This window comes from Diplotaxodon limnothrissa, linkage group LG3 (assembly GCF_057381915.1).
Source record: "Diplotaxodon limnothrissa isolate DT_005_m linkage group LG3, D_limnothrissa_male_GT1.1, whole genome shotgun sequence".
NCBI classification, from domain to species: Eukaryota; Metazoa; Chordata; class Actinopteri; order Cichliformes; family Cichlidae; genus Diplotaxodon; species Diplotaxodon limnothrissa.
Genome location: NC_140598.1, coordinates 46,658,963 through 46,731,051, shown reverse-complemented (window position 1 = coordinate 46,731,051; position 72,089 = coordinate 46,658,963). Strand labels below are relative to the sequence as shown.

General features: G+C 39.6%; 4 protein-coding genes and 1 pseudogene across 4 annotated transcripts in view; 4 read left to right on the top strand and 1 right to left on the bottom strand.

The window, feature by feature from the left end:
• LOC146636167 (uncharacterized) overlaps positions 1-1,582 on the top strand; it is a 4,817-nt gene extending 3,235 nt beyond the window's left edge. Inside the window, exons 7-13 of the mRNA XM_085350288.1 lie at positions 64-174; positions 321-336; positions 435-493; positions 653-703; positions 784-840; positions 1,306-1,386; positions 1,500-1,582. Of these exons, the coding sequence (XP_085206414.1) occupies positions 64-174; positions 321-336; positions 435-493; positions 653-703; positions 784-840; positions 1,306-1,386; positions 1,500-1,582 (458 nt within the window). The remainder of the gene's footprint in view (positions 1-63; positions 175-320; positions 337-434; positions 494-652; positions 704-783; positions 841-1,305; positions 1,387-1,499) is intronic.
• Positions 1,583-14,232: 12,650 nt separating this feature from the next.
• LOC146636166 (uncharacterized) lies at positions 14,233-15,006 on the bottom strand (annotated as a pseudogene).
• Positions 15,007-25,331: 10,325 nt separating this feature from the next.
• LOC146636165 (uncharacterized) lies at positions 25,332-30,268 on the top strand. Its single transcript, XM_085350287.1, has 7 exons — positions 25,332-25,401; positions 25,986-26,291; positions 29,210-29,476; positions 29,663-29,767; positions 29,909-29,924; positions 30,029-30,096; positions 30,207-30,268. Exons 1-7 carry the CDS (start codon positions 25,332-25,334, stop codon positions 30,266-30,268), a joined length of 894 nt encoding a protein of 297 aa, XP_085206413.1.
• Positions 30,269-37,336: 7,068 nt separating this feature from the next.
• Positions 37,337-46,603, top strand: LOC146636164 (uncharacterized). Its single transcript, XM_085350285.1, has 9 exons — positions 37,337-37,341; positions 37,581-37,627; positions 39,016-39,321; positions 44,950-45,225; positions 45,309-45,407; positions 45,484-45,499; positions 46,227-46,294; positions 46,416-46,466; positions 46,569-46,603. Exons 1-9 carry the CDS (start codon positions 37,337-37,339, stop codon positions 46,601-46,603), a joined length of 903 nt encoding a protein of 300 aa, XP_085206411.1.
• Positions 46,604-54,537: 7,934 nt separating this feature from the next.
• LOC146636163 (uncharacterized) lies at positions 54,538-58,222 on the top strand. Its single transcript, XM_085350739.1, has 8 exons — positions 54,538-54,640; positions 55,481-55,786; positions 56,699-56,974; positions 57,055-57,159; positions 57,245-57,260; positions 57,818-57,885; positions 58,010-58,060; positions 58,163-58,222. Exons 1-8 carry the CDS (start codon positions 54,565-54,567, stop codon positions 58,195-58,197), a joined length of 933 nt encoding a protein of 310 aa, XP_085206865.1. The 5' UTR covers positions 54,538-54,564; the 3' UTR covers positions 58,198-58,222.
• The last annotated feature ends 13,867 nt before the right edge of the window (positions 58,223-72,089 follow it).

Below are 72,089 nucleotides of genomic sequence, written 5' to 3'. Positions count from 1 at the left end.
TTAGTCCATCTGACGCTACCTGGTTGCACCTCACCTCATAATTAATGTTATTCTTTCTTACAGCACAGTCCAGGACTGAAACGTTTCCTACTCTGTTGATCACTGGACTTCTTTGTGGAATTTTACTGATTCTTCTTCTTCTTCTGCTGCTGTGTCACATCAAACTGTTAAAAGGTGAGACTTTTTCCTTCTGATACGAGATTTATTATGATCCCATTATTATGTAATTATTCAGAATCACAGATGTATCCTGAACACTTCATGTAATGTCACAGCACCAGAACAATTAAAAGAAAAACATGTACTTGTCTTTTTTACAGATAAATCTTTTATCAGGTTGGTTCAAATCTCCTACTTCACATTTTTACATAGTAGAATTACAACCTGTGTTTCTTATCAAATCAAATGTTTTACTACATTTTATGCTTCACCAGGACTCAACACATGATCAACCAGGAAGAAGCTCAACACAGCCAAAATAAATCTCTCCAAGGTCAGCCTTAACTATGACAAGTTTTGCTATTGTTGCTTTATTTATTAATTTATTTATTTTATACTTTGACTCTGACATTTGCAGTTTTTTTATTTAAAAGATAATCAAATTCATATATAGAAATTTCATTATTAATATATCACTGACTTGTTTTTGCAGGTGATGCTTGTATATATGAATCAATCAGAGACTACGATGACAGAGAAAAGGGTAATGCATTTATAGTTTCATATAAGTATGCAGACTCATTGTGATTATGTTCCATTTTATATATTAATTCTCCATTTTAGCAGAATGCAGGGATTTCACATATTCTTTGATTGAGCTTAAAAACTTCACTAAGAAAGGTAAGAATTCAAGTTAATTCAGTTCAATCCAATTTTATTTATATAGGGCTAAATTACAATTGACTCATATACTTTTTATTGTGAGATAAAGGCCCTACAGTAATACAGAGAAAACCACAACAATCAGATGATCTGAAAGCTGAAGGCTCTGCTTTCCATTCGACTTTTAAATATCTGATGAATCACCAGTAAGCCTGCAGTATGACAGAGAATAAAATAAAAATTTCTATACAATTTATTTGCAGAATGGTGAACTTTTGCAAATCGTACCTGTCTAAGATTAGCTTTTTTTTGCAACTCTTCCTTTTCCAGCTTTATGTTGCCCCTATACCAACTTTTTTGAGTGATGGTGCTATTATCATTAAGCTTTGTACAGAGCCCCAGATCTGTTGGAAGTGGATTTGTAACTGTAAAGGTAAGAATGTCATCCTATTTTACCCTGATGATCTGTCCATCCTCTCATAGATGACAGCCTGTTGTACGCAGATGCCACCTACAGTAAGGCTGAATGCAACAGTAACAAAAGTAAGCAAAGCAATAAAATTGGTACCATATTTTCTTCTCTTTTACATTTCATTTATCCATCAGGGAAAACTATATAAATGGGTAAAGTTGTCAGTTTGAAGTAAGATGTTACTAAAAATGTTTTTTATTTGCAGGAAAATCAGCCACTGAAGCAGCTGACAAAGCGGTCTATTCTGAAATCAAACCACAAGAAACACAAGGAATTTTCATGTTGTGACCTGTGACTGTAATGATTATCAAATAGGTTTTAAATTGAGTAAATTCATTACCAAATCACCTTTAACCATTAAATAATCATGATTATGTTCTTCCAGATTAATAACAAACAAAAGCAGTTGAATGCAGGACAGAATTTACTTTATGCATCCATCCATTCGCTTCTGCTTATCCTTGTTCAGAATAAATTCATATGAATTTTACAAAGCATTGAAAGAAGAAATGAGAAGAAAACATGCCTGTTTTTTTAAAAAGCTGCCATTTCATTATGAATGAGCTTTATCTGATGATGTGGCTTTGAGTTCAGTTCAGTATCTGTACTGATGTTTTATATATCCTGAATGGATTAAGTATCATTTGAAAAATTTTATTTTTTTAATTTTATAAAACTTTATAAAACTGCAGGCAGATTTTTCATTGTGTTATCTGATTCTGTGTGCCATATAAATGCACTTTATATACCGTGACATGTTGGGAGTGGCTGGAGTGTAGTTCCCTGCTCTGCCTGTGGAACAGTGTATTTAACGTTGAGTTTTAAGCTGTGATTACTGTATTTTTTATGTTTATGTAACTGTTATTGCTGTCCCTGCCAATGCTGCAATGTTGTTTTCACTTACAGTTGTTTTGTGGTGGTAGTTACAGCATGAGTGAAGTTATGTGCAGACTTACTGAGCCCTTTAGAAGCGTTAAGTGTTAGTGTGTCTTTAAATGCTTAGTAAACAGCGTCCCCCTGTGTCTTTATATATAGTGCAGCTTTCCTTGGGACTAAAGTTTCACCAGATTCAAAGTGAAATAAGATCAAATTTGGAGCCTTCATTCTAGTTTTGACTTCTACTCATTTGTGTTTGAAGTTTCTGTGCTTTTACAAATGAAGGAGGACAAATAAAGAAACTAAAATGCCTTTTTTATTGTCCAAGCTTCACATCTTCATTACTTATTTTGGAAACAGTGTAGAAGCAGGGCTACAACTGAAAAAAAAATCTTTACTTTTCTTATTTATAAGGCCTGATTACACTAAATTGTAAATAGAAAGCTGGAGTAATCATTCCTGTGATACTTCTTTGAAGTCCCCTTCTCGGGGTGCATTCATAGTTGTTGTACTGCAATGTGAATTCTCCACAGACTTATCTATGCAGGCAGGACATTTGCATGGATTCACCATCTGATGATGAAGTTTACTTCACACATACCTCAGCAGACCTTAGCGGGCTCATGGACACGCCTTCAATTCTTGCTCCTTTTGTTTGGGATTCATAGTTCAGCGAGCTGTACTTTGTTTTTACCACAAATGAAAGTGTCACCTTTTGTGGTTTTAGCCTGCATCATGAATTTTGATCCTATGTAATCCTCTCCTCCACTCAGTGCTGTCAGAGTGTCCTGCATGGGGTGGGAGATGTTGTCCAACAGGGATGACAGCTTAGCCACCATTCTCCTGTCACTCACCACCTGCACTGGGTCCAGAGAGCATCCTAGAACAGAGCTGGCCCTCGGATCAACCTGTTCAGTCTCTTCCTGCCCTCAGCACAAATCCTGCTATTCCAGCAAGGCACACCGTAAAAGATGGCTGAGGCTGCCACAGAGTCGTTGAAGGTCTTCAGGAGTGGGCCCTTCACTCCAAAAGATCTAAGCTTCCTCATCAGGTACAGCCTGCTCTGCCCTTTTGTGTAGAGAGGATCTGAATTGTGAGTCCAGTACAGCTTATTGTTCAGATAAACACCAAGGTACCTGTAATTATCCACACCCTCAATGTCCATACCTTGGATGTTAAGTGGTTGCTGCGGAAGTCTACCACCAGCTCCTTGATTTTACTAGCGTTGATCTGGAGGTAGTTCTGCTGGCACCAGTCCACAAAGTCTTGGGTCAGTTCTCTGTATTCCCTGTTGCCCCCATCAATGATGAGGTCGACTATTGTAGAGTCATCAGGAAGTCATCAGAGAACCTCTGCAGGAAGCACTGGGCACAGTTGAGGCAGAAGTCCGTGGTGTAAATGTTGAAGAGGAACAGTTCTGAATTATCCAGGTTGTCCTTCAGAACTGTGGGAAGAATGGTGTTAAAGGCACAGGAGAGCTCAAAGAACATGATTCTCACAGTGCCCCCAGCGGTCTCCAGGTGAGAGAGGTGAATGACGGCATCATCCACTCCAATGCCAGGCTGGTAGGCAAACTGAAGTGGGTCCAGTGAAGAGCTCATCAGGGGCCGAAGCTGAGTCAGGACCAACCGCTCCAGGATCTTCATCAGGTGGGATGTCAGAGCCACCGACCTGTAGCAGTTGAGGTCCTTGGGACGTGGAGTCTTTGGCACTGGTATAACAAAGGAGGTTTTCCCGAGCTGTGGAACTCTCCCCAGCCTCCGTTTTGGCCTCCCGTCCTCAAGGAAAAACGCTGTGTTTTGAAAACGCTCTCGAAAATGCATACATTTCAAAATGGAGCTGTCCCGTCACAGTGTGGACGTTCGAAAACGCAAACTTTCTAAAACAATGATGAATTTTAGTCATGTGATGCAGTCATGTGACCAATTAAATAAAGATAGCGGAGTGCATTATACAGCAGTTGTTTTGATTGCTCTCAATTTTGACAGCCCTAAAAAAGATTAATAGCAGTTTGTACACACTCCAGATAGCTTTTCTTCAAATTCATTAATTCTCACTCGCTTTTGCACATGCGCAGGACTGGAACGTAAGTGTTTTCGACCGTTTCAATGTTTCGCAGTGACATAGAGAGAGCAAAAGAGAGACAGATTGAGAGTTTTGAGATGTCAGAGATTTGTGACTTATAGCTTATTTGGAGTCTTAAGTAAATGTGTTGTGTAGTTAGTTTGTAGCCTAGTCGATACCTTTGTTTTGTGTGTCAGAACAATGATGCGACTAGTAAATGTCACAGTTGCAACTCAAAAAGCCACCAAATGTGCTTTATAAATAAATAAATGAAATGAAAATGAATGAACTTGACATTAGCAAGGAGTGAAAAATCTGACAAACGTACAAGAAAAGCACAAACAACTTGAGGCAGAACACAACAAAGGGCAAGGAAAATCTGAATATATACACACAGTATAACACATGGAAAGGAAATAGGTAGGAGCACATCAAAACAAAGGAAGTAGAACTAGACACAAGACACTAAAATACAACAGGTAGAAACAGAACACAGGAACAGAAATACCAACTGGACACAAGAAGAGAAAAGCAAGTTGGAATAAGGGCACAGAAACATCAGACAGGCATGATAAATATAACAAAACCAAGATACCTGGAGTCAAATACTTGTCTTTGTTATTGTTAATTGGCCTAATTTTATATAATAAATTTGCTGAATTCTGCACAAACATCTACTGTGATGCAACACCTGACCTGACACAGACTCTCTCTCTCCTTCTGTTTTCTCATTAGAGCCCATAACTAAACAGCCTGTCATAAAAATCAGTTCTACCTGGATTCCCTCAAATGAATCATGTAAAGTTCTGCTGGAGACTGGTGATGTCAGCTACAAGTGGACTGTAGGAAAACAAACACTAACTGGTCCCAGGCAACAATACATCATCAGGGAGCAGGATGGAGAGACCAGTGTCACCTGTACAGTTTCCAATCATGTCAGTGAGAAGTCTGCATTTCAAACAGTGAAGTGCAGCAAAGACACAGACACAAATAAAACAGGTATGTGGAGAGTGACTGAGGTTGTGAATACAATGTAACTGCTCTGTTTATATAAGTAATTATTACTGTTTGTGATTTCAGAGGACAGCTGTTCTTCTTCTCTTCTCATGTTCATTGCTGGGCTGTTTACTGGAGTATTGATCACTGTTCTGTTGCTCTTTCTGCTTTACTGCATAAAGTCAAAGGGTAAGATTTCTTGTTAATGCTACTAAATGTTCTCCTAATCTCTGAATTTCATAATATTTTCTGTTTTGTTTTGTTTTTTACAGGTCTGTGTCACAAAAAGTCAGTGTCATGGTCCTGGGTCTGGGGACTCAGTGGTTTTCATATTCCTTGATTTTGTGTTTTTCATGGTTTAGTATTTCTAATTCTAGCTTTGTAATCCTAAGTTATCTTTAGGATTTTGTGATTTCTAGTCTTTAGGTTTTATTGTGGTGCCTCTCCTGTGTACCATGTGTCACATCGAGTCAGTTATAGTCTCATGTCCATGTTCCCTACTTTTCCCCATCCCCTCCTTATCCATGTTACCTCCCTCATGTTTCCCAAGTCCCAGGTTTTTACAGTTTTTATCTATGACTCCTGCTGCACCTCATGTCTTTATGTTTAACTTTCCCCAGTTTAGGTTTTTGTTAGTTTATCACATTCTCCCATCAGCTTTTCTTTGCTTTCTCTTAACATTCCTCTCCGTCTACATTTTTTGCATTTGGGTCCACACTCTCTCCACTCCACACCATCTGCCACAGCAGACATGACAGTTAGTGAAATGAGACAGTTAGAGGATCTGAAGATGCTGGACCAGGTACAGTATGACAATGATGAGCCATGAAAGTTACAAATGGGAACTCTTCGATTTCAAGAATTTCATTTGTGACATTCTCAAACTGTTCTTATTGTATTTCAGCTGGATCACAAATACAGTTCATCAAATCAGACTAGACGAGCTGCAGTTCTGCATATCTGTGGTATTTTTTTGATGTCTTAAATTAAATGTGATTTTTATGTCAAATCCTATTTTTTTTTAAAACAGGATGATTTAAGTGTATAATTACAAACAGCTCATTGCTGCTTTAAAGATTAACACCATTTTCAATGTATGAAATGGTATGAAAGCCTGTGTCTGTTTCATGTTGGTTGACCTGGTTGGATTTTCTTTTGAATCTTCGAGGGAAACACTTCTCTCACATCTGCTTATTTAGTTCAAATCCACTGTCAACATGACTAGTGAAAACTATAGTAAATGTTTTAAAGGTTCATTATTTAATTGAAGAGCCTAAAAGTACTTTTCTTCACATTATACCTATTCAAATTTTTTATTATGCTATGGTAGGCTCAATTTTTTGATTGGTGAGCTTGTTGCAAACTATAGAGATCATGTGTTTTGATTAAAGAGAATCTGTGAATATTTTTTATGCTCTTCTAAAGTAGGTTTCCATAGTTCAAACAAATTAGACTTTTATTAACCCATAAAAACTTTTTTTTAGCTCCCCAGTATGATATAAACAGAAGGCTCCTTCTGGTGGTGTCAAGTCTTTATATTTTCAACTTTTCACACATATCCTCATAAGTCCCAGTAATTAATTTTTGTCCCCTATTGGGGATAGCAGTCTGCAAGCACTACATCAAGCACCAGGCATGCTATCTATGACTCCTGCTGTGCTGTCATGGGGACATCCTGGGCTCTCTATTGATGCCAAATTTGGCTAACAGAGATAAGATAAGATGACCTTTATTAGTCCCACAGGTGGGAAATTTGTTTCATTACAGCAAAAGTGCAAAGTTATGTAGCAGAAATTATAAAACACTGGAATGCAATAGAATAAAATAGAATACTATATACAATAGAATAAAATAGAATACAAATGCTATATACAACTGAGTAAGAAAATACAAAAGTACAACTTTGTCAGAAAAAGAATTGCACATATAGCAGCCTTATTGCACATTTGTGTGTTTGATCAGCTGCAAAAGTCTTTGTTGTGGAGTCTGACAGCAGTAGGAAGGAAAGACCTGCGAAATCTCTCCGTCCCACACCGTGGGTGCCGCAGCCTGCCACTGAAGGAGCTGCTCAGTGCTGTCAGAGTCTCCTGCATGGGGTGGGAGATATTGTCCAACAGGGATGACAGCTTAGCCGCCATTCTCCTGTCACTCACCACCTCCACTGGGTCCAGAGGGCATACTAGAACAGAGCTGGCCCTTCTGATCAACCTGTTCAGTCTCTTCCTGTCGGCAGAGATGCTGCCACCCCAGCAGACCACACCATAAAACATGGCTGAGGCCACCACAGAGTCATAGAAGGTCTTCAGCAGTGAGCCCTTCACTCCAAAACCTGAGTCTCCGCAGCAGGTACCTGCTCTGCCCTTTCCTGTAGAGAGCACAAGTCTATTGAAATTGCAGACATTTTTCCTCTTCAAAAACAAAACTTGATGACACCAACTGTCCATAATAAGGATTGATTAATGTAGGGCTCTGATGTTTTTAGTCATTATGATATCTAGAAGTGGAAATAAGAACATTTTCACTTGACTAAACACACACACACACACACACACACACACACACACACACACACACACACACACACACACACACACACACACATACACACACAGCAGCTACAAGTTTAAAGGTTCTCCTTTTATCTTTTTAATTGTATTTAATACTGCTAAAAGTGCATTAAACTGTACATTTCCCATCCTTATCACTTCAGTTTTAACTTTAAAAATAAATTGAAATTGTTTTTTAGCATAAAACATGAAAGCAGGATACTGCTGTTCAAAACCATCAAACAGAAAATAGGCAACCATGTTTTAGAAATAAATAAATCAGTTAACTAAAAAGAATGAACCGGACATCTGAAGCTGGCAGTAAAACTAAAAATAATCTGGAAGTGAAACATTGTTCAGCAGATATTTGGCCACCACATGATTCAGAAACTCAAGATCTGAATCCACTGGTTTCTGGTTTTAGCTGATTCAACAAGATAAGACTGATTATTTGAGATCAGGCTGTCCATTAAAGTAAGAAACTATTGTGATGTCTCTGATAAGAAGGGAAAGAATAAAGCCCTCTGGAAAGTGAGAATGCTCCCAACATGTAACAAGGCTGCCACAGAAAGATTCCCTTCACAGGTCAGTGTCCTGTAGAATAAACCAAATCCCACAGCTTCAGAGCCCTATGTCAGTGTCCTCACAACCTGGTATGTCCTCCATCTGAATTTTTACCTTCCTGTTCTAATATCTGAGCCTCCTCCACCTCATCTCCAGACAGCTCCAAGTACGACTCCACTTCCACATTTACTCTGAGTAAAACCCTTTCTCCCTCACCCAGATGGCCGCCCCTCCCTGAGCCTGGTTCTACCGGAGGTTTCTTCCTGTTAAAAGGGAGTTTTTCCTTCCCACTGTCGCCAAAGTGGGGGTCATATGATTATTGGGTTTTTCTCTGTATCTATTATTGTAGGATCTATTGTACAATATAAAGTGCCTTGAGGCGACTGTTGTTGTATAAATCAAATTTAATTGAAAAACCCCATCCTCATTACGGGCCAAAGTACATCAAATGTACAAAATTATCACACCACTCACAGAGGTATGCCCCCTGTGTGGTTGAATCCCACCATTTTTAATGGGAAAACACCATTATATTGAAAGCAGTGGCAGTCTAGTGGTATATCTACCATTAGAGAGTTATACAAAAATTGACAATTTTAATCTTATGAAGAATTAATGAGTAAATATTAATTAGAGGGTAAACAACACTGAAATATTTACAAATCAGAAACAGTGCCCAGATTTGCCTTGAAAATCCCATTTTAGACTACTGGAAATTACCACAATAACATTTTTATAAATTAACAAAACTTTTAGCTGGTGACGAATCCACTAGTATTAAACTGTGGCAAAAAGACCTCGGAATAAACATGGGATAAGAAAATTGGCTGGCAGTGTAGAAATTGACCCAACACACTGTGATAGTTTATGCTGGGAAACTTCTATTGAAAGGACACACATGTATGTTTCGGCACCGAAGACCTGGCTCCCAGCTCCTGTTATAGAGGCAAGAGGGAAGTTTACACAACACAAAATCATACACAGATACTGTGTGATTACATAGAACATAACTGATGAAGGACAACATGTGGTGGAAATGTAAATTAGAATTAGGAACATTTCTGCACTATATGAGACTGCGAATGTGTTCATCTGTTATGGGCTAAAATAGTATTGCTTGAGTAATTGCTTAGGCAAAACAATCCCCCTGACTCCTGATGTATGTTTTCAGGAAAGAGAGAGACCCCAATACTGAATGTATCTTAAAGAACACTTTGTGTTATTATGGTTGGTCTAGTTACAGCTTACAGGATTATTTTAAAGCAATCACCCTGAACCCTGTGCCAACAGATCACGTTTAATTTATATTTATTCATTTTTTCTATCAATTCTTCAAGTTGAAAATCCAATAAAAATTTAAATGGTAAAAAAAATGCTAATGCTTTGTTTTTGTCTCATATACACTATTTCTTTGTATGTTTGAACATGTTTAAATAAATCGCTTCACCTATTTCTACTTTTCTTATGATACACAAATGAGAGGTGGCTCAAGACTTTTGCACAGTACAGCAAATAACTTACTTTGCTGTCAGTCTTAATATAATTAATGTTGCCATTCAGGCATAACAAAAGTGTGTGGTGACATTTGTTGCTTTCAAACGGATTGGGTTTCTTTTTATCCATGTTTATATGATAATTGCTGATCCAGCAGAGGGCACTGAAGACAAGAACTACTGCATTAACAGTTCTTCTTCTTTTTCTTCTTCTGCAGTTAAATCCAAGAAGTTGGTTTGTCGCTAGCTGTATCCGAATTCAGGGTCTGCAGCCTTAAAGTACACAGCCTCAACGGTCCTCAAGGGCCGCGTACTCAAAGACCGCTAAGGCCGGAAGTGCGAGGCTTGTGAAATGGGACGGTGGTTGACAGAAATGAAGGAGAACATATTTTGTTTGTTTGTTTGTTTCTACATGAGCTTTGTGTGATTTAATAAGTATCTGAGGCTGAGACCACAGGAATGTAAAACATGATTGTTGGGCTTCATATCTGTACTGAACAGTCATATAAGATTAGCTAGTAAATAACAATTAGTTAATGTTGTTCATGAGACTAAAGTCAGTGAAAATATGATATGGCCAATATTATAGTTATTATATTAATCATTATTAGTTATTACAGCAGTGAGTTTGAACTCTCAAATCAAATCACTTCTATTGTCACATCACATGTGCAGGTACACTGGTACAGCACATGTGATTGAACTCTGTGTCTAATACCGAGCTTCAGTAAAGATTGTCAAAGGAGCTTGCAAAGAAAAGTGTCTGAACTTCTTTAAGTTGCTTGAAGACGTTTCACCTCTCATCCGAGAAGCTTCTTCAGTTCTAAGGTCAAATGGTGGGGAGCACCGTATGTGTGGGCTTCCGGTAAACTTCGATGTTGAGGTTGCCATTCTCTTCAATGTGTACAGCGCAGTCCAGGAAAGGCAAACAGTTGTCCTTTGTGTCTTCCCTGGTGAACTTGATGTTTTTATCCACAGCGTTAATGTGCGCAGTGAAGGATTCCACTTCTTGTGTCTTGATTTTGACCCAGGTGTCGTCTACATATCTGTACCAGTGGCTGGGTACTCTTCCTTTGAAAGAGCCAAGAGCCTTCCTTTCTACTTCCTCCATGTAAAGGTTGGCTACAATAGGTGACACGGGGGAGCCCATGGCACAGCCATGTTTTTGTCTGTAAAAGCCTTCGTTGTATTTGAAATATGTAGTGGTGAGGCAGAGGTCTAACAGGGTGCAAATCTGATCGGATGTGAAGTTGGTCCTGTCCTCCAAGGTAGTCGTTTTCTGACAGTCTCCACGGCCTCCGTGGTGGGTATGCAAGTGAAGAGAGAGACTAGATCAAAGGACACCATGGTTTCATCTGGATCCAGGGTAAGTTTCTGGACCTTGACAGTGAAGTCGGTGGAGTTCTTGATGTGGTGTGGGGTGCTCCCCACGAGAGGAGCAAGGATGGTAGCAAGGTGTTTAGCAATGTTATAAGTGGCTGAGTTTATGCTACTGACTATGGGTCTGAATGGGACAGCTTCCTTGTGGATTTTAGGAAGTCTGTAAATGCAGGGTATGGCATCCCCTGGGTAAAGGCGGTGATATGTAAGGCGGTCAATGATTTTGTCCTTGGCAAAATGGCAAAATTGAGTTCTTTGGCTAATACTCTCTTTTCAGGTTCAGTGAGATTCCGGTCTGAAAAGTTCTTCACCCATTTCTCCTGATGGTCTTCAGGTGTGTTTTCTTCTCTGGGTTGTGTAGGTTCAGAATGAGGAGTGTGTGTTTTTGAAAGCAAAGTGTGAAATTTCCTGCGTTGTCTTTCTTTTCCTTTAGAGTGTTGGGCCCGCTGAGCCTTGTCCACAAACTTGTAAACCTCTTCTAAGATTGGAGAGGCTAGAAGGATTTCCAGTTCCTGCAGAGTCTGGCTGATCTTGATCTGGAGGGCATCTGTAGTGAAATGGACCTGTCTTATCCTTTCACTTAAAAGGTGATTTTGTGCTCTCTGTAGAATCAAGTCTGCTCTGTATCCCTTGACAGTGGATCCAAGGCGCAGGCTCTTAGGAACAACTCTGCTTTGTCTGCATCTTAGGTTGAAACAGAGATGGTTCCTATAATCTGCTAGATTCCTTGATTCGCTTTCATACTCCTGCACCAGTTGAAGGGTGTTCCTCCCAAAATGTATGGCAATATGTCTGTGAAGGTTCTCAGTCGTCCAGGTCATCGTAGTCAAAGGAGCTTGCAAAGAAAAGCGTCTGGACTTCTTTAAGTTGTTTGAAGACGTTTCACCTCTCATCCGAGAAGCTTCTTCAGTTCTAAGGTCAAATGGTGGAGAGTCCCAGATTTAAACCTAGTGGGAGTAACCCCCCACTAGGTTTAAATATGGGAGGATGCAAAGGAGGATTTAGTGTTTGTGTTATTGTGGGGTGGCTGTAGCTCAGGTGGCAGAGCAGGTCAGCCACTAATCAGAAGGTCGGTGGTTCGATCCCAGGCTGCCTCCTGGCTGCATGCCAAATATCCTTGGGCAAGATACTAACCCCATGTTTGCCTACTGGTGGTGGTCAGAGGCGCCAGTGTCCGGCAGCCTCGCCTCTGTCAGTGCGCCCCAGGGCAGCTGTGGCTACAATGTAGCTTGCCATCGCCAGTGTGTGAATGGTTGAATGACTGAATGTAGTGTGAAGCGCTTTGGGGTCCTTAGGGACTAGACTAGAAAAGACTGGCCATTTACCATGTTAAACCTCTCTCTTCATTTGCATATTTCACTGTACCCAGATGGTACAGTGGACACATGTGTGACTCCTGTGATTAAAGCATCTGTCTTTCAGCTTAACGAGTGAACCGTCAGCTCGTTCAAACACACATTAAAGCCCATTTGCCTCGACACCACCGAACAGAGGCAGCAATATAACAGAGTCACATTAACAGTGCAGTGAATCCTGCTTGTGCCATGATATTCAGGACTGCAAACCGCGCAGCATCACTGACTTTCAGCTTGTTGTGTTTGTGGATATATGACTGACTTTAATTATCCATAAATCATCACATTCCCTGTGAGATTAAGGTCAGCTATTGTATTATTCTATTTTAAAGGCTTTAAAACCAAGTAAACGCTGAAAGTACAAACATCGCTAATGGCAAATAACTTTGCCGACATGTGGCCAACAGTAATGTTTTAATGTTCCCCATTATTAAACATTTGCACATAAATAAGTGGCATAATATTCAGTACTTACTTTACTCTTCGGCCGCTACACTTCTGTTGTCTGTGGCAAAATTATCCACACCGACTGCCGCGCTGGGATATGTTGGGGCCACGAAGTCTACACCGCCACAGCCTTAAAATTCAGGGAAATGAAGGACGCATTTGAGGGCTGCATTTCAAGCAGCCTTTAAATTGGGACAGCCTTCGGCGCGCCACTGTGACGTAATTGGCCTTAAAATGCAGCCTTTAAGGCTGCAGACCCTGAATTGGGATACAGCTACTGTCACTTATTGGGCTGAGTTGATCGTACAAGACTCCAGAATGCAGTCTGCACGGTGAAAAAAATGGGATCATGATTGATTCCTATTGTTGCTTCCAGTGTTGGGAAGTAACACAATACATGTCCCGGCGTTACGTATTTAAAATACAAAATATGAGTATCTCTATTCTGTTACAGTTACTGTTTAAAAAGGTGGTATTCATAATAGAGATCGACAGACCACGTGACTTGCGCGCGCTGCATTGTAGGTACGAGTGGCAGCAAAATCAAAACACTGCATCAAGCGCTAGCATTTCCAGCACCGGTAATCATTAATTCTACGGTTTTAATCCCTACTTATTTTCCCCCAAAACAGTTATGTACAAAACAACGGAGAACACGGCAGGTCCGTACAAAGACAGACTTGACGAAAAGGCAAAAAAAAGATACGAGGAAAAAAAAATCAAAGGAGTGAAAGGGTCAGACGCATACGAGCATACAGAGTGGGTTAAAGACGTTAGCGTGCTGCCCGACTTTCATCACGCTCGTATTTATAATTATATGGTCCTAAGTGTGAGTGTTTAGTAACTTCAGATCCCTGCAACAAGCCCAGGACCAGTTTACTTTGCTGTATCTATTTTCTGATTTGGACTATTTCATTTTACAGCTGTCGTTAAAATGTTTTCTCCTGTACAGGCCAACGCAATCTATTCGTCTTTTCAGGTTGTAGTGTTACACAACATTTTCAGATTCAATAGAAATGAAATAAGTGTTTCATAATTCATTCCATTTATTGTCTTTATTTATAACTGGCATTATTGTTTCATTTTATTATAGAATCTTACAACAAAGAGGCTAAATTGTATTCCATCATGCTTTATTAGCTGCTTCGGTGAAAAACAAATCAACAATGCAAAAAAATAAAAAAAAAACATTTTCAAAACAACATATTGGAAAACAGTTATTCATCACTTGATTTCTTCAATACAACCCTTGGGCACATATTTGTGAGCGCACATGAAACAGCGACTATCTTATCCAGCAAAGTCATTTTTTCACCTTCACACGGCACCACTAAACCTAGACTTATGGTGTCATTCAGTATGGAGTACTTTGAGCGTAGACAACCTATAACTCGTTCAACATGGATCCTGACATGTGCAAGTTTTCGTGTCTCTTCCACATCTTTTGCTTGTAGCTGACTACGACCCCGGGTAAACGCTGGGATTTTTAAAATGGAACCCATTAAGGCAACACTTTCCTTAATATCAAAACCCCGGTCTGCAAGCAATATGTCCCCAGGTGAAAGCTTCTGTAGAAAGCCAGATGTTTCAGCTATACATTTATTACTGGTACACCCTCCCTATCCTTTAGAAATGAAATAGATGGTCCCTTGTGGTGTGATGCCTGTGAGATATGTCATTGTGTGCCTACTTTTGTATGTGGAGTATGTCTCTGTCTTAGCGCGTACATTTTGTGCTCTCTCTATGAAAAGTTCAAAACAGTCAATAATAACTGTCACATGGTCACCAAACATCTCAACAAACTGGTGTGGCGTACTGGCCTGTATGCAATGTCTTCCAGGCCAGTGCACCAATGGGCTGAGGTGGGCATACAGTACATTCACAGTAATGTTAAACACAGTGGATGTGGTTGTCCAGCTAATATCAAAGAGGTTTGCAACATGTTCAAGTGGTAGGTTTAGTCTTAAACGTATGAGAGTCAACAAGAGCATCTTGTTACGAACTTGTATGTCCGTGTGTTTGTTTGTGCAGGTGCTGTGTTTTTGTCTATGTTAATTTAGCTGTGCCAGGTCCCTGTTCCGATTGGTGCGTGGACTTACTGCCCCGGCGTGATTGGATCCAGCTGGAGGACCCGCCTAATAAAAGGAGGCTGGAGCGCTACAGTGGGAGAGGTCCTCGCATTTCTCCTCATCACCCAGCAGTAGTCCTGTGGTAGCCGCTGGCTGCAGTATACGTGCGAAAATTGTGGAAGTGGAGTGGGTAGGGGTGAGCTGCCGTTTATTTTGATCACCCGTTTTCCCCTGTTTTTAAGTTGGTTAAGGAGGTCAGACTCTGTCTTTATTTTGACTTTATTTTGGTGAGGTCAGGGGTGCGGGATTTGTGTAGGTTTGTTTTGTTTATTGTTTTGGCCTTGGCTCACCCTGAAGTGTTGACACTCCCGTTTTGGTTCTCTTTATTCACCTTGTAAATAAATCACTTCACATCTAACGGATTTGTTGCGTGTGACTGCTTGGGTCTTGGGGAGGGAAGCGAGTGCCTCGCTCATGTTATGGCCTGGCCCTAGACGGGTCGTAACATGAATTGGGGGCTCGTCCTCTGCCTTTTTCTGTGGGTTTTTGCGTGTGTTTGGTCTGTTGGCGGTTTTCTTGGGTGTGGGGGTGGTAGGTGTGTGGAATTATGGAGTTTTCTTTGGATGATTTTGTTACTTCGCCTTCGTGGGATAGAATTGTGAAGTGCAGGAAAGCGGATTTGCTTATCATTGCTAGTTGTTATGATGTTCAAGTGTCCTATGGTGCCCGCAAAGCGGTGGTTAGGGACGCTTTGTGTGCAGAGTTGGTGGAGCGAGGCGTTCTTCCTGCCCCGCAGGCAGCTGTAGAGCAGCCTGATGGCGGGGGTGTGAAGGTGGCTCCGGAGGCTGAGCCGGGGTCGGATGTCAAAGGGCCTGTTAACGTGCTACCAGCCGAGGCGGACTCTGATGCGGCTGAGGCGGGCTCTGACACAGCCGAGGCGGACCCTGATGCTGCTGGGGCGAAGCCTGAAGCAGCTGAGTCTGGTACGGCCGGGGAACCCCTGGCGGGGCGGTCTACGGAAGATCTCCGTTTGACCCTCCGTATTAGGGAGGTGGAAGCCCGTGCTAAAGAGCTTGAGGTACAAGCAATGCACCTCCGTGTCAGAGCTTTGGAGCTGGAGCGAAAGCCCTCCACATCTGCCTCTAGTCATCCTAGTACGTCCACCGCGGTCCCGACAGGTTTTGACATCACCAAACACGTTAAACTGGTTCCCCCGTTTCGTGAGGCCGAAGTGGATTCCTATTTTAACGCTTTTGAGCGTATAGCGGCCGCGTTAAGTTGGCCGAAGGAATTTTGGCCGCTGCTGTTACAATGCAAATTGGTTGGCAAAGCCCAGGAGGTGTGTACCAGTTTATCAATTGAAGATAGCCTGGATTATGACGTCATGAAGAAGACTGTGTTGCAGGCATATGAGCTCGTCCCAGAAGCCTACCGTCAAAAATTTAGGAAGTGTGAAAAAACCGCCAATCAGACATTTGTGGAGTTTGCCCGTGAGAAAAGTCGCCTGTTTGAACGATGGTTGCAGGCCAGTAAAGCACAGGATTTTGAGGGGCTGAAAGAGCTTCTTTTGTTAGAGGAATTCAAAAAATGTTTGCCGGACCAAGTAGTTATTTATCTGAATGAGCAAAAGGTGCCCTCACTTGCTAAAGCGGCAGTGATGGCTGATGAGTTTACTCTCACCCACAAAACTATATTTTCAGCCGCTGTCTCACAGAATATTAGGGTGGGACAGGAAAGGAAGATAAAGTCACCAAAGATAGGACTGAAAGATAGACAGGAGGATGGTGTTAATCGCGACTGTTTTTATTGTCGCGGACCCGGACATCTAATCGCTGTCTGTCCTGCGCTCCGGAGGAAAGAGCAGCGCAAAGGCTCTAGAAATCCAGCGGGCGTAGGTCTCATCAAAGTTGTCCCTTTGCCTAAATCGCATTCCACTCTCACCCGTGATTTGCACCATGTGGATGCAGAAATAGAGCCACGTTTTAAACCGTTCATCACGAAAGGCTTTGTTTCTGTGACGGGAGAAGAGGGGGACAAAGTGCCTGTTACTATTCTTCGGGACACAGGTGCGCATCAGTCGTTTATGTTGGATAGTGTACTACCATTGTCAGGTAAAACTGCTTGTGATTCGGATGTGTTGGTTTGGGGAATTAAGATGAGCGTTCTTCGGGCGCCGTTACACAAAGTCCATTTACATTTGCCCGTGAAAACGGGGCATGTCAAAGTTGCGGTGAGTTCCCAGTTGCCGATTAAAGGGGTTTTGTTTATTTTAGGAAATGACTTGGCTGGTGGGACAGTTTTCCCACCGCCTGAAGTGGTGGAAACGCCTATTTCTTCTGTCACCGAGGTTGCCGCCCCTTTGTTAAATGTGTTTCCTGTTTGTGCAATCACTCGTGCGCAGTCACGCAAATTTGATGACGTTATGGATGTTGCTGACACGTTTATGGCGACGCCAGACGAGAGAATATCTCCCAGCCGTGAGAGTGACAGAACAAAAAGCGATGTGATGAAACTGATGCCAGAGCTGGATGAGAAATTGAATAGGGATGCATTGATAACCGCTCAGCAGAATGACTCATCACTGGCTCCCTGTTTTCTATCTGCAGCTAAGAGTGCAGGAAGTGAATCACCCACTTCTTATTTTTTGCAAGATGGAGTTCTTATGAGGAGGTGGTCCTCTGACCGGTGTGGTTTGCCTGGTGCTACGCAGGTGGTGGTGCCGAAGCCACATCGAGGGCAGGTGCTTGGCCTAGCGCATGATGCCAGCATGGCTGGACATCTTGGGGTGAACAAAACATATCATCGGGTGTTGCGCAACTTCTTTTGGCCAGGGTTGAAAGCTGATGTGGTGGCATATTGCCGTACCTGTACCACATGTCAGATGGCGGGGAAACCTAACAGACCCATTCCACCTGCTCCGTTACATCCTATTCCAGTAATAGGTGAGCCGTTTGAAAAAGTAATATTGGATTGTGTGGGTCCCCTGCCAAAAACCAAATCCGGACACCAATACATACTTACAATAATGTGTTCAGCAACAAGGTACCCAGAGGCAATTCCACTACGCACGCTGAAAGCAAAACCGGTGCTAAAAGCACTACTTAAATTTTTCTCTACTTTCGGGCTTCCAAAGGTTGTTCAAACAGACCAAGGAACGAATTTCACCTCAAAAATGTTTGCACAGGTTGTGGAGGAGTTGCACATAAAACATGTAAAATCCAGTCCATACCACCCGGAAAGTCAAGGTGCTCTGGAAAGATTCCATCAAACCCTCAAAGCTATGCTGCGCAAGTTCTGCGCGGGGTCGGATAGAGAATGGGATGAGGGTCTGCCGTTATTGTTGTTTGCAGTCAGAGAAGTCACTCAGGAATCCTTGGGATTCAGTCCGATGGATCTGGTGTTTGGACACGTGGTCCGCGGTCCCCTCCGCCTTCTGAAGGAGAGGTGGTTGTCAGAAACTTCTGAAACTCAGCATAATGTTCTGGATTATGTTAGCGGACTTCGGGAAAAGCTTCACCTTGCATGTCAGTTAGCTCGAGAGAATCTGTCACATACGCAAGCTAAAATGAAAACTCGCTATGATAAAAAAGCTGTTTGCAGAAGTTTTCAGCCGGGAGAGAAAGTGTTGGTGTTGTTGCCTGTGGTAGGGTCCAGCTTATCAGCTCAGTTCGCTGGCCCATATGTGGTGGAACAAAAACTCAGTGACAACAATTATGTGATCCAGACCCCAGACCGCCGGAGAAAGTCTAGGGTTTGTCATATTAATCTGTTAAAATCGTTTCACTCGAGGAGTCCTTCGGGTGCGCCGTCTCCAGTGTGCGCCGCTAGTACTGTTTCTCCCTATGAACCCTCTGATGACGGGCTACTCCAGAAAAGTGAAGCGCTGGGTAGCGGCCGGTTGAAAAATTCGGAGATCTTAAATGATTTAGACACATATTTAGTCCACCTGTCTGAACCCGCTCGAGCTGACATCACTGAGCTGATAGAAAACAACTTATCACTTTTTTCTGATCACCCTCGTCAAACTGCGGTCCTGTGCCACGATATTGATGTGGAAGGACATAAACCGATTAAGCAACATGCTTACCGAGTGAACCCAGTGAAAAGGGCGATAATGCAGAAGGAAGTTGACTATCTCTTAGAACACGGTTTAGCCTTTCCGAGCGCCAGCGCATGGAGTTCGCCGTGTGTGCTAGTACCAAAATCCGACAACACTCCTCGGTTTTGTAATGATTACAGGAAGGTTAACGCTGTTACCAAACCTGATTCATTTCCTCTTCCTAGAATGGAGGATTGTATTGATAGAGTGGGATCGGCATCGTTTGTAACCAAACTTGATTTGTTAAAAGGTTACTGGCAAGTACCTTTAACTCCCCGAGCCTCTGAAATATCTGCTTTTGTTACACCGGACCATTTTCTCCAGTATACGGTTATGCCGTTTGGGTTGCGTAATGCACCCGCTACTTTCCAGCGCCTTATGGCCAAAGTACTGGCGGGCGTGAATAACTGCGATGCCTACCTGGACGATGTTGTCATTTACTCATCCACCTGGTCTGACCACTTACAAACACTCTCTCTTGTTTTCAGCCGTTTTCAGGAGGCCTCGCTTACGTTGAACCTAGCCAAATGTGAATTTGGCAGAGCCACCATCACATATCTGGGAAAACAGGTGGGTCAGGGGCAGATACTGCCGGTGACCGCGAAAATACAGGCGATCGTTGAGTTTCCAGTCCCACAAACGAGAAGGGCGCTGCGCCGATTTCTAGGAATGTGTGGTTATTATAGAGGGTTTTGTAAGAACTTTGCCACTGTCGTCGTTCCTCTCACCGATTTGATCAGTCCGAAGAAGCCTTTTGTGTGGACGCCTGTTTGTCAGACTGCTTTCGAGTCTGCGAAAGCATTACTGTGCAGTTCCCCTGTTCTTACGGCCCCGAATTTCATGTCCCCTTTCAAGCTCGAGGTTGACGCTAGTGCGGTTGGTGCAGGAGCTGTCCTTATGCAGGAAGACCATTGCGGCGTGGATCGCCCAATTTGTTACTTTTCAAAAAAATTCAACAAACATCAGATGAACTACAGTACCATTGAAAAGGAAGCCCTTGCCTTGTTGTTAGCCCTACAGCATTTCGAGGTGTATATCGGATCCAGCTCTATCCCTGTTCAAGTGTTCACTGACCATAACCCATTGGTTTTTCTCTCCCAGATGCAGAACTCAAATCAGAGACTTATGCGTTGGTCCCTTCTCTTGCAAGACTTCAACCTGCAGATTAGGCATAAGAAAGGGATGGAAAATGTCATCGCGGACGCCCTGTCGAGAGCAATTTTGTAGTCTAGGATTAAACACTAGAAGGATTGTTTAATTCTTATGGAAGGGGGTGTTACGAACTTGTATGTCCGTGTGTTTGTTTGTGCAGGTGCTGTGTTTTTGTCTATGTTAATTTAGCTGTGCCAGGTCCCTGTTCCGATTGGTGCGTGGACTTACTGCCCCGGCGTGATTGGATCCAGCTGGAGGACCCGCCCAATAAAAGGAGGCTGGAGCGCTACAGTGGGAGAGGTCCTCGCATTTCTCCTCATCACCCAGCAGTAGTCCTGTGGTAGCCGCTGGCTGCAGTATACGTGCGAAAATTGTGGAAGTGGAGTGGGTAGGGGTGAGCTGCCGTTTATTTTGATCACCCGTTTTCCCCTGTTTTTAAGTTGGTTAAGGAGGTCAGACTCTGTCTTTATTTTGACTTTATTTTGGTGAGGTCAGGGGTGCGGGATTTGTGTAGGTTTGTTTTGTTTATTGTTTTGGCCTTGGCTCACCCTGAAGTGTTGACACTCCCGTTTTGGTTCTCTTTATTCACCTTGTAAATAAATCACTTCACATCTAACGGATTTGTTGCGTGTGACTGCTTGGGTCTTGGGGAGGGAAGCGAGTGCCTCGCTCATGTTATGGCCTGGCCCTAGACGGGTCGTAACAATCTAAACATGAGAAATTCTTCTGTCAGTATCTGGTAAACTGGGGCTAATTTGTTGTAGCACCCCCATTAGTTAAGCAAAATATGGCAGCCCTGTGTAGAACTTCACTTTAGAGTTGTTGTCTTTCAGGAAGTCCTTGTCTAATTTCTTTTTGGGCAGTTCTTGTTTCAGTTTTTGGTTTTCTTCCAGCAGGTGCGCTGTTTCTTTTACCCTTGGAGAACACATTTTACACTACAGCCGATCTTCATCCTCGTGCTGTAGACTTATCTGCTGTGGTTGGATCTCTGCTGCTGTTTCAGTAGTGACTGATGCTGAAAAACACACATACACACACAAAAAGACAAGTTCATTTTATGTGCAGAAACAAGACAAAGTACTAAAACACCACCAACTTGGCACAATACACTAGTTAAATAACATTTAATTTACATAATTTGACTTTTAAACAAAGTCATCAAACAGGCACATTTATATTTTCGCTTTGTTACTTAGCTGAAATAAATAGATTACACGGTGGTTTTTTCCTGTTTCATATGTTAGGCTATGCCCTCTTTATTTTTGGTAATTCGCATTAAGAGGCTCTAGTGCCTGTGTCTCAATCTCGCGGACCAGATCACCTCTACTGTGCAGAAATATTTTTAAAAAATATTATTCAAAATATGATTTAATATGAAGGCAATAGGCAGAGTGTTACAGGCACAGCCCTAAAGAATGTAGCCTCATGGGCAGTGTAGTCCGTGCTGCAGGGAGCATAAACTGCCACACCCGTTATGTGTCTGCGTGCGAGGTAGGGAGAAAAAGGTCGGAACATTTCGGAAAGTACAAGTTGTCACTCACAAGAAACAGATGGGACCATGTAAATATAATAATAACCACTGCAGCCAAAAAGAGCGCCTGACGAGTGTAAGTAAGCTGTTAAGACTCGACTGTACACTGTGTTTGTGTTTTCCTCCGAAACAATAAGTCCCGTTGGAGCAGCCTTTCAACGCCTCTCTCTGTCTCTCGCTAGCAAAGTTGGCACAGACAACAAAGTACAGCTAGTTTTCGGTGACGAGTCCAACACAGAACCCGACGTATTAGCCAGAGGTCCCTTAGGAGCCGCTGACCTGTTTTATATAAGCACGGAATAGTTTTCTATACGAGATCGTGCAGCCTTACCTAATGTCCACCCTTATGTCACTCATTTTATTTAAAATCTAGTTGGTATTAGTATGGGGAGTAACCTTCATGAATAGTAATAAATCACACAGCAATAGCACATTCATGTAGTTGTAAAAAGCATGATAATATATTAAGTAAGCAGAATCAGAATACGTTACTGTCATTGAGTAACGTAACAAAATACATTACAAAATACATTTTGGGGCATGTATTGTGTAATCTGTAGTGGAATACATTTTAAAGTAACCTTTCCAACACTGGTTGCTTCCTGGTAAACCTTTAAGCTGCTAATTCCTGATATTCCTCTTAATAGGCCTACTAATGTTAAAATGTTAAACCAGAGTCTTTTCCTGAGTTAATAATGACCTGGGTCATCTATTCGTCATGTAGACTAACTGTTTTGGAGGGGTTTTGTTCTTCTTTTTTATGAGAAGGAAAAGTTTCGGATTTTCCAACATGTGATGAGTAACCATTTTTCAGATCAGTATTTGAAACCGCAAAGTGTGCAAACATAACAGTGTTATGTTATTAGCCCAGTAACACTGTCTTTAATAAATGCATTAATTAATTGGTTAATCTGTTTAATTGACATATGAGCACAATGAATTTTAATAATGCTGTTTTATTGAGTTTTATTTGGAAATATGTGTTGTTCACAGCTGTGTAGTATTACTGTGCCTTTCCTTAACACTTGGTACTTCCTCAACATTGAGTACTAATTGATCGTATGTAATCTGGAAATCTAAGGTGAACCAAGACACGCCCACAGAGATGATACACAGCCTAAATTCATCCTTAACTCATCTGCCAATATCTACTAGAAATGCTGTCAAAACTAAAATGAGTACTTTCAGAAGTACTGTAATCCCATCATGCATACCCTCAACAATAAAATACCTAAACTTAGCTCCTGTTGACCCTTGTTTCTGTATTTTATCTTGGAAATCTCTCTGGTTCTTCTATGTTCATTATATTCAGACATAACATGCTGCACAGTTTCATTTTCTTGTCATTTCTCTTTTAAGTTTCTCAATAGTTTAATTTAATGGTTAATGGTTGAATTTAAATCATGAGCTATTCTTAGTCTAGAGAGTATGACTACTTTTCTGTTTTCACCAGCTGCTCCAAAACTCAAATTTTACTAAGTGCCACCCTCACTTCCATCTTGTCCCATTTAACTTTCTCAGCCTCACCATCTTCTATTTCATTTTCTTTAATGCCAACATGTGCATGTACCCAAATAAACTTTTTTTTATGATGATAGACTCCAAAAGCTTTTATTGTATTTTCTTATTTTGCATCATATCAGCACAACCATACCAGCAGGGGGCAGTGTGACACTGAACTGTGATCTGAAGGGTGTTACTAACTTTAAAAGTAACCTCAACTAAGAAGAAATCCATAATTAATGGTGAATAAGAGGGATGTGCATCTCTAAGCAATGCACCTAGAGCAGCAGAGGATCACTTCCTGTCCTCTGGAGTGGATTGGATTGCATGACTTCTTTTGAAATGTTAGCAAAGATGGTGCTGTGACATCTCAGGGTTTCAACAAGTGTTTTCCTGAAAGGCCTGAAATAAGCCTCCGAGCAGCTCAGATGATTCTGCTGAATGATCAAGGACTATTTTTAAATTACTGTAGAGCAGTTTGAAATTGATGTCGGAAATTGTGTGAAGAAAGAAGAGAAAGGGAGTGTTTGTGGTACGAGCAGAAAGAAACAGTGTCATTCTCTCCACTTCTTCATATTTCAAAATAATTAGTTTGTCCTGTGAGACAAATAGATTTGTGTACAATGTTTCAGAGCAATATAACCAGCTTTTTTTTTTGGCATAGAAATAAAAAGCCAATATCTTAAACCTAAGGGTCATGTGGATGAACATTGTTATGCAGTCAGTACAAATTTGTCATGGCACAAAGTTAGAATTGGTGAGATATGTGTGCGTTGATCTGTTAACCAAACATTTCCAACCATAAAACCACTGCTAGCGTCACTAACACAAAATACTGTCACATTTTTCACATTGATCACTAGTCACAATGATGTTAATCTGCTGTGTGAGCATCACACAGCGATCTGATTGATACATTATGACTTATGTTTAATGCTTGTGTTTTTACAGATAAGCACTTTGTTCTGACTTTCATGAGAAATAAAGGTGTAGATGACTTTGACAGAAGCACCACACTAAGAGCTATTTTTATAATATGCAGAGCTATGAAGGAGCACTTAAAAACTGTTAACACATTTGCCAATGCACTGGACAAAGTTTCACCAGTATCGCTCTAGACCAAAACCATTTCCTTTAAAAACAGGATTGATCATGGGCTGTTCTCTTCAGGGGAAGAAATGTTTCCCCTGAAGAGAGCAGCACCCTGTCTGTGCATCTCACTGTTCTTTAATATTTATCTGTGTCGTTTCTTCATGCATCTCAGTATTTACGTGCAGTACACACAGACAGAGTGGTGACTGTGGTGGAAGCAACTTTATTCACCTCAAACATGTCAGCTGCAGCCAGTGCTTGATGATCTCTCTTGTATGACAGAACAAAGCTGCTAATTTTTTTAATGTTTAAGTCAAATTCAAACCAATAAAGACCCTCACTCTCCGATTCATTATCTCAGTACATGCTGTACTCTATTGTGGACATGCAGGAGTGAATAAAGTTTAGGACAGCAGTTTAAAATATCCGATGACAGGATGTGGTTATGTTCTTTCTGCTGAAATGTTATTATTAAACTCTAATCTCTACATCTAGCTCAGATAAAATTGCTTGTAACAGTAAATACAGAGTTTTTAATGTTGACGCAAAGTAAAACTGAATAGTGTTTCATGTAAATATGATTTTATAGTGATTACCTTGAACATTTAGGCTACTTTCTGTAACTGTACCTAACAGTGTTTTAGAAAATCATCTGAAATATATTTTATTTAACTGTAACTTTAATGTCTAATAGTTGAATTATTAAGTGTGTGATTGCTTTGATCTGTGTACATCCGGCTAGGTTATAACCACTTCTTCTGCTTCTATTTTGATGGTAACCTCCCCCACACTATGTTATTATTTTCTGTGCTTACTTGTAAAGAAAAAGTTTGACAGATGAGAAGAGGAAACAGAGGCTGTGTACCAGCGATGGCTGCTGGACGACGTTATCGTAGCTTCGTGCACAGCATTGTGCTGCTGCTCTGGGTCTGTCTCCACTGTAAGTAAACCTTTTGCTTCCAGATGTTAGTGATGTGTTGTATTTGTTGCCTCATGAACTCTGGTACATGAGTGAGTTCAGAACACAGCTGATAGCTGCAGCTTTGCCATTTCAGAGTATTGTTGTGCTAAAGTATTTATTATTGTTCTAACTGCTGCTAATCAACAATTACCTTTAACAGACATTTTTTGAATTCCTGGGAAACAGCTTCTGACATTATATTTTCTTTTATTCATTTGCTGTCACATTTATATGAAAATGACAACATTTTGAATTCATGCTTGTCCACAGAGAAACACCTAAAAACATTTCATGGAGCCGTAGTGTGTAAACATTTTTACTATGTTTACATTTTTGTTGTGCCAAGTCAGTCATATCAGAGTTGTCACTTATGTATGATGATGTTCACATTCTGTAAAGAGATTTATTTTGTTTTTTTTCTGATTTTGTTGTTTTTACTTTAACTATCACACGTTCACCATAAGGTTTCAGGCAATTTGGACTTGTTTCTCTCACCAGTTCACTCACATGTTGAACTTTAAACTTTCATAGATATCATACTCAGTTGTTTGTATGTTTTTCAGATGTCAAGGCTTCCAGTGGAAAACGCGTCATTCACAAAAAAGTTGGAGATACTGTGGAGCTTTCGTCAGGCTTATCAACTGAAGGTGTGACTGTGGCAACATGGAAATATGGAGAAAACAAAGTCGCAGAGAAAAATAAGGGTGTTTCTAAAAAATCTCCATTTAAGGACAGATCAGAGCTGAACCTCACAGACTTTACTTTAACAGTGAGAAAACTGACTCTTCAAGATTCTGGTGATTTCACTTTTGTCTCAGAGGTGAATGATAAGCAAAGGCCTTCAGTCACCATCACTCTGCAAGTTCATGGTAAGAGACTTTTTTTTTCCTTTTTTTTTTTTTTTAAACAAAGCCCTTGATTACTGTTAATAAAAAGTCTCATTGTGAGCTCATGGAGGATATAACATGACACAGGAAAAATAGGAACCACACAAGTAGACTCTAACCCTGGGTCCAACCCAGCGAGCATGACAACATGACACAGTGGTAAACAGTATTTGCATGTATTGTAGTTACTTCATTCACATCATTGTGCTGCTGCTCTGGGTCTGCCTCCGTTGTAAGTCCACATGTTTGCGACGTGTTGCATTTGTTTGCCTCACTGACTCTGAGGTCAGGAGTGCTTCTCATATTAAGAAAGGGACATGTCAAGAGGTTTGCAGTGTATTTTTCTTGTGGGTTCTCAAATGTGGTATTACTAAAGGTAGTGGTGGCTTTAAAGTCATAAAAATATGTAAATTCTAAAACTGGAACATCTACATTAAAGAAAAAAATAAACATTTTAAAGATTATATATTGTAAGAGCATTAGTTTTTCTGATTAAAATAAGTCTCATGTTCACTGTCCTAACTGTTCGTTGCAAATGTGTCCTCTCGAGTATTTATAACTACATGAACAGTGGGCCTGTTATATCTTGTGGCTCCAAAATTGCAGTGTTGTTTGCATCATTGCTGCCCTGCGTGAGCAGATTTTTGATTTTCTGCTTTTTTTTTTAATTTATTTATCACATTTTAGGCTAAATGTGACCAACAGACACAGCAATAAACAGTACTTGTCTGGATTTAATGAAGTTTGTTCTTGCTGATTGAACTATCCATCAATCCATCGTCTTCCAATTATCTGGGGCCAGGCCGCAAGGGCAGCAGCCTAAGCAGAGAAACCCAGACCTCCCTCTACCCAGCCACCTCCTCCAGCTTGTCCAGGGGAACACCAACGTGTTCCCAGGCCAGCTGAGAGATATAATCTCTCAGCTGGCCTGGGTCTGCCTCGGGCCCTTCTCCTGGTGGGACATGCCCAGAACACCTCACCCAGGAGGCGCCCAGGAGGCATTCTTGTCAGATGCATAACCAACCTCAACTGGCTCCTTTCGATGTGGAGGAGCAGCGACTCTACTCTTAGTCCCTTCTGGTTGGCCGAACGTCTCACCCTATCTCTAAGGGAGAGGCCAGCCACCCTTTGAAGGAAGCTCATTTCTGCTGCTTGCATCCGTGATCTCATCCTTTAGGACACTACCCACAGCTCGTGACCATAGGTGAGGGTAGGGGCGTAGATCGACCAGTAAACTAATCGAGCCAAGGACTCCTTCAGCTTGGTGGCTCCCTTCACCTCTGGTGTCACCTCTGGTTGGTTACCACCAGGACAGGCACCAACCACCTTGTGGACTGGAACCTCTGCTAGGCATTTCCAGCACACCCTCACGATATGTTTAGGTGCCCCAGGTCTGTCCAGTGTTCTTCCCTGCCACCTGATCCAAATCACTACCAGGTGGTGATCAGTTGACAGCTCAGCCTCTCTCTTTACCCAAGTGTCTTGAACATATGGCTGCAGGTCTGGTGATACGATTACAAAGTCGATCATTGACCTGCGTCCTAGATCGTCCTGGTGCCACGTGCACTTATGGAAACTCTTATGTTCAAACATAGCTTTGTCCAAACTGTGGTTTGCACAGAAGTCCAACAACAAAACATCAGTCGGTTTCAGATTTGACTAACTTTATATAATACACAGTATAATACATTTGTAGAACTCTGCACAGACATATATGTGATGTAAAATGTGACGTGACACACTTTCTCTCTCCTTTTGACTTCTCATTAGAGCTCATTAGAGTTGGCCTTCTTGAAAGACTGTGCCTGACATTTGTTTTCCAATTAATTGCAAAATTACAAAATGAACAATAACATTTTTCCATTGAAAAACAATAACATAAAATTAACATTATTGGTGACATATTATTCAGTTTCCATATTTAAATGTTAGTCATCAAACACATTTTTTTTTAAAATTGTTCAATTCTGATATTTTTGCATTTTTAGAGGAGAGAATAAGGTTGGAGGCTATTTGGTCTTGTTTTTCCTCACTGACGTTTCATAAATATGACACTTGGTATTTGTATGTTTTTCAGATGTGGAGACTTCCAGTGGAAAACATGTTATTCATAAAAAAGTTGGAGATACTGTGGAGCTTTCATCAGGCTTACCAACTGAAGGGGTGACTGCGGCAACATGGAAATATGGAGAAATATTAATTGCAGACAAAGTCATTGAAAACAATATGGGTGTTTCTTTAGGATCTCCATTTAAGGACAGATCAGAGCTAAACCGGGAAAACTTTACTTTAACAGTGAGGAAATTGACTCTTCAAGATTCTGGTGATTTCATTTTTGTGTCAGCAACAAAAGAGAAACAAAGGGATTCAGTCATCATCACTCTGCAAGTTCATGGTAAGATACTTTATTGAGTAAACAAGCATCTTGATACAATACAATGTGATATTTTGAAATAGTTTATCAACCTCCCTTTTATACTCCACATCTTTTTTGTCTGGTTTTGTTTCCTGATTTCCTGAGAGACATAGTTTAATTTATGTATTTTCCTCAAGTAGCAAATCCTTTAGCTTACAGATAAAATGTGTATTTTATCATAATTTATATAGTGGTCATTATTTGACTGAGTTTTAATCTCTTGTCTTCATTTTTTATGTGTTTTGTTTTTGAGGTGGTTTTTAATTTTTAGGTTTAGATACTATGAGACCATCTGATACAGGAGTTAACAGTAGTTGCCCCTTTAATAAACTTTGGGACTGATAATGTTGTTGTTTGAAATTGTTGATGTTTGGCCTAATTTTATAAAATACATTTGCAGGACTCTGCACAAACATATACTTTAAACTGTGATGTAAAATGTGACCTGACACAGACTCTCTCTCTCCTTCTGTTTTCTCATTAGAGCCCATAACTAAGCAGCCTGTCATAAAAATCAATTCTACCTGGGAGGCTTGTAATGAATCATGTAAAGTTCTGCTGGAGTGCAGCACAACTGGTGATGTCAGCTACAAGTGGACTGTAGGAAAACAAACACTAACTGGTCCCAGGCAACAATACATCATCAGGCAGGATGGAGAGACCAATTTCACCTGCACAGTTTCCAATCATGTCAGTGAGAAGTCTGCATTTCAAACAGTGAAGTGCAGCAACAGTACACAGCAAGAAACGGGTATGTGCAGTGTGCATATTTACTCTTTCTTTCTTTTGATGTTTCTTTAAATGCTTATAATAAAGATCAGCAATGATGTGGTAGAAACTGTGGAAGAGAGCTGATGTATTTATATTATGCTGATGATATGCTGATATTTTTATTTAATTATGGGCTGCTGTTAATGAACAATGTGATAATTTTCAGAAAAACACGTGTTCCTTTTCCTGGGTGTAGCTGGTGGCTGTTTGATACTTGTCATTATATTCAGTGCAGCTCTGGGTGTTCGTCTCTGCAATAAAAGACATGCAGGTAAGAAACTCTGAACTATGATTACTGTTTATTATTGCAGGGTTAAGTTCTTCTTCTCTTATCATGTTCATTAGTAAAATGTGTTTTTAATATACAAATGCAAATAATATGCAAAATTATTATTTATCTATTTTTTTGCAGATCTGTGTTGCAACAGGTTAGTGCAACTAATCAACAGCAGTAATGTACAAAAATACTTTTGTTCTACTGATAATAACATGCTTTTATTGCATGAATATTAATGTATTTGAATAATTTCAGGCTCACAGAGTCTGAAACTATCAGCCAGGAGGAAAGTCAGCAACATGTGTACTCGGCTCTTTCCCACGGTCAGGTCTAACACTGTTAAATCAGTCACATTACACTGTTAAAGAATGATTAAATGTTAGACCATTTACACTTTATTATGATTTTTGACTCAACTGTTGCTAACTTGCAGGTGATCTTTGTGTTTATGAGACAATGAGAGGCCGTGAAGATGCTGGACCAGGTACAGTATGACAATGATATGATATGAGGTGATATGAGGTTCTGCAGTACTTGTCACGGCTGTCGAGGCGAGCCGTGTGGAATTATTTAAGGACCCAAAACGCAGGTACTTCTGAAGTGAGGAGACTTTATTAAGGGAGGGGAGGCAAGAAACAGAACGGAGAACCTAAACTGGGAAAACTAAAAAGCAAACCTGAAGTGATAACCGAACGTGGAGAGGAATAGAGAGACGCAGACAGATGCAGACAGATGCAGACAGATGCAGACAGATGCAGACAGATGCAGACAGATGCAGACAGATGCAGACAGATGCAGACAGATGCAGACAGATGCAGGGAAATCACTCAGGGAGCCGGAGGACATGAACACAGATGAACCAGCAACAGGCAGGAGAACACACAGGGCTTAAATACACACAGCAGTAATCAAGGGGATGAGAGACAGGAGGGCAACACACCTGGGAGAAATCAGAGCTGACGGGACAGGGGAAACGTACACTAAACACACTCACATGAGAAAGAGACTTTCAGAATAAAACAGGAAATTCGCAGACACAAAGAACTTGACAAGACACTGAGCTAAACAGACAGATTCACAAGCAGACCGTGTGACACCATAGACCAGGGGTGGGCAATTCCAGGCCCCAAGGGCCCATGTCCTGCAGGTTTTAGATCTCACCTTGGGTCAACACACCTGAATCACGTGATTAGTTTGTTACCAGGCCTCTGGAGAACTTCAGGAGCTAATTTAGCCATTTAAATCAGCTGTGTTGGTTCAAGGACACATCTAAAACCTGCAGGGACACCGGCCCTCGAGGCCTGGAGTTGCCCACCCCTGCCATAGACAGACAGAGGGAACACAGAGAAGTGGGAGAAGGCAGGCACAGAACAAAACCCTAACAAATGGCAAACCTTAAAGGATAAAACAGAATAAACAAGCACATACAAAAATATAAGGAAACACAAAACACTGACTCGTCAGACTCAGGACAATGACAGTACTGCACTTAGGTAATGTATTTTCCCTACCCACATTAGACTTTCCCATTGTTTTTGTGCACACAGGTCTTTCTATGCTTACTTTACTGCTAAAGATATTTTGTATTGCATCAATGCATTTCTTATCGGAATGTAACACCTCATCAAAACGTTTTGTACTTTGTTAGTCACAAGTCACTTTCCTGACTACTGCCGAGCATTTCATTTCTGTCTTCTGTCAAATTACTTACAATTAAATTACTACGTTTTCAAACATATATATGAAAACCAGTAGAACGCTGTGAGTAGCAGCAATGAAACTGCCCTTCAATTACAAGAAACATAAATAAATATTTGAGAAAGAGGTCTCGTTGCAGCAAATACATACCATCAGTCTTGTGTCCACATAACTAAATGCATCAGCTACATGTATACACTACTTAGATTTAGCACGTAGTACTAGACTACTTTGGGATGTGGTTGAGCTGAAAAATCTACAGCAACTGTGTGATGCTGTCATATTAATAAAAAAGCAAAATCTCTGCAAAATGGGAAAAAACCTTGCTGATTCTATGCAACTCTAGATCACTCACTCTTCTGAATATTATCCAGCATTGCATCAATGTTTTTAATCAAATTACTTCAAACTTTTTTCAAACATGTATGAAAGAGCAAATACAATAACACCCTGGCAGATATTTACCTTTAACAAATACAAATACAAACTTGTGTCACAGCTGCAGTCTTGCCTGGAGATTTTCATGAACATCAGTCCTATAAAAAATAAAAATGCCATGCTGTCTCATCAGATTGTCAATTGGTGTCATTTATATTGCTGCCACATTTTAACATTAAAGTGTTTAACAATGTGGCACATATTCTTCTAGGCTGTTGATTTTCCTGGAGAATTATTTTATTATTTTTCATCATATATGCTGTGGCAACACCTTTCTTGTTTTCTTAACTTTTATTGTGTTTGTTTTTTAGTTTAATTTTATTTCTACTTCACAGAAATTGAAGCCAAACCTACTCACAGAAAGCAAATAGCAAAACCAGCAGGGCATAGAAGATGATGAATCACAGCGATCTGATCTAAAGGAGCCACGTTCAGCTGGAAAGGAAGGAGAAGGAAGAGATTTAGCCATGTTAGACAGGGATTCAAACATCACCGGGAAACTGTTATTTGTTTTGTTTTGTTTTGAATTTTTTTTTAAAAATGGATTTTGTGACATGTGATGTTGTCAATGGAAAATTGTAGTTAGTAGTCAGTATAATCTTTTAATGATATAAGTTTGCATATGGCAGAATACTGCATGTAATCATTTGTGTTTAGAAGTATATAGTTGGTGGCATATTGAAAGAATGTCTCATCCTAGGAGGTCTGTAACATTCCAGGGTGTTCTGGCGTTCACCCCCACATCCTAGGAGCATGGGAAAGGTCGTACCTTGTTTTATTGTTTTACGGTAGGATTAACGTAGCTATGTCAGTTTTAGTCTAAGTGCTTTTTTACATATAGATGAACTGTTGGATTTTCCAGACCAGCAGGTTAAGGGAAGTCGTTTATGGGGTCACACACACACACACACACACACACACACACACACACACACACACACACACACACACGCACACACACACACACGTACACCTCCACATTCCAATGTAAGGAACAAAAGCTCACTGAAGCATATAAATAAAGACCAGGGCAGTCCTCAGTGCGAGTCTCTGAGCCTCACTCTTGGAGTGTCAGTTCTGGAGGCTGCCCTTGCTAGCAAGAAATTCTGTGTGTTTCTCTTCTCTGATTCTCTACTGAAGAAGTGTTTTAAAGTAGGGCTGGGTATCGTCACTGATTTCTAGAATCAATTCAATTCCGATTCACAAGGTCCCGAATCGATTCGATCCACGATTCGATTTAATTCGATTCGATTCGATTTGAATCTGGGAAATTTTGACAGCCAGAAATATTATAATTCAGATCAGTACATTTACATATTTTTGTATCTATAAAAAGGAAGCTGACACACGCAAGACTTTATCAAAGGTGTGAGCATCACAGCAGATGCCTTTGTGTCAAAGTAGCTGAAGATAAAACACAGAAAAACATGAAGGTGATTTTCCTGGCCTGGGATTTTATAAAAATATTCTGCAGTACATCAAAAACGAAAGAAAAACCATTAATCAACATATGAACATTACCTCTGACGTTACAGCGGTTTTATTAGAGACACAGCTAAGCATTTTGCATTTTGCATAATTTTAAAAAGTTTAAATTTGTTTAGTATTGAACGGCAGAAATGAGGCTTTCTTTTCGAAAGTATGTAAAACAAAAAAAAACAGCGACCGAGAGCGCTGTAAGCAACAGTAGACTTGTGCGTAACAAGCAAGCGAATAATGAAGAAAACAGATTTTTAGACGGGAAACTGTTCTTGAAGTACAGAGAGAGAGAGGGAGAGAGCTGTGCATCGTGGTCGAAGCAAAACAGTAAAAGTCAGAGTGAATACATGACGATGTTTATGTGAAGAGTTTGGATCTTCTTTTGCTGCTGGTTCGGTCAATATTGTTTGGAGAGACATCAAACGAACAGCTTTAGAATCAGCGCATAAAGGGCGTGAACACAAAGCGCGGACCCGCCGACAGATCAGAATCAGCGAGCTGTCGGCTTTCAGCCCCGACTGTGAGAAAGGCGACATCTAACTGATTCTGATCCGTGGGTTTTGTCTTTGTGCAGAATCCGTGTACCTGCTCTCATTTACTGTCTTAGCTGTTTGGTGGTTGTTGAAATTTTGTGAGATGTCACCTGAGATTCTGGCATTTCGGGCAAAATAAATTTATATGAAAAAATCGATTCAGGATTTTAATGAATCGATTTTACGTTATCCAAGCCAGAATCGATTTTAATCGATAACTCGATTATAAAAACCCACCCCTATTTTAGAGTATATCTCTTAACAGATGTTTAAACACTTTTTACATCTGTATTTGAAACAACAAATAGTGTAAAATAATGACTTCTTGCTATTAGTCCAGTAGCACTTTCTTTAATAAATACATTAATTGACTGATTAAGCACAGCACAGAGGAGTGTTATTTCAACTTATCTGAAGCCAGTTACCACAGTACTGAATCTGAAGTGCAGAATTTCTGCACTTTTCTTTGAGACTTCATAATTTATTGACACTGATGCTATTTAATCATGTTATCTGGGAATGTAAAGAGAACCTGGAGACACCCACAAGAAGATAAATGACTGGATCAGCCATATAGATTACATGATTCAAAACTTGCAGAACCAAATTTTAATTGCTTATGTATTTATTGTTGCAGTAATATTAACCATGCATCAACCTACAGCTCAACTAATACCAAGAAAAAAAGAAATGTGTGCAGGGTTTTGTTCAGAAACATTTTAAATCCATCACGTATTGCCAAGATGGCTGTTAGGAAACAATTACCAGCTTGAACTGGTTCAGAAGAAAAATCTGTTTTTTAGAAAAGAATAAACAAAGAAGAAATACCTGTAGTAGAAAATGTAATTTTAGTTATATATTATATAATAAGTTTTTCTTAAATAAAAAGATTCTCACTTTATTCTGAACACTACATTGTGTCCTTACCCCACATTTTACATGTAATCCACATTTAACTATCAGCTTACATTTTTTATTTACTCCTTTAACCTTCAGGTTGCCTCCTGCCTCTGTGGATATGCTGCTTAGGGCCTGTTCTTTGGTGACATAATCACAGCCTCTGTGCCTCAGGCATATTTATGTTGTTGTTGTCAACCCCTTCCTCTATCTGTTAGTGATGCATGCTATGGGTAGTCATCTCTTGTTCCCCCTGATCGCCATTTGTCTTCTGTTGTCTACATCAGCGGTCCCCAACCTTTTTTGCGCCACGGACCGGTTTATGCCCGACAATATTTTCACGGACCGGCCTTTAAGGTGTCGCGGATAAATACAACAAAATAAAACTAGTACCGGTACTGAAAAAAAGAAAATTTATTCATAACACACGTGAAAAGACCAAGGAAAACCGAGTAAACGATAAAAACGATAACAAAATAACGCTGAAAACCGATAAAAACCCTGAAAACTATACATTTCACACCTGAGCCTCAACTCTCTCGGCCCGGTACCAAACGACTCACGGACCGGTACTGGTCCGAGGCCCGGGGGTTGGGGACCACTGGTCTACATGGTGTGTCTGTGTTATCGTTAAGTCAAAGTTAAAGTCAAAGTAAATTTTATTGTCATCTCTGCTATATACAGTTCAGTATATAGAGAGATGAGAGTTCCATACAGTGCAAAAGAACAACAATAAGTATAGGAAGAGTAAGAATAAGAAGAATAAATATATATACAGTTTGAGACTGAGGGAAAGGGACTAAATATACACTTTGAGGTAAAAGGGTTAAAAGCAGTCTAAAATTTACAATTGAGATTTAAAGTGACTTTGAAGTGGTTTAAAATGACCAACATAGCTTTACAGTTTATAATGTGAAATAAAGTGATCAACATGAGCAGGATTCCTGAGAGTAGGATTGTCCATAGAGCAGCATCTGTATTTACTAAGGCAGTGGTATGTGGAGTCCCATAGAGTTTGTTAGTGGTTTGTGTGGGTGTGTGTGGTGAGGGGGAGTGGGGGAGCTGGTAGTTTAGGAGTCTGATGGCTTGTGGGAAAAAGCTATCTCGCAGTCTGGAGGATCGGGCCCCAATGCTGCGATAGCATCTGCTGGATGGGAGGAGGGAAAAGAGTCCGTGTGAGAGGTGTGAGGGGTCACGCACGATGCTGGAGGCCTTACTGATGCAGTGCTTGTGAAAGATGTCCTGTAGCAGAGGGAGAGATGTTCCGATGATCTTGGCAGCTGCTTTGACGATCCGATGAAGCTGACTGAGGTTTTTGCAGTTTCCAAACCACACGGGGATGCAGCTGGTCAGAACGCTCTCTATGGTGCCCCTGTAGAACATGGTGAGGATGGGAGGAGGGAAGTTGGCCCGATTCAGGCGTCTCACAAAGTGGAGGCGCTGCTGGGCCTTTTTGGTGATGGAGGTGGTGTTAGTAGTCCAGGTGAGGTCGTCTGAGACGTGAACTCCCAGGAACTTGGTGCTGTTAACAGTCTCTACCGTGGAACTGTGGATGCTGAGTGGTGTGTGGGTGTGGCGAGTCTTCCTGAAGTCAAAGATCATCTCCTTGGTTTTGTCCACATTCAGTGACAGGTTGTTTTCACTGCACCAGGACGCCAGCTGCTGAACCATATCTCTGTTAGTAGAACAAATTAAGAAACAGCACAATATGGGAGGATTATTAAAAAACTTATGAATTATGAATAATAAGCCCCAGAAACCTTACTTACTTGTAAGTAAGGTTTGTATTTTCTTTTCTTAATTTGTTGGTGTTTTCTAGGATTTATATTAGCATGACACAGCCCTAACAACATCTAGTCCTGGCATAGCATAGCTTTTGCACACAGGAGTTCCTGCATTTTTGAATGTGATTTTTGGTCATTTAGCTGCAGATACTGAGATCAGAAGGTCAGCACAGTTAGAACATCATCTTTAAAAGGTCTTATTTGTTTGTTTTAAGCAGGCTTGTGGGTAGTTTACCTGTGTTAAGTCTCCACATGAACCACAACCTACACTATTAAAAGTCTCATCATGCAAGCACAGACACAGACTGCAGAAAACAAGAACACATGCACATTTTCTTGTTATTTTCCATACATAACCAAGCACTTTTTTGGTGTAAGGGATATTAACACACACTTGTCCATGCAAGTCATTTTATTCCTCTTATCCATCCCTTTTGCAGACTGTATGTACATGCAGTATATGCAAACAGGGTCCTGTGAGGTTGGATATTCAGCAGTCACTGGTGTTTAATGCTTCCTGCTGAATTGTTAATATATAGTTACTCTAAACTCTGATGGTGCTTTCACATCTAGCTCATATACAGTAAATACAGAGGTTTTACTGCTAATGCAGAGGAGGAATGACTTTTAAAGACGAGGGATGGCTATTTTTTGATGCAAGTAGCATTTTGTGGTAGTCTTAAACATTTAGGCAACTCTCTTCAAAGTAATATATTTGTTACAGTAAACACGCAATGCTGTAATACAGTATTATATGTAACTTTGAGATTTAATGTGTTCTATTTGCCTACTTTAATCTTGTATATCAGGCCAGCTTATGCCTGATTTGTCTGTTTCTGTGTTAATAGAAACTTCCCCCACTCAACACAGTCTCTGGTTTTTTTCTGTGCTTACATGTGAAAGCACAGTTTGACAGAAGGAAACAGACCTCGTCCCTCTTTCCACAGCGACGGTTGGTGGTCAACGTTCTTATTGTAGCTACTTCTTTCACAGCATAGTGTTGGTACTCTGGGTCTGTCTCCATTGTAAGTATACCTGTGCTGTTAAGATCTCTGTGACATGTGTTGCATTTGTTTGCTTCGTTAACTCATGGTTACATGGTTAGAGGTCAGGAGTGCTTCTGTTATTCAGAAGTGACATGTCTTCGCTGGAAGAGGCTTGCAATGTATATTTCTTGTTAAGTTTCCAAATGCTGTATTACTAAATGCACGAGTGGCTTTAAAGCATAACATGTGAGTTTGTAAAATCTTGTTAAAGGAACTGAAGGACTGATCACCCCTTCTGCTGCTGTTACTTCCTGATTTATTATTTTTTGTAAGTGTTTGTTGTACGATATACTTTTTTACATGCTTATAAGCTTATAGTGCTTCTCATACAGTACAATTCTATGCAGTAATTGTTTTGACAGGAATGGGGATGTGGACGTGTTTGTAGATGTGTGGATTCAAGTGTTGCTTCTATTATGTTTAGAGTAGATATAAAAAAAAATTAAAGGAAAAGAAAAGAAAAAACAACAACAAGATATATTCATTAGAAAGGACAATGTAACTGATTATAGTGCTATCAAAAAAGCTGTGAGTCAGACACTAGCAACAGAAGCATTTCCTGATTATCTCCACTGTAGTAGCAGCACTGGCAAAAAGTGATGAGCTCACAGCACAGAGGGCAGCTGCAGGTTTTGCCCATGAATTTGTGGTTGTGCCATTTTCTTCTCTTTCAGAGCACTATAGCTTTGACCATCACATAGACTATTGTTGTGTTAAAGTATATATTGTTATTATATATATATATTATTATTGCTACTAATAAACAACCGACTTTAACAAATACATTTTTTTCTAATTCCTTCCTGAACATCTGACATTTAATTTCCACAAGTTCAGTTTGTTTATTTTCTGTTTTGTTTTGTTTTTTGTTTTTGTTTTTTGGGGGGGGAGGGGGGGGGGTGGTATTCATTTGTTGGTCTATTTTTATGCCAAAGTTACAAGATTATTAGTTATTCTTTTCCATATAGAAGTAGCAACATTAAAAAAATCATTAGTAGAGCCATATTGTGTAATGATTTTTCCCATATTTAAATATATACGTTATGCCAGATCATTTATATTATAAATGTTACTTCACAGAAATTGTTTTTATTCTATAAATATACTTTTTTGTTGTTCTTGTTCTTGTTCTTGGATGAAGAATCACATTTTCCATACTATAACAAGAGGATAATGTTGTTGGCAGGCCATTTTTGTCTCACTCCCTGACTTATAAATTGAGCAGTGGCCTGGGTACACCAGGGTACACCTGGCCACTGCTCCACACAGAAAGGCCCTGGCCTGATGGTGGAACTGAACTCAGGACCTTCTTGCTGTGAGGCAACAGTGCTAACTACCTTGCTGTCCTTTCACAAATATCCTTTCAGATGTGAAGACTTCCAGTGGAAAACGCGTCATTCATAAAAACGTTGGCGATACTGTGGTGCTTTCATCAGGCTTACCAACTGAAGGTGTGACCGTGGCAACGTGGAGATATGGAGGAATAAATGTTGCAGACAAAGATGTGGGTGTTTTTGAAAAATCTCCATTTAAGGACAGATCAGAGCTGAACCCTGAAGACTTTACTTTAACAGTGAGAAAACTGACTCTTCAAGATTCTGGTGATTTCATGTTTATCTCAGGCTTGAATAACAAGCAAAGGCCTTCAGTCACCATCACTCTGCAAATTCATGGTAAGACATGTTTCTTTATTATTAAAAAAGCATTTTGATAACTTTGATTTGTGAGTGGTTAATACATGATTCCCTATTATCTTAATAAGCTGGCTCTTCAACCTTTCTTTAGTTTGTATTCTTATTTGCTTTCTTTTCTGTGTATTCTCAGCCGACATTACATGATATTGTTAAATATTGATTCTGTGTAATGCTATTTAAACTGTTTTATTTTATATTTTGACCTTTGTGTCCTTATACTGATACCTGTAAATCTGTGTAAAATCCAATGTGACATTTTAAAAATAGTTTGTCATTCTTTTTTTTTCACTTTTTGTCTTTCAATGATCCTTTTACTTAAAAAATAATAATGACAATGAAAACATGTGAGATAAAAGCTATTTTATATATTTGATCCAATAGGAAATCCAGTGGATTATACAGTGGCTTGCAAAAGTATTCGGCCCCCTTGAACTTTTCCACATTTTTTCACATCACAGCCACAAATATGAATCAATTTTATTGGAATTGCACGTGAAAGACCAACACAAAGTGGTGTACACGTGAGAAGTGGAACAAAAATCATACATGATTCCAAACATTTTTTACAAATAAATAACTGCAAAGTGGGGTGTGCGTAATTATTCAGCCCCCTGAGTCAATACTTTGTAGAACCACCTTTTGCTGCAATTACAGCTGCCAGTCTTTTAGGGTATGTCTCTACCAGCTTTGCACATCTACAGACTGAAATCCTTGCCCATTCTTCTTTGCAAAACAGCTCGAGCTCAGTCAGATTAGATGGACAGCGTTTGTGAACAGCAGTTTTCAGATCTTGCCACAGATTCTCGATTGGATTTAGATCTGGACTTTGACTAGGCCATTCTAACACATGGATATGTTTTGTTTTAAACCGTTCCATTGTTGCCCTGGCTTTATGTTTAGGGTCGTTGTGCTGCTGGAAGGTGAACCTCCGCCCCAGTCTCAAGTCTTTTGCAGACTCCAAGAGGTTTTCTTGCAGGATTGCCCTGTATTTGGCTCCATCCATCTTCCCATCAACTCTGACCAGCTTCCCTGTCCCTGCTGAAGAGAAGCACCCCCAGAGCATGATGCTGCCACCACCATATTTGACAGTGGGGATGGTGTGTTCAGAGTGATGTGCAGTGTTAGTTTTCCGCCACACATAGCGTTTTGCATTTTGGCCATAAAGTTCCATTTTGGTCTCATCTGACCAGAGCACCTTCTTCCACATGTTTGCTGTGTCCCCCACGTGGCTTGTGGCAAACTGCAAATGGGACTTCTTATGGTTTCTGTTAACAATGGCTTTCTTCTTGCCACTCTTCCACAAAGGCCAACTTTGTGCAGTGCATGACTAATAGTTGTCCTATGGACAGATTCCCCCACCTGAGCTGTAGATCTCTGCAGCTCGTCCAGAGTCACCATGGGCCTCTTGGCTGCATTTCTGATCAGCGCTCTCCTTGTTCGGCCTGTGAGTTTAGGTCAGGGGTGTCAAAACTCAAGGCACACTTTAGGTCGCGGGCCAAACAAGATAAAGATTTATTGAACACTAAAACAATGTTTTTTATACATAAATATGAATAAAAACAGACAGGAATATTATTCCAGATTAAATAAGCTTTTAAAAAAACTTTAACTTTAAATATTTTGCTCTTCATAAAAATATATCTTGTCAAAATTATGCAAGTTAGAAATATGAACATGCTGCCAAAAACCCCAGAAAAAGTAAATGAAAGCATACAGAAGGTTGGAGCCGCATGTAGATGGAGCTGGGCATTTCTTCAGGAATGGAACTAATAAACTCTTCGGACCATTCAGTGTCGTACTTTCCCTCGAGTGTATCATTACACCGCAGCTCCATCTGAATCTGCACAGGTGCAGTTCAGCAAAGTCCGCTGACTTGGTTCAACAAAGTGAGGCAGGTCGCACTGGTGCATTTGTGACAGCGTCACTTGAAATGCCTTCACTGCATCATACATGTCACGTCCATGAACTGACAGATTTCCTTGCTGAGCTCAAAAACTCGATTGAGAATTTTTATCCCAACTCAGCCAAAGGATCTCTGTATGATGAGGAATGTCGGCAAACTCTGAATCTATTTCCCACATAAAAGACTGCAGTTGACGGTGATTTAAACCTTTAGCTCAGATAAAATTTACGGTCTGCGTTACGGTGATTATCACATGCTCCATTTTTAGGACTTTACCACACAGCGTTTCCTGGTGTGTGATGCAGTGATATGCTCTTAACTCACCGGTAGTTCTCCTCCTGCATCTTTACTCGCATCCTGCTGACTAGTCCACTTTTTTCACCGCACAGCACCGGCGCTCCATCTGTTGTAAGTCCAACAAGTTTGTCCCAGGGCAGTTTCATGTCGGTTACACTTTGACATAAGTTTAAAAAATAAGTATTTTCCTGTCGTTGTCCCACAATTTAATGTTCAATATTTCCTCTCCACGGATGAAGCTGTGCAATATCCATCATGTCTGTATTTTCATCCACAGCAAGAGAGTATGCAATAAAGTTTGTGCTTCTTTCACACAACTGTGTTCTTAAATCAGTGGCCATCTCACAAACCCGATCAGCAACCGTGTTTCTGCTCAGCCTCACATTTGCCAAAATCTGCGTTTTGTCTGGACACAAGACATCGCACACCTTCATCATGTAGCTCTTCAGAGTGGTACCGCGCTGATTTGGCTCCTCTTCTACAATAAAACTTGCTTTCACAACAGCTTCACTTTGTGATTTTGCTCTGGTGAAAAACGTCTGCTGAAATGTCAGACTCTTCTTTAGCTCTTCTACTTTCTGTAGTTTCTGCTCTGCATTTAGGTTTTTCAGCTTATCCTGACGTTTTGTCTCGTAGTGCCGTCTTAAATTAAATTCCTTAATTACAGCCACATTAGCTCCACTAATAAGACACACGGGTTTACCAGCAATGTCTGTAAACATATATTCAGTCACCCATTGGCGCTGATACGCTCTGCTTTCAGAATCAACTCTTCTCTCCACCATTGTCAGCAGCTAGCTTCGCAATAGAGATTGAAAATGTGACGTCATTCAGGGGTAAAACCGCAAAGGATTCTGGGAAGTCGTGGCAAGAGGTACTAGCGCACACAGGCTTTCAATTGAAATCGGTTACACAGCGATAAAAAGAAACAAAAAATGGCAAGAAGCTGTTGTATTATTAACTGCAATAGCCGGTCACATGTCAGCCACGGGAAGCCGACGGGTAAAGAGAACAGTTGTTATTGGATTACGTCGTTGAAGAGAAATTGTTCAAGCTGTGTTTCCGAAGTAACAAAGAGCCAACGGATGGCCTGGATTGCAGCCATTCAAAGACCAAATATAATGTCCCAGATCACTCCAGCTCACAGGTTAGTCTGCTCCAAGCATTCCCACAAAAGTCAGTCTGCTGTTGTAGTTAATATGTCATTTTTCTTAACGTAATTGGTGATATAGGTTACAAGCAAGTTTGGCGCTGAACAGAAATTGTCGCGCTATGCTCCTTTATTTATTGTGCATAAATAGTGAATTGTCCTGACACAATATTGCGTTTCGCTTCTGTTATTACCATGGTACATTGACAAAAACATATACTTTTATTCACAGGATAAAACAGTTTTTTTGTATCACTAATTGCCCAGTACGATTACAGCATACAATATCATTGTCACTGCTACATTTCTGTAACACGTACCAGAAATTATTTCCACTACTAATTAATTACCGTTTAGCTCAAAGTTCCCATTAATAAACGGTTAACGAATGTGTATTTATGACGACAATTTGTGAGACTGGTAAACTTACCTTTGTTCGTACGATGGTCTTTCGTTCTACACGGTGCATTTCAAGGCCCTGTACCCATCCGTCGGTAAACTGTACCTGGGCTTGTTGCAGTGACCTGAAGTTACTAAACTTCATGAGTGTATGCACTCACTCCAAGAACCGTATAATTAGCGTGGTGAAAGTTGGGCAGCACGCGAACGTATTTTGTCCACTCTGTGTGCTTGTAAGGGTCTAACCCTTTCACTCCTTTGATTTTTTTCCTCGTATCTTTCTTTGACTTTTCATCAAGTCTGTCTTTGTACGGACCGGCATTGTTCTCCTTCGTTTTGTACATACCTTTTTTGGGGAGCAAAGAAAAAGCAAGAAGGTATTGGAACCGGAGAATGAACGTTTTGCAGTGCTGCAAATGTTTGCTTTTGATGCGGTACTTGGATTGTTTTGCCACGAGTTCCCGGCATGCAATGCGCAAAAGTCACGTGGTCTGTCAATCTCTATACACAGAAGTTTGACTTGATTGGCGCCGGAATGTTCGCAGTTAGCCTAGCGTTCAGCAAGGAGGCTGCAGCGCTGCATTATGGGATCTGTAGTTTGTTTAATATTAGCGCCTCATATCGCCGGGCCATGCATAACAATAATAGTACATCTATATAAAATGATCTCGCGGCCCGGATGTGGCCTTGACTTTGACACATGTGGTTTAGGTGGACGGCCTTGTCTTGGTAGGTTTACAGTTGTGCCATACTCCTTCCATTTCTGAATGATGGCTTGAACAGTGCTCCGTGGGATGTTCAAGGCTTGGGAAATCTTTTTGTAGCCTAAGCCTGCTTTAAATTTCTCAATAACTTTATCTCTGACCTTTCTGACCCTGTGTTCTATATAAATAAATTTTACTTACTTTTTTACTTACGTCTTTGGACTTCTTGGTGTTGTTGCTCCCAATATTCTGTTAGACAACCTATGAGGCCGTCACAGAGCAGCTGTATTTGTCCTGACATTAGATTACACACAGGTGCACTCTATTTAGTCATTAGCACTCATCAGCCAATGTCTGTGGGCAACTGACTGCACTCAGACCACAGTGGGCTGAATAATTGCGCACACCCCACTTTTCAGTTATTTATTTGTAAAAAATGTTTGGAATCATGTATGATTTTCGTTCCACTTCTCACGTGTACACAACTTTGTATTGGTCTTTCACATGGCACTCCAATAAAATTGATTCATGTTTGTGGCTGTAATGTGAAAAAATATGGAAAAGTTCAGGGGGGGCAAATACTTTTGCAAGCCACTGTAACTACACTATTTGTTTTTCATCACCAATTATCTAACGATCAGGAAGTCACTTTCATTCTACTTTTAAATAATGTCTCAAACCCCACCTGTTCAGAACTACTCTTCATTATAACTTGATGTTAGTCTATATTTACCTTGATTAGTTGTGATTTTAATTGTATACTTTATGTTTTTATTTTGCTGTATTGATGTACCTGTGACCTTGAGGCTCTTTAAAGGTGCCTATAAATAAAATGTATTATTGTTATTTCCTTCTTTTCTCTTTTTTGATGATTTTTATAATAACATGATATCTTTTTGTCTTTGTTTTTTAGATTTTATTATTTATAGCTTGGTGTATTTTTCAGCTTTTTTTTTTTTTACGTTTAAACTAGATTTGACCAGATGACACAGTAATGAACAATAATTGTTTGGATTTAATGAAGTTTATTGTTATTGACTGGCCTAATTTTATATAATGGATTTGCAGTACTCTGAACAAACATCTACTTTAATATGTGATGCAAAATGTGACCTGACACAGACTCTCTCTCTCTCCTTCTGTTTTCTCATTAAATCCCATAACTAAGCAGCCTGTCATAAAAATCAATTCTACGTGGGAGGCTTGTGATGAATCATGTAAAGTTCTGCTGGAGTGCAGCACAACTGGTGATGTCAGCTACAAGTGGACTGTAGGAAACCAAACACTAACTGGTCCCAGGCAACAATACATCATCAGGGAGCAGGATGGAGAGACCAGTGTCACCTGCACAGTTTCCAATCATGTCAGTGAGAAGTCTGCATTTCAAACAGTGAAGTGCAGCAAAGATCATTCACACAGAAAAGAAACGGGTATGTGGAGAATGACTGAGGTTGTGAATACATGTAACTGCTCTTTTTATAGTATAAGTAATTATTACTGTTTGTGATTTCAGAGGACACCTCTTCTCTTCTCATGTTTATTGCTGGGCTGTTTACTGGAGTATTGATCACTTTAGTGTTGCTCTTTCTGCTTTACTGCATAAAGTCAAAGGGTAAGAGCTTTTGCTGCTACTATTAAAAATGTTCTCTTAATCTCCTAATCTCATAATACTTCTTTTTTTTCTACAGGTCTATGTTGCAAAAGGTCAGTGTCATGGTCCTGGGTCTGAGGACTTTCTTATTCTTTGATTTTGTGTTGTTCATGGTTTAGTTTTCTCTGTGTCTGTGTCTTGCTCCCTTAGTTATCTTTAGTATTTTGTGATTTCTAGCCTTTAGGTTTTGTTGCTGTGCCTCTCCTGTTTTCGATGTGTCACGTCGACTCAGTTATGTTCTCATGTCTGTTCAAGTCCACGTCTCAGGCTGTGTCTCATGTTTTCTGTTTTATTTTGATTTTTGTTTAGTGTGTTCAGTTTTGCTTCCTCCCTGTCTCTTTATTGCTGATTAGTACGAGCCGTGTTTCCTCCTGCTTCCCATCCCCTCCTTATCCTTGTGTATTTATTCCTCTGTTTTCCTCTACCTGCTTTCCTCCCTCATGTTTCCCAAGTCCCAGGTTTTGCCAGGTCTCAAGTTCCTCGTTCCCAGTTCCAGGTTTTGTGTTTCAGGTTTCCCTTTTGTTTTTCTATGCATCTTGCATTTTTATGTTTAACTTTCCCCAGTTTAGGTTTCCATTAGTTTATCACAGTCTCCAGTCGGTGTCTCTTTGCTTTCTCTTAACATTCCTCTCAATCTACATTGTTTGCATTTGGGTCCACACTCTCTCCACTCCACGCCATCTGCCACAGCAGATGCGACAGTTGCTGAAACTCATCAACAGCTGTAATATATAAAAATACTTTTATTCTACTAATAATAAAATATTTTACTTATTTCAGGCTCACACTCTCTGAAACAATCAACCAGGAAGAAAATCAACAACACGTGTACTCGGCTCTTTCCCACGGTCAGGTCTAACACTGTTTACTTGCTCTCGGTCACATTACACTCTTAAAGACTGATTAAATGTTAGATAACTTGAAAATGTTAATTATTGTGACTTTGACTGAACTGTTATTAACTTGCAGGTGATCGTTGTGTTTATGAGACAGTTAGAGGATCTGAAGATGCTGGACCAGGTACAGTATGACAATGATGAGCCATCAAAGTAATAAATAGTAACTCTTCGATTTCAAGAATTTCATTTGTGACATTCTCAAACTGTTCTTACTGTATTTCAGGTGGATCAGAAATACAGTTCATCAAATCAGACTAGACGAGCTGCAGTTCTGCATATCTGTGGTATTTTTTTGGTGTCTTAAGTTAAATGTGATTTTTATGTCAGGTCCTAATTGTTTATAAAAAACAGGATGATTTAAGAGCATAATTACAAACAGCTCATTGTTACACTGAAGTTTTAACACCGTTTTTAATGTGTAAAGTGCTATGAAAGACTGTGTCTGTTTCATATGACCTTGTTTGGATTTTCTTTTGAATCTTCGAGGGAAACACTTCTCTCACATCTGCTCATTTAGTTCAAATCCACTGTCAACATGACTAGTGAAAACTATAGTAAATGTTTTAAAGGTTCATTATTTAATTGAAGTGACTCAAGGTGATTTTTTTTCACATTATACTTATTCAAATCTTTAATTAGAATATGCTATGATAGGCTCATTTTTTATTTTTTCTTTGGTTTGGTGAGCTTGTTGCAAACTATACAGATCATGTGCTTTGGTTAAAGAGAATCTTCTAAAGTAGGTTTCCGTAGTTCAAAATTAGACTTTTATTAACCCATAAAAACTTTTTTTTTAGCTCCCCAGTATGATATAAACAGAAGGCTCCTTCTGGTGGTGTCAAGTCTTTATATTTTCAACTTTTCACACATTTCCTCAAAAGTCCCAGTAATTAATTTTTGTTCTCTATTGGGGCTAGCAGTCTGCAAGCACTACATCAAGCACCAGTCATGCTATCTATGACTCCTGCTGTGCTGTCAAGGGGACATCCTGGGCTCTCTATTGATGCCAATAATTGCAGACATTTTTCCCTCATCAAAAACAAAACTGGATGGCACCGACCGCCTGTAATAATAACTGTTTAAAGTAGGGCTCTGACGTTTTTAGTCATTATGATATCTAGAAGGGGAAATAAGAACATTTTCAGTTGACTAGACACACACACACACACACACACACACACACACACAGAGCAGCTTCGAGTTTAAAAGTTCTTCTTTTATCTTTTGATTTGTTAATAATATATAGCTGCTAATAGTGCATTAAACTGTACATTTCCCTTCATTCTGTGATCAAACAAGCCCAATGTTTACTTCGAAAGACAGGAATATTGGGATGTCATAAAAAATACTTGCTCATTAATAATCTGCTCAGCAGGATTGTAATTTATGTACTTTATACTAAAGGCCTATATTATGTTTATAGAAAAATCTTAGCAAGTTATTTATGAGCAACACATGTATTATCTGATCTCTGCTTTTGTCTGAGTTGGAAATGTTTAACAAACCTGACTGATGAGATTCCAGTCTTTGTTTAAGTTCTCTGTGCACGCTTCTACACAAATACTGATGGTGAGAAACTGATTTGTTTTGTTCCTACGTTTGCAAAATGTGCATTATTTATCCTTGAAAAAATAATATATAGATATTAATAGATAATAGTTAATAGATATTTCCCATGATTATTTTTATATAATACAGTACTGTGCAGAGGTCTTCAGTAACACATTGTATATTTATATTATGATTCCAAGGAGTCAGACTTCAAAGGATCCAGGGTCAAACAGACTGCAGTTTAAGAAAAAACAGAAAAATGCTGCAGAAGCACACAAAATAGAATGGAAATTGAATAAAACCTAATAGAAAAAATGGCTGTTCAACCTGTTATTGTCTCCCCAAAAACACTGATCTAAATCCATCAGAATAGAGGAATCAAGCGGTTACAAAGTGGGGGCCAAAGACAGTAGTTATTACAATGTGAAGATGATGTCCTGGCTATTGTGAGAGACCCTGAGACATTCTTGCCACAATTGATGGATACTATTCGGTCCTATTCTAAACTATCATGATACACAATCAACTGGAGCAACGCCAATGACACCATTGTGCTATGCTTACATGGTAGAGGAGATTAATTTTAGATGAGTTCCCAAAGGCATGAAGTATTTAGGAATCCAACTTAGCCAAGATCTGGAGGACCTGAATTTTAAACCAGCCTTACAAAAAAAAAAAAAAAAAAAAAAAAAAAACCTTAGAAAAGTGGGGGAAAATACAACATACTCTCTGAGGGAAGACTGATATTATTAAAATGATAGCAACGCCTCAATTTAGTTATGTCTTGATGATGCTACATATCATAATAGAGACCACTATCTTTAAAAATATTGATGAAACAGTTCTTATAGCAATGGAAAAAAGGCAGAATTAAACTGAGTAAACTGGTTGGATTTAATGGTTGGATTTAAATCATGAGCTATTCATAGTCTAGAGAGTACGACTCCTTTTCTGATTTTACCAACTGCTTTGCTCTGCTCCACTTTTTCTTATATAGAGTTCAAATATAAAACACTCAAATTTTACTAAGTGCAACCCTCACCTCAATCTTGTCCCATTTAACTTCCTCAGCCTCAGTAACTTCCATTTCATTTTCTTTAATGCCAACATGTGCATGTACCCAAATAAACTTTTTTATGATGATGGACTCCAAAAGCTTTTATTGTATTTTCTTATTTTGCATCATATTCTTTGAAGCAACAGTTTTTTTGGTTCATTAAATTACTTAACAGAACTTGAAACCAGAGCCACTCTAACAGCAGATGGCACAACCATACCAGCAGGGGGCAGTGTGACACTGAACTGTGATCTGAAGGGCATTACTAACTAACCTCAACTGAGAAGAAATCCATAATTAATGGTGAATAACAGGGATGTGCATCTCTAAGTAATGCACCTAGAGCAGCAGAGGATCACTTCCTGTCCTCTGGAGTTTACTTAAACCAGGATTGCATGACTTCTTTTGAAATGTTAGCAAAGATGGTGCTGTGACGTCTCAGGGTTTCAACAAGTGTTTTCTTGAAAGGCCTGAAATAAGCCTCCGAGCAGAGAAGTTTGAAATTGATGTCAGAAATTGTGTGAAGAGAGAAGAGAAAGGGAGTGTTTGTGGTACGAGCAGAAAGAAACAGTGTCATTCTCTCCACTTCTTCATATTTCGCAATAATTAGTCAGTTTGTCCTGTGAGACCAATGGATTTGTGTACAATGTTTCAGAGCAATATAACCATCAGCGGTTTATTGGCATAGAAATAAAAAGCCAATATCTTAAACCTAAGGGTCATGTGGGTGAACATTGTTATGCAGTCAGTACAAAGTTAGAATTGGTGAGATATGTGTGCATTGATCTGTTAACCAAACATTTCCAACCATAAAACCACTGCTAGCATCACTAATCCAAAATACTGTTACATTTTTCACATTGATCACTAGTCACAATGATGTTAGTCTTCCATGAGAAATGAAGGTGTAGCTAACCACAGATGACTTTGACAGAAACACCACACTAAGAGCTATATATATAGCATGCAGAGCTATGAAGAAGCAGCACTTAAAAACTGTTAACAGATTTGACAATGCACTGGTTAAAGTTTCACCATTAGACACTAGACCAAAACCATTTCCTTTAAAAACAGGATTGATCATGGGCTGCTCTCTTCAGGGGAAGAAATGTTTCCCCTGAAGAGAGCAGCACCCTGTCTGTGCACCTCACTGTTCTTTAATATTTATCTGTGTCGTTTCTTCATGCATCTCAGTATTTACGTGCAGTACACACAGACAGAGTGGTGACTGTGGTGGAAGCAACTTTATTCACCTCAAACATGTCAGCTGCAGCCAGTGCTTGATGATCTCTCTTGTATGACAGAGCAAAGCTGCTGCTTTTTTAAATGTTTAAGTCAAGTTCAAACCAATAAACACCCTCACTCTCCGATTCATTATCTCAGTACATGCTGTACTCTATTGTGGACATGCAGGAGTGAATAAAGTTTAGGACAGCAGTTTAAAATATCCGATGACAGGATGTGGTTATGTTCTTTCTGCTAAAATGTTATTATTAAACTCTAATCTCTGACCTCTACATTTAGCTGAGATACAGTTGTTTGTAGCAGTAAATACAGAGTTTGTAATGTTGACACAAAGTAAAACTGACTATTGTTTCATGTAAATATGATTTATAGTGATTACCTTGAACATTTAGGCTACTTTCTGTAACTGTACCTAACAGTGGTTTAGAAAATCATCTGAAATATATTTTATTTAACTGTAACTTTAATGTCTAATAGTTGAATTATTAAGTGTGTGATTGCTTTGATCTGTGTACATCAGGCTAGGTTATAACCACTTCTTCTGCTTCTATTTTGATGGTAACCTCCCCCACTCTGTTATTTTTTTCTGTGCTTACTTGTAAAGAAAAAGTTTGACAGATGAGAAGAGGAAACAGAGGCTGTGTACCAGCGATGGCTGCTGGACGACGTTATCGTAGCTTCGTGCACAGCATTGTGCTGCTGCTCTGGGTCTGTCTCCACTGTAAGTAAACCTTTTGCTTCCAGATGTTAGTGATGTGTTGTATTTGTTGCCTCATGAACTCTGGTACATGAGTGAGTTCAGAACACAGCTGATAGCTGCAGCTTTGCCATTTCAGAGTATTGTTGTGCTAAAGTATTTATTATTGTTCTAACTGCTGCTAATCAACAATTACCTTTAACAGACATTTTTTGAATTCCTGGGAAACAGCTTCTGACATTATATTTTCTTTTATTCATTTGCTGTCACATTTATATGAAAATGACAACATTTTGAATTCATGCTTGTCCACAGAGAAACACCTAAAAACATTTCATGGAGCCGTAGTGTGTAAACATTTTTACTATGTTTACATTTTTGTTGTGCCAAGTCAGTCATATCAGAGTTGTCACTTATGTATGATGATGTACTCTTTCTGTAGAGAGATTTATTTTGTTTTTTTCTGATTTTGTTGTTTTTACTTTAACTATCACACGTTCACGATAAGGTTTCAGGCAATTTGGACTCATTTGTCTCACCCATTCACTCACGTGTTGAACTTTGACATTTCATATCATACTCAATTGTTTGTATGTTTTTCAGATGTGGAGACTTCCAGTGTCATTCACAAAAAAGGCCTTCAGTCATCATGACTCTGCAAATTCATGGTAAGAGACTTTGTTTTTTTCTTTTCTTAAATAAAGTTCATGATTACTTTTAATGAAAAGACTCCATGTTAGCTCATGGGTTTGTCTTTCGTTTGTGGAAAATGAGAGGTAAACTTAAAAGCAGCCTTACTGCTGAGAACTTAAGGAATAACCTTGACATAAGGCAGGAGCTGACAAACAGAAACTTACACTGTCTGACACTAAAATAAAAAAGGAAGAAACAGAAACACCAACTTCACACAAAATCTCTGCAAGATGGCAAAAGGACCTTGCTGATTCTATGCAACTCTAGATCACTCACTCTTCTGAATATTATCCAGCAATGCATCAATGTTTCCAGTCAAATAACTTCAAACTTTTTCAAATATGTATGAAAGAGCAAATACAATAACACCCTGGCAGATGTTTACATTTAACAAATAGAAATACAAACTTCTGTCACAGCTGCAGTCTTGCCTGGAGATTTTCATGAACATCAGTCCTATAAAAAATAAATATGCCATGCTGTCTCATCAGATTGTCAACTGGTGTCATTTATATTGCTGCCACATTTTACCATTCAAGAGGTAAACAATGTTTTATGGTGTTTGTTTATTAGTTTAATTGTTTTTCGAATTCACAGATATTGAAGACAAAACTACTCACAGAAAGCAAAAAGCAGGACCATGACAGCAGGACATAGAAGATGATGAATCACAGTGATCTGATTCTCTAAAAGAGTCACGGACAGCTGGAAAAGAAGGTGAAGCAAGAAATTCAGCCATGTTAGAATATTATTCAAACATAATCGGGAAACTGTTGTTTTTGTTTTATTTTTTTTTTAAAAATTAGGGTTTTCTAACATGTGATGTTTACACATTTTTCCAATCTGTATTTGAAACAACAAATAGTGTAAAATAATTACTTCTTGTTATTAGTTAGTAGCACTTTGTTTAATAAATACATTAACTGATCAAGCACAGCACAGAGGATGCTGTTTTATTGAGTTTGATTTCAAATGATCTGAAGCCAGTTACAACAGATCTGGATCTGAAGTGCAGAATTTCTGCACTTTTCCTTGATACTTGATAATTCATTGACACTGATGCTATTTAATCACGCTATCTGAGAATGTAAAATGAACCAGGAGACACCCACAAGAAGATAAATGAAATGCATTCAGCTGTACAAACAACATGAAACTTTGCAGAACCAAAGTTTAGGTACTCGTGTATTTGTTTATGCATTAATATTAACAATACATAAACCTTAAGCAAAACTGATACCAAGAAAAAATAAATGTGTGCAGGGTTTTGTTCAGAAACATTTTAAAACCATCCCTTGAATCCAAGATGGCTGTTAGGAAACAATTACTAACTTGAACTGGTTCAGAAGAAAAAAATTGGTCATTTTAAAGATGAATAAAAGAAGCTGAAATACCTGTCATAGTAAATGTAGTTGCATTTTCCCAGAAAGAGACAAAAAATATGATTACCATGAATGTGTTCAACCATAGGAAAACCCAGAAATATACTGACACAAGAAAGGACAGTCAAACCACCAGGTGGCAATGTGGGACCTGCTTGGTGTAAGTTTCAATAGTCCAGGCACGCTACAGCCTCTTGGAAAGTTGAAAAAGAAGGAATAAATAAAATTAAAATTTAATTAAAAAAAATAAGAACATAAAATTAAACGATTACAGTTTGTCACTTTATTCTGAATCCTGCATCAGGTCCTTACCCCATTTTATACATTTACTCTTCAATATAACCCTCAACTTGCATTTTTCATCCATCCCTCTAACAGGCAGGTAGACTCCTGCCTCTGATGCTATGCTGCTTATGTGTCTTTTGGTATCATGGACACAGCCTCTGTGCCTCAGGTATATTTATGCTGTTGTTGTGAACCACTTCCTCTATCTGTTAGTGATGCATGCTGTGGGCAGTCATCTCTTGTTCCTCCTGATCGCCATTTGTCTTCTGGTGTGTCTGTGTTATTGTTAGTAGAACAAATTAGCGCAATAGGATAGGATTATTAAAATGATTAATAATTAAAGCTAAAGCCCCAGGAAGCTTATTTACTGGTTTGTTTTTTCTTTTTGTAATTTGTTGGTGACACAGACCTAACAATATATATTCCTGGTAGAACAAATAGCATAGCTTTTGCACAGAGGAGTTCCTGCATTTTAAATTCAAGTTTTGGTAATTTAGCTGCAGATAGTCAGATCAGCAGGTCAGCACAGTTAGACCATCATCTTTAAAATGTGTCTTGAGCAGGCTGATGGATAGTTTACTTCTTCCTGTGTTAAGTCCCCACACGAACCACAACCTACACTATTAAAAGCCTCATCATGCAAGCACAGACACAGACTGCAGAAAACAAGAAAACATGCATGTTTTCTTGTTATTCTCCATGCACAACCATGCCCTTATTTCAGGGGAAAGGATATTCACACACACTTTCCATCCAAGTCATTTTTATCCCTCTTATCTTATCTATTCTCATCCACTTTTACACACTGTGATTCTCAGTATGTACATGCAGTATATACAAAGCTGTGCTGTTGGATATTCAGCAGTCACTGGTGCTTCATGCTTCCTGCTGAATTGTTAATAGATAGTGACTCTAAACTCTGTTACTTTCACATCTCTGATAAAGTAAATACAGAGGTTGCAATGTTAATGCAAAGTAGGAATGACTTTTAATAACTAGAATGGCCATTGTTTGATGCAAGTAGCATTTTGTGGTTGTCTTGAACATTTAGGCAACTGTCTGTGATGTAATATATTTGTTACAGTAAAAAAAGCAATGCTGTGATACAGTATTATATGTAACTTTGAGGTTTAATGTGTTCTATTTGCCTACTTTAATCTTGTATTTCAGGCCAGTGTATGACGGCTTTTTCTGTTTCTGTGTTGATAGAAACCTCCCCCAATCAACACTCTCAGTTGTTTTTTCTGGGCTAACATGTGAAAGCACCGTTTGACAGAAGGAAACAGACGTCGTTCCTCTTTCCACAGCGATGTTTGGTGGTCGGTTTTGCTATCGTAGCTACTTCATGCACAGCATTGTGCTGCTGCTCTGGGTCTGCCTCTACTGTAAGTACACCTGTGCTTTCAGATCTCTGTGACGTGTTGTATTTGTTTGCCTCATTAACTCTAAAATGAGGCAAACAAGAGTACCTGGAGGTCAGGAGCACTTCTCTTGCGAAGTGGAAGAGAAGTGATGTGTCTTCCTAGGAAGAGCCTTGGAGTGTATTTTTCTTGTTGAGTTTCTAAATGCAGTAGTGGCTTTAAAGCATAACATGTGAATTTTTATAATCTAATTAAAGGAACTAAAGGACTGATCGCCCCTTCTGCTGCTGTTACTTTCTGATTTTTCTTTTCAGTGTTTGTTGTACAATATACTTTTAAACATGCTTATAGGCTTATAGTGCTTCTCATATAGTACATTTCTATGCAGTAATTGTTTTGACAGGAATGGGGGTGTGGATGCGTTTTTGCAGACATCTGGATCTAAGTGTTGGTTCTCTTCTGTTTAGAGTAGAGATAAAAATAAAATATTTTAAAAAAAATATGTTGTGCTATTTATCCCAAAGTTACAAGATTATTAATTATTTTTGTCCATGTAGAAGTAGCAACATGAAAAATCATTAGTAGAGCCATGTTGTGTAATATTTTTTGCCATATTTGAATTTTAGTTATGCCAGGTCATTTTTAACATAAATGTTATTTGACATAAGTTGTTGTTTTCATTCTATAAGTATACTTTTTTCCTTTTTTTAATTGTGTGTTTTTTGTTTTTGCATTAAGAAACGCACTTTCCGTACTATAACTGGAGGATAAGGTTATAGGCAGTTTGGCCAGTTTTTTTCTCACTCACTCACTTCTAACTCAAACAGTGGACTTTCACAAAGATATGTTTCTATATATTTGCAGATGTGGAGGCTTCCAGTGGAAAACGGGTCATTCATAAAAACGTTGGCGATACTGTGGAGCTTTCATCAGGCTTACCAACTGAAGGTGTGACTGTGGCAATATGGAGATATGGACGAATAACAGTTGCAGGGAAAGATGAGGGTGTTTCTAAAAACTCTCCATTTAAGGACAGATCAGAGCTGAACCTCACAGACTTTACTTTAACAGTGAGACAACTGACTCTTCAAGATTCTGGTGATTTCACTTTTGTCTCAGAGGTGAATGATAAGCAAAGGCCTTCAGTCACCATCACTCTGCAAGTTCATGGTAAGAGACTTTTTTTTTTGCTTGTTTGTTTTAATTCTAAAAGCATTCTAATGAAAAGAAACCCCAGTAGCTCTTTTTTAAACTTTCTTTCCTCTTGATTACTTTATTGATTAACTTGTGTTTTCTGTGCTTTCACAGTCACCTTAATGTGTTAATGTTGAATACTTATTGTGTAAAATACTAATTAAATGACTTTATTTTATATTTTGAACTTTATGTCCACATATCTGTTTATTGATACTAATCCGTGTGAAATACAATGCAACAGTTTGTAATGGTTAATCAACCTCAGATTTTTGTTGTTGTTCTTTTTACTGCACATCTGTTATTGTGTCTTTCCCTGATTTTTTTAGTAACTTGAAAATTAAGATGAAGACGAAATCATTTAGATATTTGCCCAAATAGCAAATCCTACTTGTTTTTGCTCATCATAACCCTAACCCATCATTGTTCTTGATTTGACTTTATTCTTGTCAATGTCCTTTATTGTGATGCTAGTGATGCGTCCATTAGGCATCTGAAGGTTGTGCAAAATGCTCCAGTGCGTCTTTTAACTGGAAGAAAAAAGTCGGAGCTTATTAACACCATTTAATTTCACTCCACTGGCGACCTGTATGTTTTAGGATCTTAATGTTAAAGTGCTTTATAAATAAAGCTGGTATGGTAATTAACTTGGAATAGAATATATCTTTAAAGTATTTAGTTTATGCAATTTGGTTTGTTTTTGAGCTTTTTTTTGCATTTTTTAGACCAGATGTTACCAACTGGAAAAGCAGTTAAAAGTACTTATCTGAATTTGTTGTTGTAATGTTAGTTATATATATATTATTAGTTTTATATAATACATTTTCAGAACTCTACATATAATTTAAGCTCTGACACAGACTCTCTCTCCTTCTGTTTTCTAATTAGAGCCCATAACTAAACAGCCTGACATAAAAATCAGTTCTACCTGGATTTCCTCAAATGAATCATGTAAAGTTCTGCTGGAGTGCAGCACAACTGGTGATGTCAGCTACAAGTGGATTGTAGGAAACAAAACACTAACTGGTCCCAGGCAACAATACATCATCAGGGAGCAGGATGGAGAGACCAATGTCACCTGCACAGTTTCCAATCATGTCAGTGAGAAGTCTGCATTTCAAACAGTGAAGTGCAGCAAAGATCATTCACACAGAAAAGAAACAGGTATGTGGAGAGTGACTGAGGTTGTGAATACATGTAACTGCTCTGTTTATATAATTTATTATTACTGTTTGTGATTTCAGAGGACAGCTGTTCTTCTTCTCTTGTCATGTTCATTGCTGGGTTGTTTACTGGAGTATTGATCACTGTTCTGTTGCTCTTTCTGCTTTACTGCATAAAGTCAAAGGGTAAGAGCTTTTGTTGTTACTATTAAAAATGTTCTCCTAATCTCCGAATCTCATAATACTTCCTGTTTTGTTTTGTTTTTTACAGGTCTGTGTCACAAAAGGTTGGTGTCAAGGTCCTGGGTTTGGGGCCCCAGTGTTTGTGTTTCTGGTGTGTTGTTTTTTTTGTTTTTTTTATTCTTTTTAGCCCATATTCTTTGATTTTTGTGTGTTTCATGGTTTAGGCTTCTGTATTTCTAGCTCCCTATAAGTTATCTTTAGGATTGTGATTTCTAGTCTTTAGGTTTTGATGCTGTGCCTCTCCTGTGTACCATGTGTCACATCGACTCAGTTATGTTCTCATATCTGTGTTCCCTCCTGTTTCCCATCCCCTCATTATCTGTGTCTATTTAGTCCTCTGTTCTCCTCTTTCTTCTTACCTCCCAAGTCCCAGTTTTTTTGTTTTTGTTTTTTTCAGGTCTCGGGTTTCTCTTTCCCAGTTCAAGGTTTTGTGTTTCAGGTTTCTGTATTGTTTTTCAATGCAGCTCGGCCTTATGTTTGCATGTGGGTCCACGCTCCACACCATCTCCAACAGAGACGTTACAGTTGCTGAAACTCATTAACAGCAGGAATTTAAAAACTACTTTTATTCTACTAATAAAAAATATTTTAATTATTTCAGGCTCACACAGTCTGAAACAATCATCCAGGAAGAAAATCAACAGCATGTGTACTCGGCTCTTTCCCACGGTCAGGTCTAACACTGTTTACTTGCTTTCATCAGTCATATTATATTGTTCAGGAATTATTCAATGTTAGATCATTTGGAGATGTTAATTATTGTGACTTTGACTGAACTGTTATTAACTTGCAGGTGATCGTTGTGTTTATGAGACAGTTAGAGGATCTGAAGATGCTGGACCAGGTAAAGTATGACAATGATGAGCCATCAAAGTAATAAATGGGAACTCTTCGATTTCAAGAATTTCATTTGTGACATTCTTAAACTATTCTTACTGTATTTCAGGTGGATCAGAAATACAGTGCATCAAATCAGACTAGACGAGCTGCAGTTCTGCATGTCTGTGGTATTTTTTGGGTGCCTTATTTTAAATGTAATTATTTTATCAATTATTGTATCAAATCATCCTACTTAACCCCTTCATGCACGAATTATGACAACCTCAATCAGGATTTGTTTCTTATGTATTTTTATGCATCTTTAGGCATGAAAAGATGCATAAAAATACTTAAGAAACAAATCTTAAATGAGGTTGTCATAATTCATGCATGAAGGGGTTAAAAAACAATTATTACGATGAAACACGTCATACATCTATAGTACATTAAACAACCAGTGGGTGGTAGGGTATGGAGAGACACATCAGTGTCCAATATAGTGGTTTATGTGCAAGTATACCTTCAACACTGACACACATACAAGAAAACGGCTTTTGATTAGCTTCCACTGTAGTGACCACTATTTTTTTTAAACTGGATGATTTAAGAGGATAATTACAAACAGCTCATTGTAACATTGAAGGTATAACACAATTTTTAATGTATAAAGTTGCATGTAAGCCTGTCTGTTTCATATGACCTGGTTTGAATTATCTTATGAATCTCTGAGAGGAAACAATAAATTGAAAAAGAAAAAAAAAACTTTTCTGGCATTTGCTCACATCTGTCCGTTTGACTGCTTATTTAGTTAAAATCCACTGTTAACAAAACTAGTGAAAACTATAATGTTTAAAATGTACATTTCTGTAAACCTTTACAAATTATGCAAGTTTGTCTTCTTTTTCTAAGCATATCCGGTTTTTCAGTCTGACATCACTAGCCGTGTCTGGGTCTAAACTTCGCTGCAGGTCCATATATCAAACGATCACTATGGCATTACTGAGAGTTGAAAAACTGTCTAAAGTCTTTCATCTTTAATAAAATGATCAGCGTTCTGCTCTACCAGGTGTAACAATTGAGTTTAACATCCAGGCATCCATGAAAACGGAATTTATGACATTTAACGGAGTTAGAAGTTAGCAGGGAGTTAGCTCGCTAGCTTCTATCTAAATACAATATAGCATGTCCTGACTGCGGGGTTTTGGAAACAAATTAAAACGTACAACTCTGCTATCACTTCCAGCATAAATGAAGACAGAAAACTAAACAGCAGTGACGTTTGTAGGGTTACTGAAGTTGGGCTAGCTGGTATATAATGATGTGCTACGTGACCGCTAGCGACACAGCTATGTTAGCATAATATAAACAAGCTAACTTTTTTTCCACTCGAAAAAAGTTAATGTGAGTGTTCTCGGTGGTCAGGAACAAATGTAATCGCATGGCAGGATGCTGTAAAAGGACCAAACTTCAGCCAGGAGAGCAACTGAGATAATCCATCCACAATACGAGGGTTAGTCATTCATATACTGCTGCATGGGCTGGGCTGTAGTTACAGCCTAAGGTTTTAAAAACTGAGCTTAAATAAATGATTAGCGGTAATAAAAGCCGAGGGAGTTCAACAGTGATCGCTGACTGTTTTAGGAGCTTTTTGAGATCAAATAGAAGAAAATACATAACATTAAACATGTTAACAACACAAAAGCTATATTAAACGCAGACTACTTTAGACCCGGAAGTAGGATTCGTCGCGTCATCACTGAACAACCGGATAGGTAACCCACATAAACTAACATGAGTATCTACTTTTGTAGCTCTGAACTCGACCAGAGTGGCATACCAGTTTTCCACATATATTAGCACTTATGACATATAGTGTTTGTTATTTAATAATTTAAAGTTTAAAGTCTGTTCATATTTAATTCAATATTTAATTGAAGTGAATCAATGTGATTTATTTTCACATTATACTTAATGAAATCTTTATCTAGTATGCGCTATGCTAGGCTAAATTATTTGATTGGTGAGCTTGCTGCAAACTATAGAGATTGTGTAGTTTGGTTAAAGAGAAACTGAATATTTTTATGCTCTTCTAAAGTAGTTTTCTCACGGGAATTAGACTTTCATTAACCCCTCAAAACAAACTATTTAGCTCTCCAGTTTGATCAAAACAGTTTTACAGCCCCAGGAATTGAGTTGTGACAATAAAGTGCCTCAAACCGAACCTCAAGCTCCTTCCATACTCTGGGACATGTTAAGTGGTGTTCTAGCCGACACACCGGGGTGACCGTAGTGCTAAAGATTGAATCAGTGCCACAATCGTGCCTATCTCTGATATGTCCACTACAATTATAGCATAATAAATACGATTTATAAATACAGAGTAAATGTCCATGTTTGACTTTTTACGCATATCCTCCTAAGTCCCGGCAATTTATTTTTGTCCTCTGTTGGGGATACCAGTCTGCAACCACTACATTAAGCACCGTTCATGCATGTATGACTCCTGCTGTGCTGTCAAGGGAACATCCTGGGCTCTTTATTGATGCAACATTTGTTGTGGGCTCACAGAGCACAAGATTCTCAAAATTGCAGCCATTTTTCCTCTACAAAAACAAAACCTGATGACACTTACCGTCCTGGAAGGATTGTTAAATGTGGGACTCAGAAGTTTTTAGTTATTTTGATATCTAGAAGGGGAAAAAAGAGCATTTTCATTTGAGCACACACACACACACACACACACACACACACACACACACACACACACACACACACACCAGCAGTTAAGAGTTTGAATCCTTCTTTTATCCTGAAAATATGTATTTAATAATATATAGTTTCTAAAAGTGCATTAAACTGAACATTTATTTTATCATTTCAGCTTCAACCTGAAATTGAAGTGAAATTGTTTTTTAGAATGAAACATGAAAGTAGGATGCTGCTCAAAACCATCAAACATGTGGTCCTCAAACAGAAAATCATTTTAGATAAAAATACATAGATCAGCACACTAAAAGAGTGAGACTGACATTTCTGAAAGTTGGCATTAAAACTGAAAACAGTCTGGAAGCGAGACATTCTTCAGCATATTTATGGTCACCACATAACTTTTAAACCTAAGATCTACACAGATTCTTGGAGATTAGGGAGTCCATTAAAGTACAAACAAATGATCTTGATGTCTCTGATAAGAAGGGAAAGAATATCGCGGCTCAAGAGTTGGGAGTTCGTCTTGTAGGTTGCCGGTTTGAGCTCCGGCTTGGACAGTCTCGGTCGTTGTGTCCTTGGGCAAGACACTTCGCCTCTTGCCTACTGGTGGCGGTCTGAGGGCCCGGTGGCGCCAGTGTCCGGCAGCCTCGCCTCTGTCAGTGTGCCCCAGGGTGGCTGTGGCTACAATATAGCTTGCCATCACCAGTGTGTGAATGTGTGTGTGAATGGCAGGATGACTGGATGTGTAAAGTGCTTTGCGGTCCTTAGGGACTAGTAAAAGCGCTATACAAATACAGGCCATTTTTACCATAAAACCCTGTGAAAAGTGAGAACACTCTTAAACAGAATGCAACAAGGCTGCCACAGAAATATTCTCTTCACAGGTCAGGGTTCTGTTAAGAAACCAAATCCCACAGCTTCAGAGCCCTTATACAGCTTATACAATACATCTTATCTATAATAGACTCTGGGTGTCTGCATTATGCCACGCATGATTTGGTTTCTATCATAGGAGACAAAAATGGACAAAATGGAAAAAAGATCTGAGAATAAACATAGGACAAGCAAATTGGTGGGGGGTTTTGGCAGATTGTAGAAAGTATGTTAGAGAGGTGAGAGGGGGGTTACACAGACACTATCATACCCTGAGATTACATAGAATAAAAGTGATGAAGGACAACGTGCTGGAAATGTAAATTAGAATTATGAACCTTCCTGCATTGTACATGGGTCTGAAAATGTGTTCATCGTAACTGAGTAATTTCTTAGGCACAACAACCCCCCTGACTCCTGATGTATGTTTGTAGGAAAAGGGGGGACCCCAATACTGAATGTATCTAAAAGATGGTAAAAAAAAAACCCTCTGTTTTTGTCTTATATACACTATTAATTTGTATGTTTGAACATGTTTAAATGAATCACTACACCAATTTTTCATTTTCTTATCACGATATACACAAATGAGAGGTGTTTCAACACTTTTACACTAAATAACTTATTTTCACTCTATCAGTCTTAATGTAATTAACATTGTCAATCAGCCATGACACAAAGTGTGTGCTGACATTTGTTGCTTTCAAACAGATGGGTTTTCTTTTTATGCATTCTTATGTGATCATTACTGACCCAGCAGAGGGCGCTGAAGACAAGAACTACTGCATTTACAGCTCTTCTTCGCTTTCTTCTTATTTTCTTCTTCTTCTGCAATTAAAGCTAAAATAAGTTGGTGTCACTGCCACTTACTGAGCTGAGTTGATGGTGCAAGACAGCAGAATGCAATCTGCATGGTGAAGGATCATGATCATCAGGATTAACTATTAACTTCCCAGCTGTAAATTACTGCTATGCTATGTTAAATCCAGAGTCTTTTCCTGAGTTAATATTGACCTGGGTCCCCTATCGTCATTCAGGCTAACTGGGTTTTGTTTTTTTGATCTTTAGGAAAAAGTCTTGGATTTTCCAACATGTGATGGGGAACCATTTTTCAGATCACTATTTGAAACAACAAAGTGTGCAGATGTAACAATTTTGTGTTATTATTCCAGTAGCACGTTTTTAAATAAATGCATTAATTAATTGATTAATCTATTTAATTTTCATATAAGCACAGTGATATAAATAATGTTGTTTTATTGAGTTTTACTGCACCTTTCCTTGAGACTTGATACTTCCACAACACCGAGTACTACTTATAATAATAATAATAATAATAATAATAAATTTTTATTTATGAGCGCCTTTCAAGTCACCCAAGGACACTTTACAATAGGATACTTGACTGTTGCTTGCCTGGGAATAAGGTGGACCAGGTATATACCAAGAATTTAGAAAAGTTTTTGCCACTTTGGAAAATATACTTTTTTTCCCATCATGTTCAAACTTTATTAGTTTTTTGAAATACCTACACATGTAACTGAATAACTATTGTAGCCAACCTTTACATGGAGGAAGTGGAAAGGAAGGCTCTTGGCTCTTTCAAAGGAAAAGTACCCAGCCACTGGTACAGATATGTGGACGACACCTGGGTCAAAATCAAGACACAAGAAGTGGAATCCTTCACTGCGCACATTAACGCTGTGGATAAAAACATCAAGTTCACCAGGGACATCAGTCAGCGCATATTGGGGATGTGTTACGGCCCTAGCAGGGCCTCCTCCTGTAGGTGCCTGTGTGGGCGTGTCCCACCACCTCTTCTGCCTGAGGTGCCACCTTTCCCTGTTACACAGCTGACTCACATCAGTAATTAAATGTATTTAAGCCCAGGGAAAGGTGAGCTCTGGGCCAGAGTGCCAGTAGTGTGGTTACAGCTAGTGAGCTGAGTGTTTGTTGTGTTTGCAGCTAGTGAGCTGTGTTTTCGTGGTTTTCAGCTAGTGAGCTGCTCTTTCTTTTTGGCTTACGTTTTACTTTATTGACCAACGCCTGAGTTGTGTTTGTTTTTCTTAAATGGTAATAGCGGCTTGTCCGTCTCTTTTAGTTGAGCAACTTTAATAAAACTCTTTAATTGAACCCTTTTGCCTCCTTGACTCCTTTTTCTGACCCGGTCACTTTTGTTACTTCCCCCTCCCCGCCTAGACCCCTTAGGGGAACGTAACAGGATGTCATAGGCACCGATCGGTTTTCTATCGCCCATTTGCTGGGAGTAAGGGCGCCCTCCGTTTGCGAGGTGCGCCTTCTGCTTGTGGCACAGGAAGGAGAGGGCGGGCAGCAGGGGAGTCTCAGGGTGGCTGGAGCAGCATCTAATAACCAACTCGCAAAATAAAACAAAATAAAAACAAAACAACAAACACGAACAAACACGGGGGGTGCCTAGTATGCAAGGCAAGCTGTATGTGAGTAGAGTGATTTAAAAAAAAAAAACAGAGTCTGAGAGGACAATTACAAAAATATTTTAGTAAGCATGAAAATGTAATAGGTTTTTGTGTTCGACAATATAATCACATATATTCAAATCTAACTGGGCAAATATAATTGCAATAATGTGGAAACACAAACGGTAGGAGAAAAGGTGCTGCTTTTTCTGTTACACTTTTGGTGTCACAGTATGTTTGTGAGAAACTGACATGAACAAAAGCCCCACGTCTAATTTTACGTTGTTGGTGTGACCTCAAATATAGCTGGCACACAAAAATAACAGTTGCAAAGTGTTTGTCCAGTTTGCAGACTCAAAGTGTGTGTCTATCACAGCAGCACATCTCTTATAGAGGAACCATGAAAACAGTCCTGTTCACACAATGTTGATCAGAAACACACCAATTTAGTGTTGGGAAGAAAAGAAGAAGAAGTGACTGCACTTTAGTGTCAGTGAAAATTCTGCAACCATGTGCACAAAGGCTAATTTGTACACCGGATAGGCTGTTGCAATGTCTAACACCACCACGTCTCGACCCTTTAATTAGACTCAGTGTTGGCGTCGATGAAATCAATCAATAATAGATGCAGTAGAGGGGCAACAATGAGACAAGTCCTAAAACAGCTGGAAAGTGTAGTGGTAACATGACACATCTTTGGAGCAGGAGTTGCAAGTTCAGTCCCACCCAGTAAGGGTCCTGCCTAGACCCTTCATGCTTAAAAAAGGCAGTGGAACGCCGCAGCTACATCTCCAGCATGGACACAAGAACATTTCACTACATATGATACTGTGTGTGACAAAATAAAAGCTTGTTTGTTTGTTAAACAGGTATGGTTTTACAGTGGAGGCCATTTTTCCCTCCTCACCTTTTCTGACTGTTTTTCACTAGTTTTGAATTTGACTGTGGTCAGTCTCATTACTGGTAGTATGTGGCAATATCTGGATACTACAGAGGCTGCACAAATAGTCCAACTCATCAAGGATAGCACATCAATATGTGCCATTGCTAGAAGGTTTGCTGTGTCTGCCAGCACAGTCTCAAGGGCCTGGAGGAGAGTCCAGTAGACAGGCAGCTACTCTAGGAGAGCTGGACTGGGCTGTACGAGATCCTTAACCCATCAGCAGGACTATCTGCATCTTTGTGCAAGGAAGAACAGGATGAGCACCGTCAGATTCTTACAGAATGACACCCAGCAGCCCACTGTGTGGATTTGAAACAGACTTCACAACAGTGGCCTAATTACCATTAAACCATGTGGCCTTTTATTCCTAACACATTACGTTGTCCATGTCAATATAGATATTAAGCATGACTTATTCTCCCTATTGAGTTCTGAGTATAGAGTATAATAACAAAGGAATCATTATGCCAAAATCTTAATTTTGTATTAAATATTTCACAGACAAAAAAACTATTACATATGATCCTTTTTAAAGAACAGTAGGTGACGGCTGTGGTGACAGTTCTGAACTAATGAGTGGCCCTGAAGATGCTGAATAATGTATGGCAAGAGATTGTAAGGGTTAATAACTTAGTATTCATTAGTGATTGAATGATGGATTTAAAGTAATTCAATTTGGATTAAAAACATTCTTTTTTTAAAGGCAGACCTAAAGCCATGCTCATCTTATTCTTTTGTATTCTCTGGTGCACTTTCTGATATTGATAGTTTTTCCATCACACATATAGAAAGCAAGATTTCTGACATGCTAAATTATGGTGGCACAAATTTTTCCAGACAAAAATACATTAATAGACTCTTTAAACAGTGTTGCTTAAAGTATGTAAGTGGTGCTGCTGTGGGAAGATGTCTCTGCAAGAGGAAATATTAGCATGAAATGCACCCGCTAACGCTGACCAACAGTGTCCTAGTTGGTTTCCTGTGTATCTGCAAACAGCTAGCAGCTCTCTTAAGTAAACATAATTATGATTCAATCTTGATTTGAAAATATAAAACAGAAGAAGCTAAACATTAAAACTATCACACGATTTACCTGGTATCACAGACACTTTGTTTCCCATGAGCTTGAGTTACCACTGACCTCATGTGTCTGTTAATGCAGGTAAGTATTTTTAACTGCGGTTGAAATGTCTGAAGGTTTGAATGAATGAACTACAGTCAGCATCTGAGTTGATATGTGATAAACTTTGTTAGTTAACAGTTTGTAACAGGTCTATGTACACTAATCACAAACACACACACAGGCATGCTCAACTCAGCGTTTGTGTGTGTGTGTGTGTGTGTGTGTGTGTGTGTGTGTGTGTGTGTGTGTGTGTGTGTGTGTGTGTGTGTGTGTGTGTGTGAGAAGAAGAGTGTATTGCCAAAGGTTAAAGGCACTGGTATCACTTTTGCTGGTTACCATTTTTAGCCACGTGGTGGGGCTCTGTGGTTTTGCTTTCTGCTCCATTTTTATGGTGGTTTGCAAGAGTCAAGTGTACAACTTCACTGCGTTTAAATATGTAATATTAGAGGACAAATATGCTTTGTATTGTAATATCTATGTCATTATTTGTAGCAGTGTTCATGCACCTCTGAATTCTAACTTGGTGGAAACTTTGTTGTAACATTGTCACAAACTTTTGAACTCATCGGGTTTGTGCTGAAGATCTTTCCAGTAAATATTTCAGGGAGTGCCCTTAAGGGTGTCCTGTGTTGGTTCTGTTTCTTGAATGAGTCATTGTTCGGCCTCACTTTACCAGTACTGTATCACTTCTTGTTTCGAAATGTCACTAACCACACATCTGTTACACTTCAGGTTTTCACCAGTTATTTTCCTCAAAGGCTGACCAGCTCAGTTGATCCTATACACAAACTAGTGGGAAATGCTTGAAATAAATAGAAAATGACGTGATGGAGAAGGGAAAGGGAGTGTTTATGGTATGATCACTTCTTTAAAAAGCAACTGTGTCATCCAATTCCCCTCACTGAAGGAAATTGCCTTCCCGGGTTTCCTCCGTGGCGTGAGCGATAAGCAGAGTTTTGTCCTTTCCTTCTAAGATTCCTAATTATTTAAAGTAACACTCAGGTATGCCGTTCAGCTGGGTTAGTTACAGCGCCGGGAGCAGCTTGGGAGAACAAGGAAACACAGACTGCTTCAGGTTGCCTTCCCAAATCAACTCAAAGGTTTATTTGATACACAGCAGTTTATATAGATGAAAAAAAAGGTTCGTGTGTCAGCTTTCCCAGTTCAAACCGGTACAGACCAAATAAGGAAACGTCTTCCTGCCTTGTGAGCAAAGAAGTATCCTGTGTGTAGTTTATCAGCTCAGCTACAATTTATGATCATCCCTGCAAAATACACTCCTAGACATAAAATACAGAGTTCTTTCATCAGTGAATTCTGAAACAAACCACCTAGCCTTTAACGAGCCTTTTCCAGGAGATAAAGAAAAAGGGAGGATGGGAGTAAGGAAGTGGTCTCATCTCTGTGGTGTTTTCGACCTTGAGGTACCAGCTTGTGAGTCCTACACATTAATTCTTGGGTCACAGAGAAAGAGAAAAACAACTAGTATATGGGCCTTATTGAGCAACTCTTTTCTGTATAAAACAATCTTCTGTAAATGCTAACCGTGGTACTAAAATACCTAACAGTTCCCCTCTTTTATTATTTTTTAAAAATAATAACTCAAATAGAAAGGAAAAATCACAAATGTAATAACATAATATAAAAAGCAAATCATAAAATGTAATAGTTCACAACCTAATGTTCAATATACACATCAGGAACATCATTGGTAACATCTGGCACATCCTCAGGATCAATTTGTGCTAATTGCAAATACATTGAAGTGGCTGTACTGGTAGCTATATGGGTTATCATTGAAAATGTGGCTTGCAGAAATGTGAACATGGTTGCAGTTTACAATACAAAATAGCAAAGAGAAATCCTAAGGTTAATGCGATAGATATGATAAATAACCTAAATATATAAGAAAAACAGTTCTTCAGTCGTCTTCTGGCCTGGTCCCAGGTTTGAGAGACATTGAATAAGCGTCGTATGATGACAATGGGCATTTCATTTTCTCCATTATCAGGATGAAATGAGTCTGGCTTTATCAGGTTAGACATCATGTGGTACTTTTGGCTTTCTGTTCCTGCTGGATGTTTGAGTACCTTGTTGTTGTTCTTTCAGGCGTTGTGTGTTAATCAGTGATTGTGTGTGTGTACATTGGATCCGGGCGCTGGCTCGCCTGAGATGTCATCTACCCGTGTGTGTTTATTTGCTCTAGTTCCGGGCGCTGGCTCGCCGGAGATGTCGTCTGCTTGATCCGACGCCTGAGATGGTCCGATTGGGCTGGTCTTAACCCTGCTGGCATGAATCCACTGAGGTTGTCCGTCTGTGAGGATGCTGGTTCTTCGTCACTGCCAGTACAGTCTGGGGGCTGGAACACGCGCGGCCTCCCAGAGAGTCCTTGGTTTTAGTGGCTTCTCCAACATGCGTCTCCTTGTCTCCACTGGTGGAACTGTGGAGGGGAAAGGCTGAGAGAGACAAACTTTCTGATAGTTATTATTCAGTTTTTCTACCAGGTTGTGAACATCAGTGGACAATGCAATATACATCACCTTCTACTAGCGGTGCCCCTCTGGAAGCTGACCATGGTGTTGGAAATAGTCTTATTTCAAATGGAAATAATTTGGTTACTGCAGATTGAGTCATTCTAATCTCACACAGGACTTAAGTAAGTAATTTGACCCAGGTCATTAAAGTTTTAGCACACTTTTGAATTACTTCTAATGTGAATGAAGATCCTCTATCACTGTTAATCTGGTGAGGTATTCCGAATCTGGGTATTATTTCATTGCTCAACTTTTGACAGACTACTTCTGCAGTTTCTTTTGAGGTTGGATAAGCTTCTACTCATTTACTAAATTGATCCACTATTACCAGTAAGTACTTGATGCTTCCTTGTGCTGGCATATGTGTGAAATCAATTTGTAATGTATGAAATGGAAAATCTGGTTGTGGTAAATGCTGATGTTCTGCTTTTGGTCTTCCTACATTAGTTCGTGCACATGTTAGACAGGTTGCTAATATGCTTTTTACTGCATGCAATGTTTTCTCAATTACAAATCTTGATTTTATTGCTCCTATTACCCCTCTTTGTCCGACATGACTCACACAGTGAAAATGTCGGGCAAGGACTGGCATCAGGGAATATGGGAGGGCAATCAAACCCTTAAGATTTTTGTATAGGCCATCTCTGTCTTCTAAGGTACAGTCATTATTCTATGCAGAGGCTTGCTCTTGTATGAATTTTAAATCAACATTTGTGTCTAAATAGTCTGCGAGTGTAACAAGTGGCAGCTCTATGGGCACACATAATACTTCCTGCCGAGGTGGGAGCTGTGATGCAGCTGCAGCCTTGGCTGTCACGTCTGCTAAGGCATTACCTGTTGCTTCGTCTGTGTCAGCTGTACTGTGTCCTTTCGTTTTTACAACTGCAACGGCCGATGGCAGCTGTATAGCCTGAAAAAGTCTTTGAACAAAATCACAATTTAGCAATTTATTTTCCATCAGCAGATCTAAATCCTCTCTGTCTCCACAATGTGCCAAAGTCATGCACAACGCCAAATGCATAGCGGCTGTCTGTGTAAATCGTCACATGCTTATCCAAATGTAGCTCACAGGCGCGTATTAAAGCCATGAGCTCTGCTTTTTGTGCTGAGTGAAATGGTAATGAGTGAGCCTCTAGTATGATGTCAGGCACTGTTACCACTGAATAGCCACAAAGAAATGAGTTGTCATTCGGCCTTGAACAGGACCCGTCCACATAAACCGTGGCTGAGTCTGGGATAGGTGTTTGCTCTAAATCTGGGCGTGGTGCTGTGGATTCCTGTATACGTGTCATGCAGTCATGATCGTCAAGCCTGTCTGAGCCATCCTGTCGGTCAGAAGAACACAGCATAGGATCAATAAATGTGCTGGCGAATCAGGTGTGCTGCTCGCTTTTATAGTGAGATTTGCATATGCTGTTTAGTTATGTTTGCTAGAATGGTCGTGACCTGGTGATTGGTGTATAGAATAGTGTCATGTTAGAGTGTGAGCTTCTCGCAGTCCCTTATCATGACAGAGCAAGCTGCTACTGCTCTCAGGCAGGCCGGCATTCCTGAACAATTCAGGCAGCACCTTTGAGTGGCGGAGGTCAGCACTCCCTTTAATGCATTGAAAGAGACAGTCATTTCTGTGGATCACAGTGTTCGAGGAGGCTTGTCTTTTTTTGCAGCATTCACGCAGAATGTGGTCATGAAAAGAACAGTCTGGTATCCACTGTCTGCAATAGTTCACCATGCCTAAGAAGGACGACATGTCCTTCTGTGTAGTGGGACGAGGGACGGAGGTCACAGCTTTGACCCTGTCTGCAGTCATGGAACGTTTTCCGTGAGACAGTGTGAATCCCAAATATTGAACAGAAGTCTGACAGTACTGCATTTTCTTTGCAGATGCTTTGTGGCCAGTCTTTTGGAGGTGCTGGAGAAGCATGTGTGTAGCAGTTTGACACAGTTTTTTCACTTTCAGCACAGAGGAGGAGGTCATCCACATGTGGATCAGGGTGCAGCCCTGGAGGAGTGAAGCACCATTGAGAAAGCAGCAGAGCTGTCTATCATGCCTTGGGGCAAACGAGTCCAAGTGTACTGCTTATTTCTATGTGTGAATGCAAATAACGGCTGTGTGTCTTCATGAGAAAAAGGAGCGGAGCATAAATCCACCACGGTAAAATGTGTATGCAATGCATGTCAATATGCTGTGAACATCTGAAACGAGAGGTGGCAGAGGAATGTTGACTGCATTAATTTGCCTTAAGTCTTGTATGAAACGCCATACGCCAGGTTTGTTAGGCTTTGGCACAGGATTGACAGGAGTGTGGGCTTTATTGCTCCTGTAGTCAATAAATCTCCTATGATGACATCTAGAGCTGCGGCTTTTTCCGTGGAAAGGGGACATTGCCTGACATATACTCGCTTTTTGTTTTTTTAGCTGTGCGTGATAAGGTATGCAGTCAATAAATCCTATATCATTCTCACTTTTTGACCATAATGTCATATTCTGGTATTCAGCTGGCAATGTAACTGCAGAAATAGTACAGTGGATAGGGTAGGTTAGATCTATGTGACGACATGGTGTAGTTATGTCATAAACTATGTCTGAGTTATGTGACAAAATCACTGTTTGACCTTCACTTGTGTGAGCAGTTATCATGTTGTTGAACAGTGTGAGAGAAACAAAAGTGTGGCTCCCAGTCATGGGATTACCTGGTAGTGGCGTCTGTACACGTTTTTTTGGCACAGTGTGTGACATAGAGTACCGGACAAAAAGGATGTTGAGTTCATTCTCTGCTGAGGGTCCAGCTGACACAGAGGATGTTCCTTCTCCATCATGTCGGTACATAGGGCAGAGAAAACATAAGCTGTTATCAGTGTCAGCAAACATTTCACCCTTTATGTTAAATTAAATACACAAATTCATTTTTGCTTTGGGTGTCTGCGGCTGCTGGAAAACTGAGCTAAATTTGCACCTCTAGCTTGTCCAACAGTGCATAAAGCGTTTTATGAATACTAGGATAGATTCATCAGGCTTCTGTTTACACATAGTTACTGCATTTAAGTCAATTTTGTCTCTGGACATTGTTAGCAGGAATTTCTTTAGATTCTTAAAGAAATCGGCGACTTTGTCATTATTTACCCTCCTTTTGTCCATAGCGGTAACATTTGATGCATCACGTCGCGGCATTCTATCATATATTTTCTACAGGACTTTTTAAGCAGACTACTTTTCTTATCACAAATGATATTCAACATTTCTACTGACCTGTTTTCTGGCGATAATCGTTCGGGATAAGGCTCCGGAAATAAATTAGAATGCATTGAACTTCTTAAGTTGTAAACAAAGTCAGTCACATAAGCACTCCCGCATGTTCTGGATACGTGATCATGGACGTCTTCACCGATTCGCGGACGTAGGTTACACGTAACCGGAAATGGGAGTTATACTGAGC

Coding starts and splice junctions, on each gene's coding strand:
- LOC146636165 (XM_085350287.1), top strand. CDS start 25,332: ATGGCTGCTGGACGACGTTATCGTAGCTTCGTGCACAGCATTGTGCTG. Junction 26,292..29,209: donor CATCACTCTGCAAGTTCATG/GTAAGAGACTTT, acceptor TTTTCTCATTAG/AGCCCATAACTAAGCAGCCT. Junction 30,097..30,206: donor GTACTCGGCTCTTTCCCACG/GTCAGGTCTAAC, acceptor GCTAACTTGCAG/GTGATCTTTGTGTTTATGAG.
- LOC146636164 (XM_085350285.1), top strand. Junction 37,628..39,015: donor ACTCTGGGTCTGTCTCCATT/GTAAGTATACCT, acceptor ATATCCTTTCAG/ATGTGAAGACTTCCAGTGGA. Junction 46,467..46,568: donor ATCTGAAGATGCTGGACCAG/GTACAGTATGAC, acceptor ACTGTATTTCAG/GTGGATCAGAAATACAGTTC.
- LOC146636163 (XM_085350739.1), top strand. CDS start 54,565: ATGTTTGGTGGTCGGTTTTGCTATCGTAGCTACTTCATGCACAGCATT. Junction 56,975..57,054: donor TTCACACAGAAAAGAAACAG/GTATGTGGAGAG, acceptor TTGTGATTTCAG/AGGACAGCTGTTCTTCTTCT. Junction 57,886..58,009: donor GTACTCGGCTCTTTCCCACG/GTCAGGTCTAAC, acceptor ATTAACTTGCAG/GTGATCGTTGTGTTTATGAG.